Genomic DNA, 72,089 nt, shown 5'->3' with positions numbered 1-72,089 from the left:
AGATACCAGTTTCCATTTAAGGCAATATTTTGACTTTTTGGGAAGTATGTCATTCGAGTTCTTACCAGGAGTTGTATCTCGTTTGATTAATCTGTAGTGTAAAACTGAAAAGTTGTTGTGCTGGACCACCAGATAATTGTAATTTACACTTCAGGAGTAAATTATAAGGGTGTCACAAAGCATATTTTGTTTCCTTTTGACAGAACCAGACCTGTGCTTTCCCCTTTTTCCTTCTTGACTACAGATAATATCACACAGACATGGAAATGCTACTGATGTTCTCATCTAACTTTTATTAAATAAGAATATTATCTAAAACGTCAGCCGTGGCTCAGGTGGTAGGGCCTTCGCAGGGTTGACGGTTCAATTCCTGGCCCCTCCACATGCTGAAGTCTCTTTTGCAAGACACTGAACCTCTGCTGCAAGGTGGAGCGGTGGTTAGTACCGTTGCCTCACAGCTAGAAGGTCGCCGGTTCGCGTCCCAGTGAAGACACCCGGGATCTTTCCGGGTTCTCCAGCTTCCTCCCACAGTCCAAAAACATGTTGAGGTTTATTGGTGATTCTAAATTGTCCGTAGGTGTGAATGTGAGTGTGCTTGGTTGTCTGTCTCTAAGTGTAGCCCTGTGATAGAGTGGTGACCTGTCCAGGGTGTCCCCTGCCTTCACCCTGAGTCGGCTGGGATAGGCACTGCAACCCTAGTGAGGATTAAGCGGTGTATAGATAATGGATGGATGAACCTCAAAATTACCCCCAATGACAGGTAAGCACCTTGCATGTCAGCTCTGAAACAGACCATTTACCAATCATTCTTTAAATTGCGGGGTGTGACAGCTACTTAAAAATCAAGCCGTGTTATCAGATTTTGTCCAAACTCACCAAACTTTAATCGAGCCTATTTTTAAATTTCAGCGCAGACACCTAATTTACTATACATATCAAACACATCATGCTGGACTTTGTGAAAATCGATAACAAATTATGCACACGCAATAGCGCATCCCTGACAAAAATTGAATCTCACGTTTAAATATTTTAGTCAGAGTAAGCATCACGTGCAGCTTTCACAGCATCGATAATTACTTAACTGCAAAAAAGCTGATGCAGAACATAGGCCCGTACACAGCGTTGTAAGAAATACTTTTTTTTTTTTCCAACCTCAAAGTCACTTGAGGTGAATTCTAAGAGGAACGCTGCATGTTAAAGACCGCTAAATGATTTACACATATTAGATAGGTTACATGAATCCTTCCCTCAAGCTCCTCAACGATGCAAAATTGAGCAAGTGAAGCCAATTACACTCCTTAATTTAAAGAATCCATCATCCTTGAAATAGTCTTTAATGTAGCCATATAGTCTGATCCATTGTGGCGAAACCCTACAAAGAACAAGTTTTAATTGAATCCCGTTTACTGTTCTGTTGATTCCATTAAAGCTGCCAGCGAAGCACTTTTCCCTCTCCGTGACCAGCTGCCTGTCCGTCATTATCACCCACCACATCCCAGCACCGGCTAATACATAAAAATGACCGTAAATCTACTACGAGTCTGGAGCACGGGCTTCATAAAGTAAATCGGCCGCTTTATGCTTACTGTGCTTATAGGGGTGGGTCCTGGGCTAAAGGGAGTTTGGGGGCACTAAATCTGAAAAGGTGCTGCGGCAAAGTGAAGGAGCGAGCATCAATCACATCAGTGTACACAAATGTAAATGCGCACACGTACACACACAGCCATGAGGGAGGGGAAGCTTAAAAACGGGAACTGTAAGAGTAATGCTTATTAATAATGGCAGCTGCCCATTAGGACAGTAGAGCAAATAGTGTACACGCGTACAAACAGAAGCAGCACCCTGTCATCTGTCAAATCACATTTGATTATTATTCCCCATTTCCCCCCCTTCACACGTTCATAGCGTTGACGTCTGCAGCTCGGTGTGTGTGCGGCGGACGGAGGGGCCTCGGAGGCATCGGCGAGTTTGCTGTGAAGTCTCCCACCACGACTCTTTCTGATAGTTATGTTAATGGGTCACATATGGGTGTGACAAGTGAACTCTGAAGTGACACAAAGAACTGATAAGAGTTACCCACAGATGATAGCGTGGGTGTCATGGTGAGTGATGGCGTGCCTGTCATCGTCAGCCTTACAGTTTGTCTGATATCAATTAACTGTAAATGAACTGGTTTTGAGGGACTGGATGGTGGATGACGAGCGCAACGGAGCATTAAAGTGAAACCTATGGGTGTAAGGTTGAAGGTTTTGTGCAGTGCAGAAAAATCCCACCTTTTTCCATCTTGTTACTACTTGCTGTAGAGAAGAGCAGGATGTTCCGTGCATATACCTTCGATTCCCCGCGTGAGCTCATAAATGTCACTGATACAATATACAATAGATCCTGCTAACAACACGGTAGATGTAATGTCCACCCTGAGAGGTATCAGTGTTTTACTACACTGAGGTGTGCACAAACAGAGCAGAGACGGAGATGTTATGCTTCAATCTGCTGTAGGAGGCACATCTGAATAATGTCCCTCATATAGCGAACCATAAAAATCAGTGGCTATATCCTAACAGTGCATTTACATGATTTATGCATTATTAGTCTTTTAATGCATGCTGCCGGCCCCTGCTCTGTACATCGCCACACATTCTGGATTGCTATATTACCCCACTGCTGTGAAAGGGAAACTGCACAGGATGCATTGCAGTACGTAGCAATTGTATGTAAAAATCCAACAAGCGCGTAGCATATTTTGGTCTAATGTGTGACCCAGTAAAGCAATACAGGCTTGTCCTTAATATACCTGCGGTGCTGCTTTTGCACACAAAACCCAGTATACTCATTAATTACTAATGAACTGTGCACAATTTCGCTAACTCCTTGCTTCGGCACATTTGCATACAGCAAGCCATGCATCGCAGCATATTGTTTCCTTCTCCAGCGTAGCCGCCTTTAAGCTCATTAACCGGAACAATAGCCACGCTGGCAAATACAACAAATGACTGTAAGATTTTTGCTGCGGAACAATTACATATTTTAAAGCGACGTGGCCTTTGTAAAGGAAATCAAAGATGCTCTCCTGGATCTCACTCGAGAGCGCAAACAATATCACAAGGCTTCAATAAGATCTGATGATGCACGCAGAGAAAATCGACGACAGCTGGACTGGCTGAGCGATGATCTTTGAAGTGCACTTGGAGCAACATGTCTGAGCAGGTTTGGTTTTCTTATAAGATGATTAAAGTTGCCATACTGTATGTCTCCACTGCTCGGGGCAGGAAATAGATTTTTTTACACAGTCATCAGAAAAAAAAAAGAAAAAAAAAAAGTGTTTCTATTCAACCAAACTTGAATCTACAAAGCTCCATCAAAGCCGGTTCTTGGAGCAAGGCCTAAGGCTTTTCTTTAGGTTTCACAATGCCTAGCACTTTTTTTCCATTCAACAAAGCAGGTCCAAGATATAAGTCTGTTAATATTGTGTTGTATCACATCTCACTGGGTTTGAATTATGCATGATTTTTTTTTTTTTTTTTTTTTTTGATGGCCGAAAGGTTCTATTATGTCTTTGAGTCTGATATCATTAAACAATGGCTCGGAGATAAAATAATGGAAGTTGAATGAGAAATAAAGAGGCAGGCGGCGGAAAGAAAGGCTCCCACGCCGTTTGTCCTCAGTGTGACTGCATTTGTTCTTTTGTCGTGCTCCGGGTATGAGGGGAGTGATGTTCCCTGTAGACAGCTGATACTGACCTTGTACATGGAAATCAGACCTGGAGAGAAAAAGAGTACAGAGAGTGCAGGTGAGAGCAAGAGAGACAGTGACAGAGGAAGGGAATAAATGTGTGTGTGTGTGTGTGTGTGTGTGTGTGTGTGTGTCTGCAGATGTGTACAGTACATGTCTCTGACTGTTTGCCTGTCTTGTCCGTGACAAGTGTCTGGTGTGACTGCACCTCTGTGTATATGTGTTCGTGTGCGGCTGGGCGCTCGCCGCATTTGTGCGTACGCTCCTCGGTGCATGCGCGAGTGTATGTGTGTGTGTGTGTGTGTGTGTGCGTGTGCGTGTGTGTGTGAACGCGTGCGAGCGAGGCAGAAATGAAAGGCAGGAGTCCCATCTGTTGTGGTGTAATGACTGTGCTATTTGGAGGCAGGAAAGGTTTGGTGTGGGAGCAGCTGGTACCTCGCCCGGTGACCTTTTAGCATTCCTCCTCTCACCATCTGACAGATGTGTCAACTCGATTATTTCAAAAGGCCCTGAATAAATAAGCGATTGTGAGAGAGCACCGCCCGCTAACTCAAAGAGTCGACCGAACGTAGGTCTCCACACACGTGCACGTAGGTGAGGCCGGCGAGAAATATGCCTGCAAACGCGCTCTTAATACTTACAAAAAGGCCCGACGCCGGCACGGCGAACGGCACAATCAAATTTGCCTCCGCCCGAACAAAGTAATTGATCATAGAGGTGAGCGCACGCGTCACCCCTGTTGTTGCATCGCTCATTTCCTACTTCACTCGCTCCCCTCCACACTCCCTTTCTCTTCCTATCATCTGCTAAATAGCTGTTGAGTCGCTGGTATGAGGCTTGGTAAAAGGGGTACAATGGGGTGAATTGAATGCCATTGTGGCTCGGGTGCCCTTGGAGCACCGCTATTAGCTGAGTATGGATGGAGGAAAGAGGGGGAGGGAAGGGAGGGGGAGAGCAGGGGCTGGGTGGTGGCGGGGGGGCCTCAGGTGTTGCTGGGAGGCCGCCGATGGACTCTCATTCCCTGGTGGAGCCCACAGCAGACAGAGGGGGAATGGGAGTCTGTTGTGCATACTGTATGTGTGTGTGTGTGTGTGAGTGTGTGTGGAGGGGCGGGGGGCTAATTGACTCACTGAGTGATTGGGGGACTGTGAAGAGGCGACCGCAATCAGACCTGCCCTGATAGAGTTTGATGCCTCCCTAAATAGTTTTCAAATGGAGGAGCAGGTGCTGTTTTTCCGAAGCAATCCCCACTGCCCGGGTGTATAAGAGAGGAAAGTGTGTGGGGTCTTGATTGTGTGCGAGCGTGTCAGTACATGCGCGCCGGTAAGACTGTATCCAGGTAGTTGTGTGGGTTTTGTGTCATTATGTGACCGGTTTTTATTGGACTAATCAGAGAGAGCGTAATCACAATTGGTACAGTATGTCTTTTTTTTTCTTTTAACTCCATTTGTCTATTTTATTTGCTCTTACTTTTAAATTTAGCATCTCACATTTAACACCTCAAAACAGAGAATTTTGTTGGAGTCGTAGCTCCAAACACACACATATAAAAAAAGGGGGGTAAAAGATGACAAAAGAAACCACATTTGTGTTGAGAGACTGGAGGGGTAAATCCCACAAGGTACCTCAGAATTCAATTTTGTTGGGTAAAATTGGAGAAAAGCTCTTCATTTTGTCTACTTCACTGTGTTAAGAATGACTTGTGTTGAAAATCCTCCAATGCTCTTGTGCAAAATCCCAAGGGATTTGAACCGGCCCTGGACTGTCCATCTCTCAGAAAGTGTGAAATGGGCTTCATCAAATCATGTCCAGTCCTCTTGATTTTGCCCAGTGGATCCAAACTGGTCGGGGCTGGTTATTGGGGATGTCATGCTTTGAGATGTGTAGAGGCAGACGTGGCACAGTCCATTCTCTGCCTGTTTTATTGCCTTGTTTTACATCAACTCCATATGACATGCTTTGAATAACCCACCAAGTGCTTAGGAAAATGGATTATTCAGAGAGAATTTATAACACTTCTGGCACAGGAGTAAAGACATGTGGGAGTGCTCTAAACATATGCAACACTCAGAAAACTGACTAAAATGGATTTGCATTTTCAAAAGCCAGTTTATGGCGTTCTTTTTTTATTCAATTTTTTATTTTTTTTTGACAGTCCAAACTCAGCCTCAGCACCGGTGCAAAATTAACATCAGGGCTTTTGCCCGCTGGGTCAAGACCACGCACCATAACTGTGGTCGTTCCTGGACTCCTGTCTCAGTGCTTCTGTCAGCACAGCAAGTGCTCCCCATCTATCATCTCCATTGATCTACACTAATGACAGATGGTCGTTATGGGTGGGGGAGACAGATTGCCTTCAGCACAGCGTGGCTTCACAGGCAGGTTCAGGCAGCACAGACTGTGCGTGTGTTCTCTGGGTGTACTGGAATATCTGATATCTTATTTCGTCTGATAAACAAAGACTCGAGTCTATCTCGCTTTACTTAATAATACAGAAACTAAGAGAGAGCAAAGCTACTTTAGAATCTCAGGCATTCATGCATGGACAGAGAATAAATGTTTCATTGATAGGGCATGCAAGTTGAAGAAAACATCATCAAACCTAAGCTTAAGAAACATATTGATGCATATGTAGAGTTATTTCTTTGTGTCATTCATATCAGTGTGTTGCTGGTTTAATGTTTGCGGAATTATCAAAGAGGAACATCTGTCAGAGTGGAGAAAAAAAAAAAGCGATTCTATTTTTTAGACACCTAAAATCCCATTAGAGAATCTGGGTCACTAACCCATTCACTCATGTAATGTGCCCAGACACTATCCAGATGCGTAGCATGTGGAAGGAGGCGAGGATGCTCACTTTGCTCTATAACATTTAGCTGAATTGTTGCATATGATGCATTTTGTATGGGGCGCTTCGCAGACGGAAAGCGTCCTGATGCACAAGCCATGTGTGCATCTCAACTGCTGTTTCGTGTGCAACGGGAGTGTTGCGCGGGACTTAGCGGTCTTTGTACTTAACCTCTCCCCGAAGCTTTGCCATCAGTGAAACTTTCTTGAATTCTCATCATTGCTACGACCATCTGCGAAGCCACTGTGCCGTTCTTTAGTATTTACAGCGATTGCTTTACAGTACATGCTGTCATTATTTTTAAACTGTCAAATGTCAGAATGCATGTTCGGCTTCAAGCATGAATAATAACATCTTCATTTATGATTTAGTCAAGGACAAGTTTGCTTGCAAAATCAAAATAGTGTTGCAACTCTTATTTATTAACCTGACAATCATCATCTTTATTTATCAGTCTATTCTTACTGCTGCAGAAAATGTTAATCATAAATACGCAGAGTTCAAGATCATTCTTTGAGATGCTTTTCTCTGTCTGACTGACAGTTGCAAACTAAAAATATTCAGTTTTCTATTAGAAAAAAAACTGAAAGTAGTCACATTTGACAGGGTTTGGGGCACATTTTCTTAAAAATGACTTGAAAAGTAATTGATTATTTCAGCTCAAATGTCACGAGGAGTGGATTTGCTCATAAAAATCAGATGTGAAACGCTGATGTAGTTATTTTTTCTTTCACACCGTAAACAAAACACGGTGCACCAAGTCCACAACTGAATATAAACAATGCAATAAAAAAAAAGATATCACTGCTCACGTTGAGATGCTCCTGAAGTCAGAGGTAGCCATTAGAAGCTTATCTGTTTAGAGGAATCTTTATCCACATCTTGTCACAGCTTTCAGAGGCAATTAAAACAAGTATTGTGTTTCAGGTCACACAACGGCGGAGCTCCTTCTTTTGTTTATTAACTGCAAACCTTGAAAGACTAGCTCTAACTAGCTCAGTATGATTTATTCATAAGACTATGGATCTGCATGAAGCCGTGTCGATGCGGCAGCCGAGCTCGGAGGGGTCAATAAGTGGTCGATGAGTATTGTGCTTACAAGCGAATTATTCATCATTTTTTTGACTGTTCGTCCACCATCGTGTCACAGGACATCGATAGGAAACTTCAGGCTCCGCTCTTATTACAGTGGAGCGAGTAGGTGACTTGTCATTATTTTGGTAGTTATTTGATACATTAGCAGGTTTTTCTGGTCCTGAGGTTGGGCTTAATCGATAACTGAGGTCCTACGGGAGCACAGAGGGTCTGTCCAAAAAGGAAAGTCACCTAAGAATACAAATATCAATCGGGATGTAATTTAATACAATGCACTTCAGGGATTAACATGAGTTCTGGCTCATTATTTGAATTAAACAGAAACTGAGCAATTCTGGGGGCTTTTTAGCAACTAAAAAGGCTCACTACACTGAACTAAATCCTTTTTGGGGATGAAATCAGTTTATGTAATTCTGATTATGCATTAAAGGGATGATTTTTTTTTCCAATTAATTGGCTTTAATGAAGGTTTATCTTGCTATAATCACAAATGGAATCGAGGGAGAATATATATTAAGAGTGACAGTGAAGAGGCGATAATTGAAAGAATAATCTTCATAGATTAGTGTTTCCCACAAGGGGTCACAAGAAGAATCTATATGGACACAGAAATTGTTTTTAAAAAGCATTTTGGTTAGCGGGCTGCAAGGTGGTTAGCACTGTCGCCTCGCAGCAAGAAGGTCGCCGGTTTGCATCCCAGTGAGGACACCCGGGATCTTTCTGCGTGGAGTTTGCATGTTCTCCCCGTGCAGCGTGGGTTCTCTCTGGGTTCTCCGGCTTTCCCCCACACAGTCCAAAAACATGCTGAGGTTAATTGGTGATTCTAAATTGTCCGTAGGTGTGAATGTGAGTGTTCTTGGTTGTCTGTCTCTGAGTGTAGCCCTGTGATAGACTGGTGACCTGTCCAGGGTGTCCCTTGCCTTCGCCCTGAGTCAGCTGGGATAGACTCCACGACCCTAGTGAGGATTAAGTGGTGTATAGATAATGGATGGATGGATTCTGGTTAGTTTTTTTTGCTAAACACTGAATAGCTTTAACCATTCAGACATTCAAAAATGGAACAATCTCACTATAAAACAGTAAAACATTTTGTCAATATGTACTTTTTACTTCTTTACTCATGTAAACTTGGAATGCTGATCTTTTGGGTTAGCTTCCTTTGTATGAATGTGCTATGAAAGTACAGGTGACCCGACTTGACTTCAGAGATGTTCTGTAAATTTGGCCGCAGCACAGTTGCAATGTAAAGACCTGGATTAGCCTCAGACAGCACACATGTACACAAAGACATATCAGAGCACGTTTGTTCACGAGGAGAAAAGTGAAAGACTGGAGAGAAATAACCAAAGAGTTATCTGGTGAGGTCTGGGTGCGCACAAATCATCCGCTCACACTGGTAGGAAGTGAATTTGCTACTAATGAACAGTCGGTACAGCAGGATAAATTTCCCCACATGATGAGAAGAGGAAAAAAAAATTTGAGACCTTAGTTCATAGAAAACTGGGAGAATGTGGGTTTAGATAAATGGGCAGTTTGGTAGTTGTCCATCGGTGCTGGATGTCCTATTTGTCTTTCAGCTGTGAGTGCAAAAAGAAGAAATTCCTCCTTTCCTTTAGGAGAAATCAGACAGCTCGACAGAAGCAGTTTTCACAGATGTAAGAAATTATCTCGCTCGCTGCAGCGCACAGCGACGGAAGCAGAAAAAGAAGCCTGCTCGCCACCCACATTTACGTGGGCAGAAAGTTCGTGTTGGATGCAACTTGGCCTTGTTTCCAACAGCTGCATTTAGGCTGCATAAAAAATGGGACCTAGATATGTTAACCTTGTTCCTGAGTGCAGCGGCAAGAATAACATCTATAATTCAAAATAGTTATAGGGGGCATGGTGGGGCTACAATCACAGAGCTGTCCCAATCCAAACTATGCGCCGTCGTGAACTTAGATCTTAAAAGCTTGTACTCCCGTCGGGTCCCAGAGGTCTCCGGCAGCCAATGGGGCCCCTTGGACCCGGCACCAGCTCCATGATTTAGATGAGACCATAAAATTCTAAATGGAGATGGGAGGCTAGTTGCTTAATTGACCTTTATTGGGCTTTCTGCTTCATTTGAAGACTGGATATTAAATTAACATGATAATTCAGGCCCAGCGTGTTAATGCCACTGTTGCCCCCTCCCTCCCCTCCCCTCCCCTCCCTCGGCCTCCACATTTTAATATCACCCTGTAACTTTTATGGCTTCCATTGATTTAACACTTAACTGGCTTTAATTTTCCATATTGGCACACACTTACACAAAGAAGGTTTTATTCCAATTGAGCAGCGCACTGTTACAGGATTGAGGGTTTATGAGGCCATTTCTATTAAAAACCTCCCCTATTCTCACTGTGACATATATAGGCTGTAACATGGAGATGAGATCTAATGTGCATGGGGGAAGCCCTGGGATCGGGTTATTGGGGTAGTGGCTGCGTGGCCGTCGGTGCAAGCGGTTTAATTATACTGTATATCATGACAAAGTGTTGTACATAAACACTGACAGGAATATTTTTGCATAATAAAATAATTAGAATCATAAGTTATTAGTTTCACGATTTGGTTTTTAAAAAAAAAACACCAAGTAATCAAAGCATACATATAATGCACTATGTGACCTTTTTAGTTTAACAAATAGGAAGCAGGTTCTCAGATTCACAATTTATTTTCATTTTTTTACATTTGTTGGGTAGATTCGGTTGTAAATATGACAACTAGGAGGTACAGAGTCCAAGTAAATTCCACAATCACTGAGTAAATATGCGATTTATGCCACTTCTTCACTTTTCTTTTCCAGTGTTCTTTGGTTTCCGTGTTAGATTATCAGAATATTTTATGTTGGCGGTCCTCTATGCTTCTGATTATCCCTCTAAATCAGGGGTGCCCAATCCTGGTCCTTGAGAGCCCCTATCCAGCATGTTTTAGATGTTTCCCTCTTCCAACACACCTGATTCACATGATCAGGATCATTATCAGGCTTCTGCAGAGCTTGATGATGAGCTGATCATCTGAATCAGGTGTGTTGGAAGAGAGAAACATCTAAAACATGCAGGATAGGGGCTCTCAAGGACCAGGATTGGGCACCCCTGCTCTAAATATATCAGGAAGCTCAACCAAACCTGTAATGCATGTTTTTAGCTGACTATGTATATAATAGGGACTTAGAGGCTACCAATGCTGAAGTTATGCAGCCATCCAAGGTGAGAGAGAAGAATTTCCGCTTTAAAAGGAGGAGGCGGAGAGAGCGCTACTGTCCTCTTGTGGTGGCAGTGGGAACTTTATAGGGCCAATGACAAATTGTTGGCTCCTGGAGGAAGATAAGATGTGATGTGAAAAGAACAGAACTCAAAGTGAAGAGATATCGAAGTGTGCTGAGTGATACTTGGGAAACGCTGTTGGTCAGGAATGGTGATAGTAAAAAAAAAAACTGCCTAATTAAGCACATTCACGGTTTATAGATTTGAGCCTCAGCAACATTCAGATAACATCTATGAATTGGTAGCATTTAGGAATGCTAACTATAAATTCAGCCGGTATATTTTGGAGGATGCAATTTCCAACACCTGTATACTGACAGGTGTTCCTATTATTTCGTCCACTTCATTTATATCATCGAGAGCAACTTCTCAAAGCAGCATCCTGTACCTGAGAGCGCGTGTATGCGAGGGACTGCTGTTGATAGACGGAGAGAAAGCACTTAATCTGTAGATGGGACAACTCCACACAAATACACACTAGACAAATAGGGACACACACTGCCAGTCACACAAAAAGCCAATAACCCAGTAGCACATTAGAGGTGATTTGCTTCCCGTATGCAGCCCCTTTTCCCCTCTCCTAAGTGGATGCATTATCATTTTGTCTGTCACAAAAAAAAAAAAAAAAGAGGAGCCAAAGAATATGAATATGCGTTTACATCTGTCTTCCATTAATATGCATGCCTGAATCCACATCTCAACACAAAGCCAATTTTCTGGCCATCTGTGGGATGGCTGGTAGAGGTAATGAATATTCTTTATGAATATGTTTTATTTTGCGAGGTGGCGATACATCATGAGCGCGCCGCTATCTCTCCCTCTCCTCTCTCTGGGTCGCTCTCAGTCATTCGCATGCCTCTCTGAAACGCAGGGAACCTTCACTGCACAACTTGATGAGTTTAATTAGACTGTAAAGAGGAGGGATGGATGGATGGATGGATTGCAGGACAGATGGAAGGAAGGCTGGATGGAGAGAATGGAAAAAAAAAAAAATCTTTTACTGCACAGACTCTCTCTCTCTCTCTCTCTCTCTCTCTCTCCCTCTAATAGGAGCCTTAATAAGCTGCACACCTGCTCTGAATGGTGATGCTGGAGAGAGAAATACGGTTCGAGCTAATAGCTATCATGACTTCTGCAGTAACTAGTCTGCAGTCCTGATGTTCATTTAATTACCAAAATAAGTTATGACAGAGGTGCACCTCGCAGAACGCTCATCATGGTTTCTGCTGGCAAATTCCTCTCGCAAGGTTGTCGACTAAACCCGAAACATCTGCCACTTTCACCCTTAAGTCTCTCAGATTAGAAAAAGATCACAAAATATTGCAAATGTTCAATAATTCTCTGACATATGCCACGTTGAGGAGGGGGGCATGTTACCTAATTATAGGGCGCATACATTTTTAGGACACTGACTTAACAAATAAAGATAGGGAGGTGGAGTGTAGGATATGTCAGCCTGTAGGCACCTTTATATGTCACATCGATGATTTAGATGTCAGTGACAGTATTACTGTTGCGCGCACGTCTCTGGGGCCTTGGCACAGTCCATTGGCTAGTAGTGTCCTTTAATGATTTATGATTGAAGTTAGCCCATGAAGTCCCCAGAGGATCCCCGAGAGCGAGAGGCGCAGGGAGTGACCAGTTTTATGGCAGGACTGGGAATCAATTATGCTAATGGTGGCTAATGAATGCACTTGAGGGAACTGCTCCCCGCACTCAAGGGCTATTTTTTCCATTTGCATATTGATGGCAGAAGGACAGTGGCCACTTTCATCCGGCTGTGATGAAGCACTGTTGAAACGGACTTTCTGTGTGTTCCTTTCACTCTCGCCGTGGATGGTTTTGTTCTTTTTTTTCCCCTCTGTGCTTCCTAAACGGTTTAGCCTGCAACATCCCTTTCATTCAGTTTACATAAATCTTTTCCCCTGTACCTTTAAACTAGAAAATGTGCATAATGTTGTGCTCTCATCCAAGCCTCTCCCTCTTCTTCAGTAGTCTGAAGTCATTCTCAATGAGGGCCTTTTTGCGGTCGGTAGGTAATGAGTCCTGGAAGTGCTCCAGCTTCCCCCCCCACCCCCGACGGACTCTGATCGACACTGTATAGTTTAAGAGGAATAATGGTGATACCTTTTACTGCCACCAAGGTTAACATGCATTAAAGTCATTTGTTTGCAGAGATAGACGTCTGGAGACACTCTCCCTCACTCCACTAAAATGCATTAAGGTGGATAACGCCAGACCAAGAGAGAAATCACTATGTCTGATGCGTTTCAGTCAAGTAAAGAAGGCTATGAATATGAAATGTGCTATGAATTAGTTATGTGGTAGTGGTGACACAGCAAAAAAAAAAAAAAAAAAAAAGGACGGGTTGCGAGAATCCAAAGGTGCTGCCGTCCTGATTCACCGAGATAATGAAAGTGATGCATAAGTTAATTGATAAAGGAATAGGTATGAAAATACTCCCATTTGTGCATTAAACAGCCAAAACCATCACCCTAAAAGTTCATTATTGCTTCTTTAATCCATTGAAAGTCTCAGAATAACAAGTTGTGCATTTAGGCGGGGTGGTTGTGTGACGTTATCTCTCCCTGAAATCACAACCTGTAATTTGAACTCTTTACTTTTTATTCAAATATAAGAAACTGTGTTGATTTCTGTTAATTTATTCAAAGTGATGCTGGCTTCAGCTTTGTATTTACACGCACATTACGGTGATATCAATCTTTTCATCTAACTTTTGGCAGGAATAAGCGCAAAATGTTCTCAAAATGTTACGCGATTAAACCGTTAAGGAACCCACAAACTACTACCTATGATGTCCACGAGCACAGCAGCCGAGAAACCTGAACTGTGACGATTCAACTGTGACACACAATGAAAAAAAAAAGATGCAAAAATGCACTTTAGAATCACTATACTAAAAAAATACACATTATTACAAGCGTCAGAGTATCATACCTGAGGAGGATAAAGTTTGGACACAAATAAACTTCTTGAAACTTACATGAGTGACGCCATCCCTCTGTGGAATAGACAGAGGCGGACAGGCGGTGTTTGGAGGCTCCCACTAATTTGATCTGGTGACATTTTCTTCGCCAGCTCCTCGGGGGGGTAAAAGAGCAGCAGAGAAGGGTTGGGGGAGTTAGAAGAGGAGGTGTCTGGGAGAGAGAGGCAGAGGGATAGAGATGGGGAGGGAGAGAGAGAGAGCGAGATGGCCAAGGAGACACTAATGAACGCAGACAACAAAGACCCTAACCTGAGCTCCAAGCCCCCGGAGACACAGAGAGGTTTTTCATTGGGTCAATAAAAGCACTGGACCGTGTCTGCGTCGGCTTGCCCTTCAAGCACCCGCTTAACTACAGGGGGAGGACTTTTGTTCAAGGTTGCTGGAGTTAAAGGGGAATATTGCGGAATTTCATATCCGATACGTGCGATTCGGAGAGCGTTTATCGCGGCCTCGCGCGCACAGAAGGAGAGATCTGTGACATCTTGTTTGTGTGTCAAACTAAAGCATCTACATGAACAGGAGAGAGGGAGAACAGGTCTGTACAGAAGCAATGGGTTTTATTCAAAGCTGACACTTCTGCTGTAATAAAGTTGAGCTGGATGTAAAGGCTCAACTGAACCAGACAGGCTTATTCATTGTCTGTATGATAGATTTGGGAATTCTGCTTTTTTTTTTATTAATTGTTATTATTATTATTATTTAGATACACTCCAAGGGAGCATTTAATTGCATCTGAGAGCGAATCAATTCCTAATTTAGGGACCATATCTAAAAGTTATAACAATGAAAACTGAAGTATAGAGAGAGAGGACGGGTATATTTCCCACTGGATATTTCAGAGTTAATTTCTGCAAGAGAGCAGCGCCGTGTCCCTCTGCCAAATCAGAGGAATGTAGCAGTTAGAGGAAGGAGAGAGAGGTTAGCCAAAATCAGCATGATGAGATATTGACTCTTGGCTTGTAATTTCATTTTATGCACCAAGTGGCAAACAAGATATCACACTGTTCATAATCCTCAGCATCCCTGAACACACACACGCCTCCCACAGACTCCTGCTTGTTATTAACGGGGAATCTAAAAGCCGTGTGCGTGCCTCCGTGTGGGAGGAGAGCCTCAAGTCTGGGGTCTTCACACCAGGACTCCCACCTGAAGGGGGGTGGAGGGGGGGTGGAGGGGAGAGTCAACACACACACACACATACACACAAAGCACGCTGGGGGACACACACACTCGGTTGCCCTACTAAGTCCCCCCACGTCTGACATATGTCACTCCCAATCTGTTCAGCAGGGCCACACATCTCTCCAGCGTCGCCGTGCCACTGCAGTGTAGAGGGCTGCAGAGGGGGAAGAGGGGCGGAGAGAGGAGGCAGAAAGAGCAGGAGAATGAACAAGAGGGCACAGGGGGACAAAGACAGCAAGAGAGTGAGGAGAGAGAGCATGAAAAGAGGCAGAGAGAGCCGCTGCTAGTGGCTGCAACCCTTTTCCTTGCTAATTGGTAGTTTGGAAACAACACCATCTGTTCTTTAAGAAAGTCAGATGCACTGTATGAAAAGATGACACCACTCCTGAATACATTTACCAGCAGCCAAGGCAAATAACTCAACAGCCCCGGGCTTCTTTCAACACAAGGATCCTGTAGGACACCAGCTAGACGGGCATCTGCTGTATTTGTTATAATGTTTAGGGATTTTGAATCAAGTCTTGGGCTGCTGCCAGGGAGTGTTGAATAATGTAAATACGTAGTGATGGAGATGGAGTGAGGAGAGTCAGTGAAGTCTTGCCTTATGCGTGAGCGAATGATTCAGAATCCACCTGTAACCATGCAAATTCCTGCTTAGCCGCAGACAAAATCACAGATGGAAGCAGACTGCCATCCTGTGGTTGAGTCATGCAGTCACACTGAGGAAAACGAAAAATCCTGCTTTGTTTGCAGGATATTTTCATAGGAATTTGACAGTTATCAGCAACAGTTATTTACTGAATTTTAGAAAACTTCAGAGGAAAGATTTAACGTTTTTAGTAGAATGAACATGTACACCTGAAAGTACTGTGAAAATCAGTAAAGAACCACATTCTAATATCCATCCATCCATCCATCATCAATACACCGCTTAATCCTCACTAGGGTCATGGGGGGCTGGAGTCTATTCCAGCTGACTCAGGGTGAAGACAGGGGACACCCTGGACAGGCTACACAGAGACAGACAACCAAGCACACTCACATTCACACCTACGGACAATTTAGAATCACCAATTAACCTCAGCATGTTTTTGGACTGTGTGGGAGGAAGCTGGAGAACCCGGAGAGAACCCACGCTGCACGGGGAGAACATGCAAACTCCACGCAGAAAGATCCCGGGTGTCCTCACCAGGATGCGAACCGGCGACCTTCTTGCTGTGAGGCAACAGTGCTACCAACTGCGCCACCCTGCAGCCCCTATTATCATTATTATTATTTTTTTTTTCTTGAACTTATTGCTGTATATAATCTGCTGCTGACATCCCTGACCTCTGCCGCAACACTCATACCGTTACTGGCAGCAGGCCTGCTACTGCACATAATCTGCTGCTACCCACCTTCTTGTGTGTTTTTTGTGTGTTGTTTTTCTTCCTCTTGCTCATTTTCCAATGTGTCGCTATTTGCCCACCTAATTGCCCCTCGGGGATAAATAAAGTTTTTTCTGATTCTGATTCTACAAAAGTTTTTTCACCAAATTGATTCCTCAGCTCTATTAAGCCTCATACACACACACACACACACACACACACACACACACACACACACACACACAATGACACCCAGTCACAATACACAAGATACACTTACACACATCTGGTCTTGCAAAATTGGATAGAAAATTTGCACATAGATTTGAACGTATAGGACTTCGTGTGTTTTTCTTCTCGTTTGTCTTTGTTTTCATCATGTATATTGAACTAAGTAACAAAATAGTTCTGCTGGAAGTGTGACAATAAATTGTGTACCTTGCAAACCAATCAAAAGAACATCATCACAGCGCTCTGTAATCAGCATACGGAAGGTTTCTTTAATGTACACAAAAAGACATGGTAGCTGTTACACCACCAGATTTTTTGAATTAAATGAGTCGGTATTTTCATCAAATTAATAAAAAAAAAATCCATGTGTAATGACCCATCAGTCCTCACAGACGAAGGATCTATCAGAAGCGTTTAACAAGAAACGAATCTATAGCAGCATCAGCTGTATCAGAGAGTATAAACCAGACCCTCTTGGGATTCCAGGCACACAGCTCAATGCAATGACCGTGTTTTACATCTCCAATCTGTTACAGTGGGATCTCCCCTGCTTCAATCCCATGGATGATTAAGCGTGATAATTAAGGTTTTTGGACATTTTCCACAGAGGAGCAGACGTGGCAGCTGGTGACATTCATGCATTCCCAAACACAGAGGAGGGAATTACAATGAGGCCTCCATTCATTTCAGTGATCACAAAGTCTGCTCCTGGCACCAGTTCAAAAACAGTCAAGCTGTTGTTGAAAAGGACTATTTGTGGCCCTCTTTGTTGCAATGTACCTTAATCTATTTGGGGAATTAGAGAAACCATAGCAAGTAGCCAAATATTTCTTTTTTTTCCAGTAGGAGTATTCACTTGCTAATGGCCGGGGTAGAAACCATGGAGATGTTAAATTACTTTTTAAACATTTTGGTTAACATCTGTAATAGACATGGCACAATATTACGACTTTTCTAACTAGTTTTACAGCTTGACTTTTGCTGGCATGGTATGCTGGCATAAACAGCTTCAGTGACTAAATAACCATAGATCAATCAAATAATGAATCTTTTAAATCAAAGAACCATAATCAGAGCTGGTATAGAAAACAGCTGCAATCTTTATAAGACACTCACCTTGAAAAGTTTGTCTTGAATGAAGCCCTTTCATTTTCCTTCTGGGTACCTGCCCATGGCACTGTAGGGAAAAATGAAGAAATCAGGACTGGCCACACAAACACACGTAAAGGTCACTAATAATAATCTGTAAATACTTCAACATGACATGCTGTTGTTGATGAATGAGGAATCCATATGAATGAAAGCATCATTACTGATTTGTTAAGACGTCAGAAGTCTGGACACAAATAACTTTTGTATTTTACAGTGAACTTTTTAAGCAGAGACAGAAAATCAACAGTTTTGGCTGTTTTTAAATGATCTATGTATGTTTGTTCGAAAATGTGCCATATAAATGAAGTTTATTCTAATTATTATTGTTAGTAGTAGCAGTAGTAGTAGTAGTAGTAGTAGTAGTAGTCGTAGTAGTAGTAGTAGTAGTAGTAGTGGTAGTAGAGTGGGATGTCTAGTAATGGAACAAAAATAATAATGTGGAGTATAAAGTGCTACATGCTCTGAAATCTAGTGGAATCTACGTTTAAAGTGACATTTCATGGATTTTTTTATTTATTTTATTTTATTTTTTTACATACCACAAGAATAGTACAACAGAGCAATAAATATACTTAAATTTACTTAAAATAAATAAAGACTCTTGTGAAATAAAAAAAAAAAGCAACATATACTTGAGAACTATAAATCCCATGAAATACATAAAAGTAGTCCTTTAAAAATTTTTTGTTTTGAAATAAAAACTATTTATTTAATTACCACATTTACATATGTATTACTTATTTTAGTTATTTCAGGATTTATTTCATGGGAATGTTAGTTAGCTAGTTAGTTAGTTAGTTAGTTATTTAGTTGGTTAGTTAGTCAGGAGCCTATTGACACAAACGACTACAACTCCCAGAATGCATTTCTCCGGCGGAAACGTAGGGGGGACTCCATGGAAACGGCTAACTGGCGTGCTAGCCTGGTAGAAAATTAGCACAGCTAGCAGGCTAACGTTAAAGCAGGGTGCCGATAAAAGTGTCTGTTCACTGAATACATCTGACTTACTGGCAGTCTGCAGAGATGAGTCGCACGCCGGATGCAAGAGCGAGGTAAGAACGGTTCCCCGCCCAAACAAGTCCTCCGTTGTTGTTTTCAGGTGCACAACTCCACAAGTTAACGCTAGCGTTCACAAAATAAATCTGGCAGGAGCAGCGAGGACGTCGTGAAGAAGTTTAGCTAGCTGTTAAGGACACACCTAGTGTTTTCACGCTTGACACTTTTTAGCTACACTCACAGCGAGCTACTGGTAAATGGGTTTACCCGCTCGTTCAACACAAGACGCCTCTCTGTTCATTAGCCACTAAACGGACGTCTTTAGAAATATCAAAATAAAGTTCACATCTTGTGGAAAACAGTAACAAGCCAGCTGTTACTCAATAAGGACGTTTTAGTACACCTAGCTAGCTAGATGTGTAATAGACTACCTTTGTAAAAGAGTCCAAAAAACAAAATACAACACATCACATCCACAGGATGTTATGACTGTGGATGGGTGGCAACAGTCAAATGAATAAGGCATCTGAACAAGCCTTTATATAAATACAGACCTGTGAAAAGTGAACAGTCAGTGTGGGTCAAAATACCATAACAAGCTGGTTTTTTGAAATCAGGCTCACTGACATCAGTTCTAAGAAAGATAAAAAGTGGATGCTGGATGGGAGTGGCACACCCATTAGCAGGCCATTGATGCACTGGGAGCATGACATCAGGGAATAACCACAACTACAAGCACTACAAACCCATTTTCCAACAAAAAAAAAACAAAAACACCAAAACTACCACAAGTGGCACAGATGATGTCACCACAAATCCCCAGGTGATCTCCCACTGCATCAGCCACTCCTACATCCAGAGGCCGGTTTAGCTGTATAATCTACCAAGCACAGAAAGCGAAACAAGGTAAAACAACAATGTAAAGTAAACAGCAGCCTTGCAGACAATACGTGTTATATTACAGGTTCAGCTTAAATAGCCCTGCTAATACCCTGCCACAGCCATTATTTCTGCACTTTTATGACCCTTTACAGAAAGAAACTAAAATATTGTTTCATGTTTATATAAAAATGTAATTTATCAGCTGACACTCTTGTGCTGCATCTCCTTTTAATAGGTTGCTACTTTATTAAACTAGATAACTAAATGCGTATAGCTCTTATTGTGAAAAATACACACTTTATCATATATGAAACAAAAGTGCTATTGGGTTCCATCATCCTCTGCAGGGACAGCCAGACAAGGAGGATCCAGGAAAACATCACCAATGTGGAGAAACATTTTGGAGATATGTGCCAACTGTTTGCCGCCTACGTCCGCAAAACAGCCAGACTACGAGACAAGGCAGACCTTCTGGTCCGGGAAATTGGCATGTACGCAGATACGGAAACACCAAACCTGAAGAGGGGCATGAAGCAGTATGCTGACCACCTGGCCAAGATTCAAGATTACCGCCAAGCTGAGGTGGAACAACAGAGTTTTATTTCCTTTGACTTTTAATTTCCTGTTTACAAGCACAGTGTAATTTTGTTTAGCAGGACAGAACTTAATGTGAAGTTTGCCTTACAGGTAGAAAGACTTGAAGCCAAAGTCATAGAGCCATTAAAGAGCTATGGAGCTGTCGTGAAACGTAAGAGGGTAAGTGTTCCTGGTAAGTGAACCAAACCACAGTGATGAATCCATTATTTAGTTACTCTCTCTGAAATGATTGCACCACAAAAAAATAAATAAATCTCACAGAATTACTGAACTGTCCATGACCCGAACGCAAAAATGTTTAAATACGTTCACTTCTGTGCAATTTATCAGAGCAACGTTTCTTTTAGGTCTTACCTGTGCTTGTCAGGATATCGCATTTTAAACGCTGTTGTGCAAAAATTCAACGGATGCAGCTGCTGATGGAGGCAATTTACTGCTGAGTGTCATTATCACTGTGTGACCACAGGGGGGCAGTGTTTGTTCAACGATCATACCAGACTGCTGCTTCAGACATTCTTTGAGTCATTGCCAGCACCTGCCCTGTTCAGCATTATGTTTTGACCGAGATCAAAAGAAATTCCTTTGATTCTTTGTGGCATTTGGAGTCTTTCGCATACGCCGCAGCACTTTTCAAAGTATCTGCAATAGACGTTTGCTTTGTTTGGTTCTGACTGTTTTCACTTGTATCGTGGATTGGTGGTGACGCCATAAAAGATTGACTTAATTATGGGTTGTTTTTTTATATATGCTCCAGTTGCTCACACTTCCAAAACGCATTTCTTTTTGTTATTATTTCAGTTTTTGAACTGCAGGTGTGCTTGGTTTTTACAGTGAAAAAAAAAGAAGTTACAACATGCTGCTTAGTTTTTCGTTTGTTTGTTGTTTTGCTCCGTGCCGTATGAAATCAATCTGATTTTGAAGGCTTGTGATTGCTCGTTGTTGCCAAAATGTAATTAAATCAAGCTAAATTAGGTTCTTTAGTCATGTGAAAAGTGAGCTTTGGCACTTTTTCCTTTTCTTTCAAGAACGCATGGTTTCATACATATCCTAGTTTTACTTGTGTTATGTATTATTTATACTTTAAATAATTTCTTTTTTTAGATATTAAACATAAAGCAACTACATCTGTGGTTTTGCTGTACAATTTTATATTGCAAAATGGTAATTAAAGTGAACATTGAATACAAGTAGTTGGCCTATTACAGTTTATTCTCTTCACTGTGGCATGTTACATTGCATTGTCAACGCTAAACTGCAAACTGTTTCAGGGTAAAGACGCAAAACGTGCATGATCAAGTGTAGTTGAGGTCTTTATCGGGACACGCCGAGGTGCACCAAATGCTTCGACGTTAGATTATTATCTGAAGCATTTGAACCGACACAGATTGCCTCATTGACTGTCATTGTTAATTCTCATAATAACCACTGTGCCCTTGCGTGTCCCTGCAGGAGGATCTGAAGACGACTCAAAGTGCCAGAGACAGAGAAGCCAAACAGATGGCTCAGCTGGAGAGGACCAGACAGAGAAACCCCTCAGACAGGCAGATCATTGTATCCTTGCCTTTTTTTCTCTCCTCTTCTTAAACTCTTTCATTTCATCAACTAAACTCCAGCTGACTTCTCTGTGACTAATACATTTGAAATCAATTCACGTCAGTTCAAGTCCTTGGTGATAATAAATACTGTTGCAACAGCAAAGTTGAAGCTATTTAGAATATTTATATGTCAGCTTTGATAAGTTTTATTGAGCAGTATCTTACTGTTTACTCAGCATGTGTCCAACTACACTTTGTTGTTCAGGATCCACCGGGACAACAGTCTAATATTATTTTATGTTTCCTTCACCAACCCTTCAGTCTCAGGTGTGTCCCGTGTAATCTGTGCATCTTATCACTGGTGATGTATAACCACAAATATGACACATGTTTTGTAATACTTGCAAAATAGAGGTACCAGCAGAGGGTAAGCTTTGTTCCACTTCTAAAGAGGAGCATCCAGTATGTCACGCATTGTGTTTTGCCACTGATTAGCAAATGTTGACAAATGCAGCAAAAACTGCTCACTTTTTCCATATGACTCTGCCATCAGGCTGAAAGTGAGCTCCAGAGAGCCACTATGGACGCCACAAGGACCACGAAGCAGCTGGAGGAGACAATTGACGAGTTTGAGAAGCAGAAGATCCAGGACATCAAGGTTTGTTACAGTGCAGCTGATCTTTCTACCAGTGTCAGACAGTTTCAGTAGTGGGAATGTTCGTTGAAGAAGTGGGTGACGGTGGACTGAAACCAGACAGTGATGATTTTGAAGGTTTTCTAAAAGTCTGCCCACACCTTTCAATCCTCCTTCAAGTGTTTGATACTATTCTCGCTTTGTAATTTCAGAACTCCTTTTTTCTTGTCTTGTGGTTACCAGGCAGTTGCGGTTTATTTAAAATGTAAAATTGTGTCTGATCAGTATTGAAATATCATCTTTGTCTTTCCCCACCCCCAACAGAAAGTCTTCAGCGAGTTTGTTACAGTGGAAATGTCGTTCCACGCTAAGGCTTTGGAGGTGTACACTCTGGCCTACCAAAGCATTCAAAGTGTGGATGAGGAGGCGGACCTGGAGGTAGGCCCAGTCATTGTTAGCCTGCCAGTGTTTTTGTGTTTGTTTGAAAATGTAGTAGAGTCGTAGTAATCGACCGGGCTCGTTCATTTTAGTGCTAACAAACACTGAGAGGAAGGATGTAAATTAAAGTGCCATGGTGAACTTTGAGCTAAAAGCTGATCAAGTTTTATGTACAACCTCCGCTCTCAACTTGATTAACCTGAAGGTTAATGGTCTCATGCACCCATTTCTCACTGACTCATTGCTCATACATATTGTATAGTCCACACCCTTTAACTGATGTGGTAACTAACCTGCTCTGAGCACAGCGCCACCTATTCAGTCATGCTCGCTGCTGCCTTCTGTTTACAATTTGGCGAGAGGTTTGCCGCACTATTTTAAGATCGAAGGCATGTAGTGAAAAAACAAAGGATCAATGATATTCAGCGAGCGAGGTTCCTCCTGCGGATGCCCTTGTGCTATTTTTCCTCCACCCCATGCCATCTCATCCGTGTGTTTTTGCACTGAATCATCTCCCTTCCATTCACATTGAAGCAAAACTCCTCGCCGAGACAAGGCTGTTTTTCAATGACTCACAATACAAAGCATGAGAGATTGAATCATCTGAAACAGGCACAATGACAGGCATGAAGATAATCCTGATTGAGAGCCATGGCTGAATTTATCCTGTACACAGAGAAAACCTTTGGTGTGGTTTAAATGGCAGTTTGTTGTGTTTGCTATCAGAAGTCATTCTGCTTTGATTATGTTTGACCAAAGCTAACTGCTAGCTTTGTTGCTGATTTACTGGGTATTCCAAGTTACAGAGAATTCTGATATCTATTTGATATCTCTTAACTGTAAGTCTTGATCTGTGCACTTTGGGCTGTATATTTTTTTTTAATTCATGGGTTTCCACATCATGCATTGTACTCAGTGCTGCATAGGTGTGTTTAGGCACTGCTTGCATTTTCTTTTGTCTCTGTGGAAAAGTATAGAACCTCCTACTGTCTTTGGCAGGTGTTCAGGAGCTCGCTGCACCCCCCTGACTACCACTCACGCTTAGACATAGTGCGAGCTAATTCCAAAACTTCCCTTGATCGGACCGGGTCTTTCCTGAGTACATCAGGGACCTTACAGGTAAGAAGATACAGACAGGTGTCAAATACTTGAAACAAAATACTTGAATTTCCCTAGAAGAACCCTCTCTGACGAAGTTTCTGTTACGACATTGCTGATATCTTTGGCTTTGACTGTTGCATAAATTTTAATCATGGCGATAAAATCAAAAATTTCCTTCGTCCTTTTTTTCAACCCAGTAGTCTCCCTCATGCCAGTAGAGGCTCGTGCTCAATAACATTTATCAGTTGTCCCGATGATGATGCACGTCATCTCCCCAGGCATCATTCAGTTTCGATTTCCACACATGTCATTGCATGCAAGTAACATCATGCATTTCCTCCCACGTTCACAGTTTACCCCAGCATCTGGGGAATTTCTAGGATTGTCTATGTGGACAGCTAGTCCTCAGTTTCTTACTAAATGAGGAGTGGTATTTGATATCTATCTGAGATGTCCAGATTGTCGCTTGCAGAGACAGATTTCTACACACCTGTTGAACCACTGCACCTTAAATGTGTCTCGCGTCACATCTTGAGATCATTCTTTGCTACCATGATTAGGTTTGAGTTTATCTGAGAGAATGTGCTATCAATGCAAAAAAGACAGTTGCAGTCACATATACAGCTGTAAAAGTGGATTATGGATGCTGCTTGCACACAGGATCAAACGAGCACGCAAAACTGAAAGTAAAACATGACAATGCACATTGAGAAAGTGTCATCATGAGCATAGCGTTTAACTATTTTTATAGTACTACACTACAAAAACCGACAAAGTTAACCTGAGGAATGTGGTTTTATTGTATCTCGGGGTGTGTTCACACCTTTACCTGCTGACATTGGTATCTCTGGAGACAGAGAAATGTTCCAGAGTAAACAGATTCCACGGAAGCAAAACTTGCAATTAATGACCAAGTGTGTTTTAGTTGCGTAGTGACTGTTTATTTGTTGTCGCAGCAGCAAAGAGCTAGCAGCCGCCAGACGAGAAGAGAGGAGGAGGACGAGGACGACGAGGAGGATGAAGATGAATCTGAAGAGGAAGAGGGTGATGAGGATGAAGAGGAGGACACAGATGATGAAAACTGAACCTCCTTAAATGATCGTGCTTTGTGTCTGTAAGGGATAACAAAAGGTGCATTAACTGTTTTCTAAAGGAAAGGCTGTGTCATTGCCAAAACCACGTCAGCCAGTTGGCCTGAGCAGTATTGTAGTGGCTGTGTCTTGTAGTCTAATGCTTTGTGAGAAATCTGTGTACTTACTACAATTTGTATCCAGCCAACTGTTGTTTTAACTCTATTTTTTTATATCACACACAATCTCAAATTGTGCATCACATGGTCGTTTGTCTTTATGAATAAAAAAAAACGTACATTTTCATGCTTTGTGCCGTCGCAGTGAATTCCACAACAAGCACACGGTGTACCCTCAGTCGCTTTGCATAAAAATGCCAGCAGAGAGGTTTATTGTTATTTTAGAAATTGTTCGGAGTGTGAATCAGTCTAAGTGACATTAGTTACGTGATGACTGCAGTTAAAAGTGACTCATCTCTTCCACAGACATGCAAAAATGGTACAAATGAAGTCGGAGACATTTTGCACCGCACTGTCTGTGCTCGTGTAGAAATATACTGCATGTGTGTGTGTGTGTGTGTGTGTGTGTGTGTGAGGCGTGCTTCCATGTACCAATTATGTGCATGTGTGTTACATTATGTGTTGTCTGTCACAATGGAGGCTGCTGCCCCTGTGTCAGCTGATGGCTCCCATGTCTGTCCTGCATGAGTCACTCAACACATTTATCATTCCTCAGCTGGCCATGTCACGATGAATTCTTTTCTGCCTCTGGTCTCAAACACTCACACACACACACACACACACATTGCACATCTGTATCTTTATCTGTGCAACAAAGATACACACACATGCAAAAAGCAGGATTTCATTTATTTTTTAATATTAACAACCGCGATTGCTTCTAAAAAATCTCCCTTACAGCAACACTTATTATCTCAGCGACTCCGAGATAAAAGCTGCGTAGGTGGTGTGTCATGAGCCCTCTGCGCAACAGCACCTAAATGCATATAAAGGTTAATGTGTATGCAAACACAGTCACACTCACGTACCAGTTTGACTGTGGTGTACTGTGGATCTGAATGGCCTGTGTTGCAATGAGTCATCACCTATAAAATGTGTGTGTTTGTGTCAGGGAGTGAGTCACAAAGCTTTTCCAATTGCAGATAAACCTAAAGGCTCCACTCCCTGATCTCTATGGGAGAATGGACCGTGACTTGCGAGAGAAAAGGATCTGAAAGAAACAAACGACAAAAAAAAAAAAGAAAGAAAGAATCATGTGACCTAAGCGGGTTAAAGACGGACCAGTCTTGTGTTAGTCGAGAGTCGAAAGGTACAAAAGGAACCGAGAGTTAGTTATGAGTCATTGTCTTAAAAACAAAGGCTGAATTACAAACAGGGATACCCGTGCAAACAACAAGATGCAAAGAGAAAGGAGGAGGGGAGAAAAGAGGTACAGTTGAGAGAGGTCAGTCGTAGCTTCAGGTCCTTATCATTGACTCTGACTCACTGCCCCACAGCGTCACGCCACTCCTATCAAATCCAACACCCACGGCACACGTCAGCCGCTGCACAGCTCCATGCAGGCTACTTTCATATGCAGTATCTTTCCCCTGAGCTTAAAGCTGCTGATCTTACTTTGCCTCGTGTGCCACAGGTTTGTCTTCTTTGAACATCAAGCTGGATTGCTCTTCAGATTCCATTCTTTTTTTTATCTTACTCATATAGCACTGTTTCCCAACACAAGTCATCTAAGGGCACTTTGCATAGTAAGGTCAGGACCTTACCGTGTTGTATTACAGAGAGAAACCCAACGAATCCCATAGATGTCCTCCACACGCACCAATGAATTCAACATTTACTACAATAAGTGATCAGTTAAATAAATTATGCTTTTTTTCTTTTCTTTTTTTTTAGGTTTGAGCTTTCTTTGAAATGGCATGACACTGTCACTGAGGTAGCTCACCTCCCCAAAGCACCACCAGAGGGTGATGTTTAAAAGTTTTCTCACCTGTACTGTTCACTTTGGGAGCCTGCGATATGAAGACATTGTGTTCTTTTCAGCCTGTGGGTAGCTACAGTCTTTTGTATGTGTTTCGCCTCAAGCAGACTGATTGGATTTTGAAAGCTGCAAAAGCTGTCCTTGAACCGTACCACAAAACCATCACGGAATGAAATGTATGTTTTAAACATTTCAAACTTTCCCCTTCACCTTCATGAGAGTGCAAAAACCAGCAAAGGTAAACGGATCCTGGATGGATCCTATCAGTCCTTTTGATCAGCACCTGGCTTCCACAGTATCAGCCGGAGCCAATGTTTTGTATCTGCTTTGCCATTTCAGCGCAGGGAAACAGGTGGGGATTCGATATTCCGCCTCAGACGTTGACACGGATTGACGTTTTAGGCACAACCCTTTCCATATTTTCCTCCTCCACCTCCTGAACATTTGCACATCCTCCTGTCAGAGTGCATAGGAGAATGATTCATAGGTCAAATCTAATAGAGTCAGTATCTACGGTGCAGAAGACTATTATTGCCTCTCCTATAGATCTGGCCCACAAAGAGCGAAGGATTCCCTCCTCTCCCCTTCTGACTCATCCGCAGTCATCCCCAACGACAAGTGTACATCTCTCTGTCTGGGTGTGTGTATTTCAATGAAGACGAAAAAGGCATGAAAGTGAGCGTGTTATTTGTCTGCATGTCAGTAAAACTCTGCAGTCTTAATTATGCAGAAATATTTGGCCAAAGGAACGAATGTGTGAGTGCATGCGTGTCTGTGGAGGTGCAGTTTGCATATGTGAATACATGTGAGTGTGCGCCACGGAGTCCAACAGTACAGTTGTTTGGAATATTAAATACAGTGCCGTGCTGGCGGCTGTTATAAAATCGAGAGGCAGCATAGCCGGAGTGTGACTCACACACTGACTCACTGACAGCACTGCCATGGCGTGTGTATGTTTCTGAGCATGTGTGTGTGTGTGTGTGTGCGTAAGTGTGTCTCGCACTCCATGGTTTCTCTGGCAAACCCGCTGCGTGTTGCTGGTGTTCTAAGAACTCTGAACCCTGCCACATTCCCTGGATTTCACACCAGCAAACAAGGTGGTGTGTGTGTGTTGGAGAGAAAGTGTGTTTCTTCTTCCCATTACGGTGTCTGCACAAAATCCCCTCACCGTACTGACGCCGCAAATTCAGTTTCAAAAAAATCATCAAAGAGCAGAACTGATATATATTTAAAGACACAAACACACTGATGTTTTTGATCCGCGTGATTTACAGTCGGCCTAGTACCAGACAGGACCAATCAGAGCAGAGCTGGACAACAAAGTCTGATTACAACATACAGTGGACAGAACATACGTGACACATGCATCGCACAAACAACTTAGAAACTACTAGATGGACAAAAAAAAGGCGACACAAACGGTAATGAAAATACATCACTTACCCGAAAGGCTTTAAAGGTCAAGTGCATGTACAAACTAGTAGAATGTGTAATGATATCCGTAACAGGACACACGAACAAAAAAAATACATCAACTGATTTTAACTCCTTGGAGAGAAGATTACAATATTCACATGTTTATATCTGTAAAAGAGGAGTATGATTCACTAATCCTGCACAGAAATAGTTCATAAACACTTAGAAAAACGGGTTTTAGATCAAAATATGAGGATAAACATGCAGCGCAGAACTTTTGTCTCCCCCTTCTGGCAGTGATAGTAACAGTGGATTGCTTCTTTTTTTTGTTAATGTAGTTTTTCCTCTAAGTCTTTTTTTTAGCTACAGCAAAAACAGAAACTTTTTTGGCTAGTTGCTGTTGCCTACTTTGTAGTTCTAGTAAACCAATCATTGCTGGTTGATTTAAAGGATCTCTATTAGCGCTCTAGTCCAGGAATGTCAGCACACGCAGCAGATGTAAAACTCTGCGAAATACAAAGAGACTTACCCGCCGCTGCTGGGTTTAATCAGCGTTGTATGAAGTTCTCTGATAAGGGTGTTGATTTAAGTATAAAAAAAGACTTTAAACCTTGAGATAAAAGGGTGCTAAATATAAAAATGTCAAATTGTGCAACACTTTAACCTGTGTACCAATTATAAACCACATATAAATGTGTAATAAATGTAGTTGTAAGCGGATTAGTGAAATAAGTATTTTTACTGACAGTTGGTGTAATGATATAAAATACTGACATGGAACTGCTGACAAGTAGGGAACACCGGCCCTTTGAAATGTCCTTAAATCTGCCCACAATTACGTTATAAACCATCTATTAATAGTTGAGGTTCTGCTCATAAATGCTACAATAGGGGGAAGTTAGAGTAATATATTACCTGGAATTCTTGTCCTCTCCTCCTTCCCCTTCTGGGATTTGTTGCATGTGCGATGGTCATGTGTGTGTGTTTAAGCAAGATTCGCATGTTTCCAGTCACGTGTTTGTTATTACGATGAGACCAGACCTCAAGCTGCTCCTGAATGTCTTGATAACATGCACACAGCAGGGAGCTCATCCCTCCTGTTTCCCTGATTTATGCAGCAAAATGAAAGGCATCGTACCTGTTGTCAAGGGCAGTAAGTCATAACAGTTATCGTACGGTACCCGTCCCACATTCCAGGATCACAGGTACAAACGTAAATCATGGGATGTGTGCTTTAAACAGGCGTACAGTATTGTAAATCTGTATTGGTATGTGTCAGCGTTGTGCACCGAGCACCGCTCCACTATATCATCTGACGGTGATAAAGCAGAAAGTGACTTCTTATTTACTTTCAGATGCCTGATAGCGGCGTCAGTTGGTTATCCCCGCTCAGCATAAATCACTGTTTGCAAAGAGTAAGAGGGAAGTGAGAAACCTGATGTATATGTGTGCGTGGGTGTGTTTTCTCTACAGGCTGATTTTGATGTGTGCTTTATGGCCTCGCAAAAATGAAAGGCACGGGAAAGGTCAGCCGTGCATGAAAACAGGATTATTTATCCAGTGTGATTAGGAGGTTTAAGGTCACTTTCATAGTTAGAATTAGACACAGAGTTCTCCGTCTGACGCCGCACGCTCTTCCACTCGCAGCAGAACAGTAGAAAGATCTCGTGGAGATAAAGCGTCTCGATCGCGTTACACATTTGTAAGTCATGTTTACTGTATGTGCTCGAGATTTGTGAGTGTATCTGTTGGACCTGATATCCAGGTTTGGCCTCATACTCTGCCTGCCAATCTATTCCGCCCCATAGCTGTTGTTAATGATGTCGAAATCACTCACTTTCAAAGGAATGGGAAGGAGAGAGACAGAGTGTGTGCATGAGCGTGTACTGTAAAAACTGCAGCCTGTTCTTTGGGATAAATAATTAAATGTTGAAAGGACTCTGAATTACTTTATCAGAATTTGACGCCAAAAATGAACAAATCACGGTGGGCTGTTAGTTCAGTCAAAGTGAGTGAGTCTGGCGAGCTTTGAGTCTTCATGTGTAATGAATAATTGATTAGATCAAGAAGGTTGCAGCTGACTTCAGTGGAGACGTGCAGGAAAAACGATTTTCACAGCTAAATCTCATAAATAAACTTCTGACTCTTCACTGATTAATTATCATTTTCAGGTTAAATAATGTTGGTTAACTTGTGACAATAGCACATGTCAAGGTCGAGGACATACTAAATATAAGTGGACAGTCGGTTCCTGAGAGTTAGAAGGTTAAATGCAGGAAAAGTGTAACACACAAAGGTGACATTGACAAGGAAAACCTCTTCATGGCCAGTGGTGCGTGGAGGGACAAACCCTGAACCGGTGACACGGTGTTAGGAGATGTGCAAATCTGATCCACGTTTTGACTCCGAGGCACAACGAACCGGACTTAGAGGAACTGCTGCTAACATCTTTGTGCCAGATACCACAGGGCACCTTCAGAGGTCCTGTAGAGTCCACGCCTCGGAGGGTCGGGGCTGTTTTGGCGGCACACGAAGGACCAGCAGCGTATTTTACAGCGTATGTTGCTGTTTTGGTTGATTAATGTTTACTTTTCAATGAGCATGAAGCTTCAAATTCTCCAGAAATAGTTTTCTGATGTGAAAAATGTTACATGAAGTGGTTCATTCTGTGTCTTTTTATACACGTGTCTCAGTGGATGGTTTTCTTTCTCATCGAAATCAAAAACAAACCAAAAAAAAACAAGAACTTGTCCCCTTGTTACATAAAAGCCACGAGGTCCATGAGGTTCATGCTTAATCTTTATGTTCTCAGGCTTGTTGTGACTAGCACTCCAGCAAAAACTGTCAGTCTGACTTTGGAAAAATGAAAAATACATGTCATTTAAGCTCTTTCGTAAATGAAGAATTTGTGAAGTGGACGCTGCACACAGATTATAGCGACTTTAACTGTGTGCAAATTAACAGAAGTTTCTGTTAATGATCATGTAAAATAAGCCTGTGACCTGGAATGTGTTGAAAGAGGTAAAAGGAAAAAGCTGGACTCAGCTGAATCAAAGTACTACTAAAGTTTGTTGCCTTTCAAATTTTCGCAACTTTTTCTGTTTTACAGTGCAGGAATTGCGCAAGGTGCTTATCAGACGGAGCGGTGTTGTGATCAGTGAGGGAGGCCTTGGCATGAGCCTGTACGGGAGCTTACTGTCGCTTCAGCCTTGGTGTGTGGTTCCGTGTGTGTGTGTGTGTGTGTGTGTGTGTGTGTTTGATAGTCTCTGATCTCTCCTGCCTTGTTTTTCTGTCTCGTGCTTCTCATGAGCCAGCAGCCCGGTATCATTGGGTCAGCCTGAGCCTTTTTTTTTTTTTATGTGTGTGTTGGCCAACCTCAGACTCCTGCCAGGTGGGCAGCGAGTGTGTTTACAGCTGGACCGACCGCTTCCTAGTATAACAGTGCACTTAAATCGCAAACCATCCTCCTTATCTCCACTACAGTCCATTATAATATCAAACTATCTTTATGAACTTTAACTCTATCAACAGTTTCTGAACCTTGGCCACGGAGTAATTCAACCACCGACTTGGATGTTATGTGAGCTATTTAGCTAATGACACAGAAATTGAGACGAAAGCCGCAGCGCAAAAAAAAAAAAAAGAGGATTTACTCCGTTACCTGCTCTGACCTGCCTCTGAAAAGTGTATTTCTATAAAGTAGATTTGACTGCAGCCACCTGGAGCTGGCTGCCCACTCAGACTCAGTAACAGATCCTCATGTGAGTCAGGAGACATGAGGCAGAAATACAAACAGACAGGCAGGAGTTGTGGTGACTCCTCTGTGTTATTGTTCATCTTACATTTATATCAGACACAAGACCGAGATAAGACGTGAGCTACGATCAATACTCAGCACTAGAAATAGATATAATATTGAAAACTCAAAGGAGTCTAATTCTAAAAGAAACTTCAGCCACATATTTCAATATAAGTCATGTTCTATTTTCTCTCTCTCTCTCTGTTTTCAAGAGGCTGCTGCGCTCTCCGGCTCTCAGGTAAGTTATAATTCACAAGAATGTGCGAAGTGGCCGACGCAGGGTCATGAGGAGTGGAGAAAAAAATTTGTCTGCCCTCTTGCACAACAAAGGCAGCATTCTCCTTCCACATTTTGAAAAATCTGAACAGAACATTTCCCCTTAATGCAATACCCCCCCTCCTCCTCCTTCTTCTTCTTCTTCATTCTCCCCAGGCTGAAAACTAAAGTGAAACCAAAGACAGAATGTGACATGAGAAGCTGTCAGGCTCCGGCTGGGGTCAACAGCGGGGGGTCAAAGCTCTGTCTGGAACCACAGAGTCACTGAGTGATGTGTTAAGTGTCTCTCAGGGACACTTTATTACATGGCAGCGCGGTGAAGAGAGCTCACGGTGCTTCGGTGCTTCTCATCCACTCGTAGGCTCCTCTGACCTCCCCGTGCTCCCCCACTGATCGTCACACAACATGTCACAACACACAGGCGACTCCGGCAGCAGAACCTGTCTCCTGAAACTGCACACAAACACGGGATACGACGGGATCATCGCAAAATGGGGAGAAAAAAAGAGCAGAAGTCGGGCTCCCACGAGAGGATATTTACAGAAAAAGAAAATGTGTGAACACGTAAACAAGTGCTTTCACCTACACACACACACACACACACACACACACACACACATAGAGTGAGGAGCAGTGGCTAGGAGACAGCCTGGGAACAGCTAGTCCACTAATGAGGTCTATCCCATGAGGATTTAGTACTGCACAGAGGAATGTAAGGCCCTCCGCTCTCATGACTGACCTGCCCTGTCACACACAGACACACAAACACAAACAGATGGAGCTCCTTTACTGTCCGAGAGCTGCCCTCTTACACATGAATGAGAAATGACAGAAGGCATCCAAGAATAGGGGCACTTGTAATTTGGTAGGTGCTGCATTAGAAACAAACATAACAAGCACGCTGGGGAATTTGACACTAATTTGAGACGAGAGCGAGTAGAGGCAGGAAGACGGAGGGGGGAACGGGCTGAGAAAACAGAATGAGAAGGAGGGAATAAATAAACAAGGGCACAGAGGGGTCAGAGACAGACGGAGAGAGAGGGAGACTGAGTTATGAGGATATGAATCTCGGAGTTGTATTTGCACTTAACATTTGTTCTGGCTTGTGATCTGGACGCGAGAGCCAACTTGAACGCGTTCACTCGAGCAGATCTGGTGTCTGAAGTAGACAGACCCCGGCACTGGTGGCCTGTTGGCGACGCCGGCTGCTAGTTGATAGACAGACAGCATGTGTCCATCTCTGTCAGGAGAACACACACGTGACTTCTTCACTTTCGGGCGAAACTTTGAGATGAATAACTTAATGGACTTTTTTGAACCAGTGTTAATATGTGACTCAAAAGTACAGGGACTATTTGTATAATAACACTAAAATTTCATGATGAGATTTTAAGACTGGGCCTGCAGGGTGGGACGGTGGTTAGCATCGTTGCCTCGCAGTAAGAAGGTCGCCGGTTAAAGTCCCAGTGAGGACACCTAGAATCTTTCTGCGTGGAGTTTGCATGTTCTCCCCATGCAGCGTGGGTTCTCTCTGGGTTCTCCGGCTTCCTCACACAGAGTTCAAAAACATGTTGAGGTTAATTGGTGATTCTAAATTGTCCATAGGTGTGAATGTGAGTGTGCTTGGTTGTCTGTCTCTAAGTGTAGCCCTGTGATAGACTGGTGACCTGTCCAGGGTGTCCCCTGCCTTCACCCTGAGTCAGCTGGGATAGACTCCAGCCCCCCCGCGACCCTAGGGAGGATTAAGCGGTGTATAGATAATGGATGGATGGATGGATTTTAAGGCGTCATCTGAGAAACTACAGAAGACTTCTACGGTTTTAGAAGTGAAAAGGCAAATGTTTCTCCCTTTGGCTTGCGAGATGTTTGGACCAGGGATGCACCTTGATGTCGCTATCATCATCTGCACTGACACAAAATGAACATCGGCGGGCAGATGATGCCTGTCAGGCTAAAAATGTCTGTTTTGTTTGAAATATTTGGTTGGCAATGTTCTCTTATTGGGCTGCCAGGTGGCTCCGTGGTTACTGACGTCACCTCACAGCCAGAAGGTCGTCGGTTCGCGTTCTGGTCAGGACGCCCCGGGATCTTTCTGCGTGGAGTTTGCATGTTCTCCCCGTGCAGCGTGGGTTCTCTCTGGGTTCTCCGGCTTCCTCATACCGTCCAAAAACATGTTGAGGTTAATTGGTGATTCTAAATTGTCCGTAGGTGTGAATGTGTGAAGAATAGACTGGTGACCTGTCCAGAGTGTCCCCTGCCTTCACCCTGAGTCACCTGGGATAGACCCCCCATGACCCTAGTGAGGATTAAGCAGTGTATAGATATTGGATAGATGGACAGACCTTCCAGTGGGCTGTCATGATAGGAGAATCCAATGTTGTGCATCTCTACTTTGGACTTTCTCTTTTTTTTCCTTCTTCTTGTTTTTCTTCTTTACTGTAGGTTCACTTTTCACTGCAATATAAAGCCTTGACCCTTTATGGAAACCACACATGGTGGCTGTACATACTGTGGATATTTTTGTTATTTACATTTTTGCAACCTTCACAAATTAGGCGATTTTCGACTTTTTACACGAGCACATCAACTGTAGAAAGAATATTCCAACAATATGCTGACACGGCCATTTTTGAAACATGCTGCATTTCTTTTATTGCTCAATCGTGTTTAGTTTTGCTCTAAATCTCTCCAACTTGTTTCCATTCTTGTTTCCTCTGTACTCTATACACACAAAGTCTGCAGTTCAGCCGGATCGTCACAGAATTTTTGACAGTTGGTCGCAGAGAGTCACTCACGACTTCTCAGTTGCTCTGGAAAGCACAGAAGGATTTATTTTTGGTGATTTTTTTTAAATGAGACATAAAGAGTAAGGTGGTTTCGATGAAATATCAGGATTTTGGGCTTTGATTTGGTTGATTTTCCAAATGGAACCACAGATGAGTTGTTTGTGGACTGTTAAAAAATGTAATTATTTGTTTTTCTGTGTTTCCCAGTCTGATGAATGTTGTCATTTTGATGATTTTTTTTCTAACAAACCTTTTAAACCTGCTCGCAATTTTTGGGGTTCACGGGGTTAATACAATTCAGGGGATGTAAGCATATGCAAACCACTGGTACAGCAAATCTAAGAGCCTACAGTGGGGCTTGGTCACCTAATACTAACATCAGCATGCTAATATTTTAACATTTGCTAATTAGCCCAAAATATTGAGTACCGCTGTTGCTGATAGGAATGACCTTAGATCCTAAAGCATTTTGACCTGATCATGATCATGAGTTAACACAGTTTGTTGTCGTAGATGAAAAGCCAAGAGAAGACGTATAAGTAGATCTATCCTCTAGACCAGAGCTTCTAAAGGTCAGAAGTCCAAATTGAGTGAACAAACAATAACATAAATAACGTAATATCAAAATCACATTTAGTCTACTCATATCTTTTAAACAACAGACATTGAAGCTCAAGACAATCAAGATAGTCAAAATACATTCTCGCCAAGTGAGACAAACGGATGATCTGCCAGCGATCGGTTGCATCAGTGTGACCCCTGAACTCATGATTACACCACAGATGTCACATCTAACATGAATGGGCCAGAACAAAACAAGAGACTCCAGACTGAACATCTTTATTTCTGACTCGTTTTCTTATATTGACACTAGTGACAGAAACTGAAGATAATGTGACACATCGTGTATTTGCAATTTAGGACCTGATATCAAATTCTGTGATGTAATGTTAAAAAACAAACAACACTTTCTCCGGCAGGTAGCGATGATGTCGGCAGTAGGGAAACACATTCATATGGGTACAGAGTTGTTGTGAGTACTCTCCATGTTCACTAAAAATGTATTGATCAATGGAAAATTTGTTTTAAAATATAAAATGTTACACTTCATATCATGTTATATTCACAGTGGGGGATGTGGGCCTGGTCCAGATTGACTCGTAAGGTCCAGACTTTGGGAGGCTCTGGTTCTTTCACCATCCAACAACTGCTGAGATGTTGTTCTAAAAAGAAATGTAAGCCTTATGGTGATGAAGTTCACCAAAGTGATGAATGGATTCATCCTCTGGGAGTCATGATTGTCAGTAAAAAAAAAAAAAAAATGTCGTTACAATCCAACTGTTGAGATATATTAGTTCAGACCAACAGACCAACGACTCCATAAAGCCCCACTTCTAGTGCTGTTATTAAAAAAAGGGTAATCAAGTCTCATTTGTTTGGTAATGTGGTCTGGTTATCGTTAATTAACATTAATAGTGTGTGTGTATATATATATATATATATACATGGTCTGCATGCTGACAACCTCCTTAAAAATGACAGCATGTCACCCCTGCGCTCCCATCCCTAGAAATAAACACTGGGCCACTGCTAATCGTCCCTGTGTCAGCCGTGCGTAACACCATGTCACAGCCGCCGTGCATGCTGAATGCCTTCCAGGTCTTTGTTTTGGAAAATGTGGCAGGGGTTGCCATGGAGCCTGTGTTTGATCTTTTGTAATTAACCGAGCCCATTGATTGCACAATGCTTCGCCCTGGCTCATCTCCGTCAGCGGGCAGCCCTGGACATCTCATCAAACACCACATTAACCACCGTTTATGCAGTCGCCTCGCCACAATGATTTGTCCTTACATGGCCTAACAGGGATGAAAGGAGCGCAGGAAGTGGAGGGGAGGCAGGCCAATAAGGATCATTTGAGGATTTAACAAAGCTGAGGTTTACTGTTTGAAATGGATCTTGATTCTGAGCTCAAGAGAACTGACAAGTGTTAACTGATTGCTGCTGATTAATCTGCTGATTACACTTTGTGATGGTTCAACGTGAGACAAAATTAGGTGCCATATTTTGTGATTTTGCTTTGCAGACAAAAACAAATGCTTTACGCTTTGTAAGTTTTTCTGATTAACTTGCTGCAACTTAATTAAAGAGCTTTATAACTGCCTTAGCACAGCTTTAAGAGTCTCTGTTTTTCTATAACTGTTTGCAAGGGGAAAAAAAACACATATTTCTCAAAAATTTCAAACTACTCCTCCAGTTGCATGGTGAATTAGTGCAGGGGAATTACTAGTGATCACATGTTATATTTTTATCTTCTTGTGGACCTGACTGTGATTCCTCTGAAAGCACGTCACTTTACATCTGCTTTCATACCGAGGAACTTCTGCTAGGTGACCACATCCCTCTGTAAATGTGTCCTTTGTTCCTCAGCAGCCCAGTCACCGTGTCCTGATGTGCTGAAATCCAGGGCTCACATGGTCCGTCAGGGCCGACCTTCACATGAGGGACTGAGCCACCACTCGCATATGGCCAAGCCCTGGGGTGGGAAACTGTCTGCTCTGGCCAAGGACAGGAGCAGCGTGAAGGGTGGAGGGATGAGGGTGAGCTTGTAATCTCTAGAGAACACACAGATATGGCAGCTTGTCTTTTCTTTTCTGGGTTGCACAGAAAGCATTTTCCAGGAACTCCCGTTTTTTCTTCTTTTTTTTTTATTTGAGCTATAACAATGAGTGAAATAAAAGGTGGGATTGAAATAAAAACCTTTGTTCGCAGTGAGTTGTGCTACTACAGAACGTGGTTTTGACTTTATTTATCTGACTGAAGTGAAAATGTGAGAGCCTTTTTTTTTTCTTTTCCTGAACACAAAGTACTCTGAACTTAATTGGATAATTATCTCCAGGGGATTTCCAGTGAAATGAATTTCTACTATTTCTGGGCTTGTTCTTTGAACCTGCTCACAGGATGGTGCAACAACGCGACAGCTGGATTTATATCATAACCGTGATTAATGCCATTACATGGAATGCAGACAACGTAGACATTCTAGGCCCCATGACTTGAGTCTGGACTTTCCCCAAAGCTGCTGTGAAAGTAACTTCACTTTTTTTTTTTTTTTCATTTCTTGCTTAGTAATCCAAGGTGAATCACCAGGGGTTATATCCCCCAAAGCAACAAGTGAGAGCGGCTCAATGAATCTGAAGACTGGCCATGAAATATGGAACAGCAGACCACCCATCATTAAGCTACGGTTCTGGATATAAAGAGAACCAGATTTTCACGAATGCATATTTCAGGGTGGACTGCAGCATATGAGCTGGAAGAGATTATTGTGATGCAAAACCCAAACAAAGTTAAGAGCATAAGCCATCATACAATTTCCCAAGCTTTGGGGGTCAGTAAGCAGGGGCTTGTTATAAAACTACGGTCTGCTTGTGTTACAGTTCAATAAAAGCATTGGAGTAGGTGTGTGAGAAAACCCGCTGCAGCAGAACAAGGTGTTTCTAATTTGAAGGGCCGTTAAATTGAACCGAATGGAAAAAAACAATCCAGTAATGCAGCAGATTGCCTCGGCTAGCTTTTGCAAACAGTGTTTACTGCAGTTTGTGTGTGTGTATGTGTGTGTGTGTGTGTGTCCCCAAGTGTGAGTGTGTGAAGTTTTGAAGTGCTGGTTGCTGCACAGTTGTGCAACTGTGGCCCATTTGCCCAAAGCAAATAGCAACATTCTAAGAAAGAGGAAAGGGGTTGGGGGGGGCTGTGCTTTGCGAAGGTTTTTCACTTGTTTTTCCTTTCCATTTTACCACCGGTGTCATTTTCGTTTAATCTGCAGGGTTTGCACAATTTTCTGTTTCATTTGTTGTTGAGCAACACATCGATAAAGATCACAAACAGTTGTGGTAGTCCTTTCAAAAGCACTTCCCTGTAATACGCTGGGACGTGGATATGAATCATGTGCAGTGCCTTTTTAATAGTGTTTTAATCATAGTCTACAATGACAGGCTACCAGTTGTTGGGATATTTGAAAAGGTCAGCTGGTTTACGCAAATGCTTTGCTAAATAGGTGTTGGCTCAGCTTGTAAGAGCTTTTAAGTCTGCCTGCATTCCTCCACAACCGTAACCTCTGGAAGCCGCAGGTTGCTGGTGAAAACCACACGCTGTCGACTAGCAAAATGCAAATTAGGGAACATGGCTTCCTGTGGCAAACGTTTCATCTGGGTACAAAATGATCACCTGATAAAGCAGATATAAAAACATTACGATACCAAAATTAAAAAGTTTAACTGAGTTCAAACATTTCAGAGTCTGTTGCAGGTCTGAGTCCTGTGTTACCAGAAAAGGATCATATTTACAATAAAAATAAAATAGTAATAAACATAGACAACACATCTGTGAAATAGATTCACTTTAACCTGCAGTAAAAACCCGACTCAACCACAGCAAACAGGAAAGCGCAACACCTGTGTCGAAAGACAAATATGAAGAGGATGATGAAACAGATGTTTCAGTAACAAGGTAACCCTGTCAACAATGAACTATGCAATAGTGTTTGTGTATATATGTGGTGTTTGTGTGAAGGGGTAATATCCTCTCTGCCTTCCTGGTAAATCTGTGTTTACTGACAGGGCCACAGCCAGAGGGATTTCACCAGAAGGCTCACAGAACGTCTGCGTGTGTGTGGGGGGGTGTTGGGGAATATCAACCAGGTTCTGATTTCAGATCACTATTTTCAGTTTCCACTGTTGTTGTGAAAAACTCAGCAAGAGTCAAGCTGACTTCAGAGCTTAGTTGAAGCGGGGACTTCTTTTTTTTTTTTTTTGCCCTGAGCTACTGTAACCGATTCCCTTCGCCGATGGGAATCCTGTGTTTACTGACCACACAAACACCAGCCAGTGCCTGGTACCAAGATTGCTTACAGTCACTAAGCATACAAATGTCAGCTTATTAGTCAGTGCACTTCCCCATGCGGTGACATGCGGATGTCTGCTCCTCCCATAATCAGGATGTAAGTCGGTCATCTGTTCTCCTCTGCCCAGTCTAACGCTGCTGGAAAGTCATCCTGTTTAATCGTCACGTGTGCACAATTACCGTCCTGTGGCGACAAATACGTGCGGCTTCAAGAGAGAACGAACGCAGAAATGAGCAATGGTGGTTTCTCCAAGTAATTATAGAATCCGGCTTTGTGCTGAAGTTCCTCTCTTGTTTGTTCTGGCTGCTTTGCACGACATAAACCTAATGTTTGTTATGGAGAAAAACATAATATTCAGCCGCTTTAGGGCTTTTATTCTAAACAGTTGTAACCAGAGGAATGAATTCCTTCTGATTTGTACAAATCATTTGACCTCCAGGTCATTTAAAGCAGACAAACAGGGAACCTGCTCACCAGCATCATTAGTCAGTCATATGTTTAGTTATAATAATAAGGTGGGCGTTTGCAAATGTTCACACGTATATGTGTGTGTTTATGATTGTTTACATTTTCCCCCTTGCTTGACTTCAATAAACTGCCTTCATTTTCATTATATGCTAATTACAGGAAGCTCATCTCGGCTCGGAGTTGCATGCCACATTTTCAATTATTCAACCTATGATGCAAAACGTCTCGCATGTAACCCCTTCCAACGCTGAAACCCAAGGTCACATTTTAATTGGCTGTAATGCAGCTCTGATACTCTCATATTCCCAATAATGATGGGTTTCCAAGCTGAGCAAATTCCTAACCACCCGTTTGTCACTTGAGTCATCGCGCCCTGTGCAATCCTTTGTCTGCCAGCTCTATACACGACATAACCCACAGACAGTGGAGCTTTTGAAATGCAGCAAATTTGAAATGTAAAAATGTTCCTTTTTTTTTGTTTGATTAATGCCCCAGACCACACACTGTGTGGGGGAGCGGTGGAATTTTTCGCCTTAATAAGCATGTTTCAGGTCGAAACAGGCTGTTTTCCTTTCATACATATTCATGTTGCAGTGTCTGTGAAAACAGGCATGTCTGAATCATCATAGCACATCACAGGGCAACTGTGTATGGATGGTTACTTCAAAGTGGATGTCGTCTTACTTCCCAACATCAAAATCACTGAAAATTATATTCATTATCTGCCTTTTAGAAGTGTTTGGTGTTTCAAGGCTTCATTATGTTGCAGCGTGAAATCTTTCCTTTTTTACACATTTCAAACAAATGTGTAGCTCAAAACTTTTCAGAGTAACATTACAAACAAAGACGCCTCATTGTCCACAGGGATAAATCGACACATCCCCATGAATAAAACAAGGTTTAGTCATAAACGCATGCCTTTCAGTGACAAAAGCTTCTGCTATGCAACATACAAAACGTTTTTTTCCTTTCCCTGTCAGTCTTTCAAACGCAAATTTCTGCCGTAGCGCTTGGACAATAAATGGACAATCTGTAGGAAGAAATATTAACTCTGGAAAGCGTGCACGGCGTCCGACTTACAGATTCCACCTTCACTTTGAGATATCCTATCTTGACAAACGTGTCATTACAAACACTTTTCTGACAACTCGAGCCTATATTAGGCATGGAATGCTGTCCTGTATACAACAGAGGAGATGGACAGACGCGTTGATCTTTAAGAGCTGGTATGCCACATTAAACAATAGATTATTTCAGCTCAACAACAGCACAGTTTCTACTGCAAGAGCCTCGAGACTCTTACAGGGTCCACACTGGTATGAGAAAGCCTTCACTTACAGTATTACTTGTCCCCTCCTTACCATAATCCCTGCTGTATTTGTATAAACTGTGTTTGTCACATTATTAATAACAGGCTCGCTCTTGTCAAAACCTTTTCCTCTGTGATATTTGTAGGGGACTGGAGGAGCACATGCAGCTCTAAATATAAAAGCCTTCCGTCTGTGTTGATATTATATCATTGAAAAACTGCACTCTGAATGGCTACTTAGGAAACAGGGCACGTAAGTAAACCTGCAGCAAGACCCGACTCAACTAAACACCTAAACACACTGCCAGAGCAGAAACTGACTACCTATTAGAATTTTTTAAATGCAGACCAAATATATTTAGAAATAATGTAGGAACTGATGTATTTGAATGACTTGTGCAAAACACATAACAGTTTTAAATCAGTTAATTATTTATGTGTTTCGCCTCCGACCAGAAGACTTCTACAGAAGGAGTTCAGTCCTGCTTATATTCAAACATCAACATACAAACACAATGAACTGATCAAAGCACCAATCGTGTAATCAGTGGGTGACCTGCTCTACACTGTTACATGTCTGTCTAGACTCCCGATCATCCAGGTCACGATGATCCTTAGAGCTTCTGTAGAAGGCAACTGGACTTCTTTTTCTGGTTCCTGATGGCAAGTATGAAGTCTCTTGAATGAAAAGCGAAACATCTTTCCATCAAAAGATTTCTTAGGCATCATCAAGAAGAAGTCTGAGACTTGAGAGGTGAAACATCTTCAAGAGCCAGGAAGAGAAGTTCAGTTGCCCTCTACTGAAGCTCTGAGGATCTATACTTCCATGGCAGGCATTGTTGGCTGATAGGTACATGTAAGTACTGCATTAACTTTGAGTGAAAGTCTAAAAAATTTCCCAGTGTCCATTCATCCATTTTCTTCCAATTATCTGAAGTCAGGTCTCGGAGACAACAGGCTAAGCAGTTCATTCTATACGTCCCACTCTCCAGCAACGTTTTCCAGTTCGTCCTCGGGATCCCAGAGCGTTCTCAGGCCAGATAAGATATGTAATCCCTCCAGCAAGTTCTGGGTTGACCCCAGGGTCTCCTCTCAGCTGGATGTGCCCAAACACCCTCCAAAGGAAGGCGCCAAGAAGACATTCTAATCAGATGCCTGAACCACCCCAAATGGCTGCTTTTGACATGAAGGAGCAGCGACTCTGTCTGGATGTACGACCTCTTCACACTAAAGCTGAGCCCAACCAACCTACAGAGGAAACTCATTTTGGTTGCTTGTATCTGTGATCTCATTCTCATTCTTTCACTACCATAGGTCAGGGATGGAACATAGATCGACCAGTAATCTATATACCTAGTGTACCAATCTACCTATTTTTCTGCTTTTGAAGTATTTACAGCAGAATGGCATATCTATCATTACAGTGGCTAGATGGATAAAGTGTCTTGCAGATTTCTCTTTACTCATTTGTCGCATCCTACCTCATATCCGTTGCCACAGTTGTTCCCTTTTCTGCTCTGGCAAACCAGCTATTACTGGTTCATGTTAAGTGTATCACTGCCAGTGTACCAGTGTGAGAATGTCACGACAGATAGCAGATAGAAAACTGCAAAACACAGAGAACTACCTGGTGACTTATTCAGCATTGTATGAGGCCTGAATGTAAAGATAAAAGTCCTGCACTGCAGCATTAAACTTCATTTTGAATCAGTCGCTTCAAACTGACTATCAAGAAAATGGAAAGTGAAGGCAATGAATCATCTAGGTTTCCAAAAGAAACGGACAGAAAATTATGATTAATTACTTAATCAATGTAATTAAATCTACAGTGAAATATTAATCACTGCAATAACAGGTTTCAGTCTCCCAGCTGTTCCTGGTCCCATTATTGGACCCTAATAGAGCTCCTGCACCTGAATCATCATTCACGGGTCAGTTTCGTCACACATTTTAAATTTACATTTAGAGATATATTTCATATTCAGCTCTCCTGTAGCTGTAAAGCATTTAACATGAGGTTATCTTCAGTTTTTTCCTGGAGCTGTAAAGCAGGTGTTCTCGAACCACGGTATCGAACAATTTAGGTTACAGATTTCTGTTTACTTTACTGGCGACCGCTTGGCACAATTAGCACAGTACTTTACCTCGAGTGAGCACTGCCATTACTTCATTCTTGCCCATATTGTCTCCTTAATAATGTAACACTATACTACGACTCTGAAGGCAGATGTGTGTGCGTCTGATCTATGGCTGCTTGGAACATGTTCTCTCTACCCAAGGTTAGATTGTTTCATTACATCCCATCAATCATTCAGCGTGATGTAAACATCCCCTGAGCATAACGCTTTTCCAAATGCCCTTCACAGCGCGAGCTAACGGAAGGAGGAGAGACAAGAGAGAATAAATGCAGGAGGACGAGAGAAGACAGATGATAACCAGAGAAGGGTAGAGAGACAGATGGAGTGAGGAAGGGAGAGACACTGAGTCAGAATGAAATATCCTGACTGAGGAGTATACAGGGATTTGCACAGTATCCTGCTCTCCCTGTGAGAGGATTTGTTTGGGCTGGACAGGATACAGGAGGGTACATCTGGACAGATTCAACCCAAACACAGATCTCTCTTCCCGTGTTGTGTGGGACGGGCAGTCCTCGCCTCCAGGGACGCTCGTTTCTACAACTTCACCGGGAGTTACTGTATGGATTTATAAATGCTGCAATTTTGTGTATATTTGTGTAATTTGACTTGTATTTTTTTGCACAATATTTGCCATCGTTCCTGTCATTGATATTATTTTACTCACATAGAAGTTGCTGTGATCTGTCCGTGTTGAGTTTTTAAGGGATTCCTACCAACATTTCAGCATACCTGTGGCCGATGAAAATTATTTGGAAAGGCACATGATCTCATACATCAGACCATTTCAGAATATTAAATTTTTATTTATTTTTATTTTTTTTAAACAACCTTAAAGCAATCACAGTGTTTTTTAAATCTATTTTTTAATTCATTCATCATTTACGTGGGCAGCAAACTGGTCTCAACCACATGAACTAGTTTATCAGTGAATATGAGTGTTGATCAAAACGTTCAGTTTGTGTGCAGACAACATCATGGTCACATCTGCAACATGTGCAACCAGCAAGTGTCATGAGTCATTATGTCGTGCAGCACTGTGCTATCAACAGAGAGACCAGCGTTACACATGTTTTTGTGGCCACTAGCAGGTGCACAGTTGTAAGATTTCCATGGACCTCAAACTTGAGCAGAGAAGAAAACATCAAATCAGAGTTCAGCAGCATGTTTGGTCCAACCTGCATGTTGAAGATCATCAGTGGTGATGAGAGGAGACAGAAACGGCAGTTTTCACTGTGAAAAAGTTGTATTTTCCAAAACCAGACGAAGCATGCCAGGTCAGAATCGTAACAGGAGCTTGCAAGTTTACTTCAAACATACACATGGTTGAACTCTGTGAATTAATCCCCCAGGGTTGGACTGTCAAGGCAGAGCTCTGCCGTAACATCCTGAGGTGTCTGGAGGAAAATATTTAGTGCAAAGCACCTAAACTGTGACGCTTTACTCCCGGTCACAGTGTGGAAATTATGCATGGGTATTTGGCCACAACAACACAACCGTTGCTCTCCACCTACTCTCCCAATCCACAGATTTGGCTCCCTGTTGCTTCCTCCTCTTCCCGAAGATGGTGCTTGACATGTTTACATAACCAGTATTTAAAGGGGAGTTAAAAGCACTGCAGGAGCACTGGGAGCAGGGTATTACTGCACACGGACTCTACTACATTCATGGCGGCCGGATTTAACTCGGGTAGATTTTGGATTGTTATAGGCAAATACTCATTTCTATCTGAAGCCACATCTACAATGTGCCACAAACATACAACAGATTGACAGCTGCTAATCACCTGTCTTATTGTAACGTTAAGCAGAACCTGATGTATGCTGATCAACATTAATCATAAAGCTTGGTAATCGGATAAAACTTTAAATTAAACCTCTAGTTTATGAGGGTACTTCAAAAACTCCTCTGCCTCACTCAGTAACAAGCGGTGTATCTCCCATTTGGTGGCATGACTGTATCAAGCCTTAGATCATGGTTGAAAAAAAAACTCAAATGTTTAAAGCAATCAAAGAAAAAAGGAGAAGAAAGCTAAGAGTTGGTTGCTGGACAATGTGTCCATCCACACAGTTCAGGTGGCAGAAGCAGCCAAACGTGGCTTTGAACTGTTGCCCCATGAACCGGACTCACCCGACCTGACTTCTATCTGTTGTGATAATGAAGTCATGCTGTTGGAATTCCAGAGGACTCAAGATGTGACCTCCTTCTGCAAAGGGATAGCGAGGCTTGAAGTTAAAGGAGACAATGTATAAAAAGAAAAAAAAAAAGATAATGCGAGAACAATCTTTCTCTTGTGACATTCTCTGGTGAGGCCTAGAGGTTTCTGAAGTATCCTTGTAAAGTCTCACATTCTAGCTTTAACACAGTGAGATCGCACTGCTGTACTTTTATCTCTGCACAAAAATACATTTGACTTCTTTTTCAGCATGACATTTGATTCAACAGCCATCACTCTGTTTCACAACCACTCTACAGCCAGTTGGTATTTAGTAAATTCACATGGTTTGAAAAATGAAGTGAACATGACGTTAGCTTGGCCTCGCTGATCAAGGCTTTGTCCACATGTAGCAGGGTTTTTGTAAAACCCAATATCCTGCCCTCTCCGTCTAGAAAAAATGTGCGTACACACCACCTCGTTTTTAGACGAAAATTCATCCACACCTACCTACTAGTGCGCTGTTAAGCACATTCATATTCTACGTGAGGATGTAATAACTCCGACGTCAGGAGCGATGACCAGGACATACGGAAATTGCCGCGCCATTCCTCCAGGAGCACGATTTCCATCTCAGAGTTCTCCCACCAGCTGGCAGCGCGTCCCGGTCTGACCCAAAACCGGCATCGGTGTCTTTGACGGAGAACATGTCTCGGATGTGGAATGGCAAGATGGCGGATGGTCCTTAACATCGTTCTTTACTTGTGTTCTCGTACGTGGAGCGGTATCTGGGCCTGGACAGGTTTTGACACAGTTCTGAGGGCATCCACGTTGTTTCCAAATGCAAACACAGGTCGCATATGTGATGTAAAGAACATATTTTGTCGCAGGTAGTGAAGTTTCGAAACCTAAAACCCGGTTATTGATTTCCACATGCAGACGCATAAACAGAGGATTCGCAGATTTTCATTTTGGTCGGAGGTTTCTGAAAGAATCATTTTTATGCCGTAAATCTGCATTTTCGTGTGGATGACAGGCCGAATCGTAGAAAAATGTCTTTGTTTCATGAGGACAAGGTCTAATTCTCTCCTCCGTGTTGAATCAAATGCTATGATGTTGTGGAAAAAACCAAGCATCTGGAGGCCTGTTGGCTCCACAGACGGTACATAAACGTCGCCCATAGGTTTTCTAAGAGCTGCTTCGTGTGGCGGCTCCTGCTGTCATCATCTTGCAGTGCTTGACTTCTTCTAACTACTGGATTATCAGAAAAAGAGCAAAGAGTTTGAGGGGAAGTGGAGCAGGAAAGGATCATGGACTGTCATGTGGTAGCACCCACAAAGCTACAAAGCAGTATTGTCTATAAATATGCACGACTTCAAGCCTTAACATAATTTAAACTGTTGAGATACATAAAGATTTTTCCACCTGTACAGGGAAATTAGTTATAGAGACTGAAACCAGGCTGTAAACACGTTCATTTCTGCTGTAAAATTAGACATGTTTACGTGGTTGTCAAGGGTGATTAATTCACTTTAGGAATCGGCCTCAAGTGGTCATTCGAAGAACTGCAGTTTTTGGCACTTTGGCATTCATCTTCAGCCGCGGAGGTTGCCGCTTTCCCAGAACATAATTAATCAGCGTGTCAAATTTCAGGAGTGCTCACTTTCACTTGACCTCTAAAGGTGGTCTAGATACTCCGACTACGGTGTTGTCTTGTTTACACATAGATGAGTCGGTTGGCAATAAAAAATTCTCCCCCCAAAAAATTTCTCTCTCTAATTATTCTGGCATAAAGCAAATAGAAATAATTTTGGTAATCCTAACTGACCTAAAACAGGAAAAGTTTAGTCTGATGTAATGTCAGATAGTGAGAAAAAAATGGTTATGTGTCTTTTTATAGTGCATGAAAACGTCTGGTTTCAACTGTAGATGTGACACAAATTGTGATCATCTTTTTTATTTCTAATTTTTTATTTTAAATTTCTTTTTTAGTCCTTTATTTGAATGTAAAAAAAAAAAAAGAATTAGCAGTCATAGTGTTGTTGCAAGAACTCGATGCTACATCTTTTTGTGTGTTGCGCAGGACTGGACGTGTCAAAAGGCTTGTAAAACCTGGGAATATAAAGTGAGTGCAACACGGGCGAAGTCTGCGGAGGTAAGGTGAGCGATCAGGGTGGTCTCGTTTTACTGTCATTCTTTTATCATGAGTACGGAGCAGGCGAGGAAGTGTTACACTCCTTTTTTTTTAAATGTACAAAGCACCTGAAAACTACCAGGGGAATGTAGTTTTCTGCATTAGTGTTTTGCTCCTTCTCCTCAGTCCGGCTGTTTCCAGTTACCTTTCAACCGGTGAATAATATTTACTCCTGAAAATGAAGAGGATAACTTTCCATCTCCGACAATGTTCCAGGAGCATCTGGCTTGTGTTAGAGGAGCTTCAGTGTGTGTGTGTGTGTGTGTGTGTGTGTGTGTAGTTGTATTACTCATGTTGTGGGGACATAAATGTGTTTACATAGTCACATTGTGGGGACTTTCCTCCTTTTTGGGTAAATCCTCATAAACATAAGGATGAAAACTTAGTTTTAGTTAAGGATTAGCCAAACAGTAGCCATAGGTAGGATTAAGGCAACACTCTGGGAAATTCATGTAATTCAATGTAAAGTCTGCTGAGGTGATGGAAACACAACAGCATGTGTGTGTGTGTGTGTGTGTGTGTGATAATCCTCAGAGAAGTGCATTGTTTCGCTGTCTGTGTTCTCCCAAAGGGGAAGTCAGCTGCAGTGACACAAGCCGCAAACTATCCCTACAAATAGAGAAGGACGGCGGACCTCCCCATTGTGTGTACTGTATGTGTGTGGGAGGAGTTTTCTGGTAATGCTTCCTCTTCTCTCGTCACCGCACGTACACAATTGCACACACAGGGAAGATCCAAGAGCGGACAACCTCTCATTGATATATATATAACCTTTGAGCTAATGTGCATGTTTCTCCCACTTGCACCGGGGAATCCCTTCGTCGGTTTGGTCGGCTTTGTTTTGTGTTCTGAGCCCAACCTTCGACCCATGAGCTACTCTGCGGTATCAATCACAAGGCTGAGTGGGTCGTATTGTTGACAGCTTTCAGATAAACAGAAAGTTTAGCGCTGTCAATGATTTGATTCTCCGGAGATTCACATCACGTGTTTAGAATTGTCTTCTGTAACGCAGATGTGATCCATTTATATGTGACTGTCAAAAAAAAAAAAAAAGAAAGTTTCATAGCAGAAGTGGAAACCAGGGTTTTATGAGGCTATTTAAAGGTTTTACACACACCATAGTGCCACACAGCCACCTGCCAGTCAAGAAAGGCAGTCGGGAAAACACATTTTTTTCTGTCAAGTGTTTAAATTTGTCTCATGTTTGACATTTTGGCAAAACTTTTTGCTTTCTTGCTAAGATGATTAACACCATTTTCACACCAGCAAAACCAGCTTTGGAGGGGAATGTTTTCACTTTTAAACTAAGCTGGGTTAGGTCAATTTCCTCTTTTTTTTTTTTTTTTTCTCTCCCCCAGATTTTTTTGCACTATAAGCTCAGCAGCTGCTTGGTACAGCTTCCAATTTACTGTGCAAACACAAGAACAGTATCGATCACCTCATCTAACACAAATAACTCCGGGCGAGAAAGTGAATAAGCCTGTTTCCCAAGATGTCAAAATATTACTTCCAGAAAAATGAAACATTTCTCAGCATACAGTAGAAGTGAATGTTCACCAGATTTAAAAAAAAAAGACTGATTTCATTCCAGCATGTTTTTTTTTTTCTGTACATGTGTGTAGCAGTTTCTTCGGTATTGCTGCTAATGGTGTTAACGCAAAAGTAAACTTACACGAGTGTAATGAAACACAGACCACACGTTGTATGTCAGCACTGCAAAAAGAAAATCTCCTATTGTCTGCTGCTGCTCCAGATTGTCAGTCTTAATAACACTGAGGGATTGCTAACACTGTCTGCTCTCTAGTTTCTGCAAAGTGTAATTAGCATTAATAAATATGCATCACAGACGGAAACAGATTTCTCTGTTGTCTGCTTTGGAGAAGTGGTTGCTCATTTTCCTCAAACACTGATTTCTTAGAGTATATGAATTGCTAAATTGAGCCCCTCTTCAGAACTTCTACCGAGGTGAAAAGATCCGTCTCCTCCTCCTCCCCTCCTCGTCCTCTCCACACCATGTAAAACTTCACCCCCTTATTTCCAGGCAAACCTCCACGCAGGTTTTAGCTGTTCTCTCAGATGCACAGCCAGGCGCGGTAAAGAATAATAACATGTCAAAGGAGCTCACAACACCACGGACCACAGAAAATGGAACACGCCTGAGGGTGGAAAAACACTTCAAGATTTCTCGCAGTTCTCTTGAATTTATTAAGTGCCAAAACCCCTTTGCCTACTGCTCAGGATCAGAGGACAACAAGAGTGGGAAAAAAAACACAACACACACAGGCAGGATGTTCATGTTGACCTTGCTGTGCTACGAGCTACTATCCCAGTGCTGCTGCGTTGCTATTTATCTGAGACGTTTGTGTAAAATATCTTTCTTTGTCTCGCAAAATGTAAGCGAAAACCTGAATTGCATTAAAATTTTGATGATCTAGATTTGACTGTCACACAAATCCAAACTAATAACTTATTACTGATTTATTATGTTCCTTGCTGTCTGGTTAACAATGCTAGTCTTGCAATGATGTCGATCCGTAAATGCGTCATCGCAACGAGCGCAGCTTTTCTTAACTGCCAGATGTAGATTTAGCTTTTATGACATTGTATTTTTATTCTACCCGTGGATTTCGGTTTACTTTGTGATCCGTGAAAACAACTTTCTCCCTAAGCCTTCACAAGTCTCCAGTTCCATTTGTTATACCGCTGCTCAACCTGGATTTAAAAAGGACCGGATCAAGCTAACCCCTTCAGAATTTACCCTGAGGGAAAATGACATAACACTAAACACTGAGGGAAAATCAACACTAAAAACATTGAGTCACAGCCTGGTAACTTGCCTAACACCTAAGCCCTGTCTCAACACTGTAGCACAAACAAGCATGGCTCCTCTTCAGCTCGCTGCGCCACGAATAGAAAATTTCCGTCCTAATTTGCATGATGGCCTTGTCACGACTTCGCTCCCCGGGTGTCCCGTACAGCATGTTTTTGTTGGGTTTTGAATGGCAAAAGAGAAAAAAAAAAAATGACCTCATGAAGCACAGCCAGTACCAGAAATGGGACACTTAGTGTTCAAAGAGCTCATCTTGAAATAGGTCATACATGTACTTCTTCTTTTCATTCAGTCGGTTTTCAGACCCTACAACACAAAGCCATCGCAGACACACGCAGAAAAAGCAACACATTGGCTGCACATGGTGTGTTCCTGCAGTTATTTTTGTCAGGAGAAACCAACTTGCATTAAAAAACACACTAGAAACACACACACACACACACACACACACCCCAGGGCTGTTAAGGCGTCCGGGCATGACAGATCACGCTGCCTCTCCATTATTACGTCGTGTTACGATTAATAATGCATGTTTCCTGACACCTTAATTACCTCCGCCCACACCCTACACACACAAAAACACACACATACAAAGCTTCAGTCAGCACCGGCTCTATCAACACACACACACACACACACTCTCTCCCCAGTGGAGGGAACACATCAACGGCACCCATAACGCTGAACGAGGTACTTGAAGTAACTGCAGCTGCCTGTCCCTGAACACACACTGCAGGACGTGCTGTTCACCCGGCTGTCACGCATCCATAGTGATCCTGTCACACTGACTCAGCGCTCACTGAAATGTGCAGCACTGAAGACAAAAACCTGTTTCCTGCAGGTCTCACTGACTGGGTTAAATTTGGTGCAGTGATTCACCATTCAACAGAATATTGCATGACTCCAATCTCAGCGGGGACTTCTTGACCGGGAGGGTGCGATCTGGAGACTGATGATGTCTATACTGGTGGCATTTTTCCAAGACTTGACACGTTAAAAAATATCTTGGACCCGTCGGAATTCGCCGGTTTTCTGCATTATTTGGTCATAAAATGGGGTTTCTGATCTTCATCTGAGTCACACGTGCAGAAAATACACCGTGCTTAAGGTTAACAACACACAAACAATATAATCTTTCATGGCTTTACTGAACACAACCATTAAACCTTCACAGCGCTGGTGGGAAAAGTAAATGAACCACTGGATTTAATAGCTGGTCAGACCTCATTTGGCAGCAGTAACCTTGAGCAAAGCATTTCTGGTAGTTTCTGGTAACTCAGTGCTGCACAATGTTTAGAAGGAATTTTCTTCTTTACCAAACCGAGGAGGCCTGGTCTGCAGAGCGGCGCTGTCCAGGACGACATGCTCTCATCCGACCAAGTTCTTAATAGTCGTGTTACTTCAAAAAGGCGAAAACATCTACAGCGGCAGAAGGAACCGACTGCTGAACCCACCACAGCTACTGCAGATCGGGTCTAACTTATTTAACGTTTACTGAGCGTTAACTCAGAGTTGGCTTCAAACTAGCTGACAACGTGTCAGAGAAGTCATCAATGTGGATGGAATCTGTTCAGACAGATACCCAACAAGTTGAGTGTAAACTTTGCAAGCAGCTGTTTGTGTGTCACAGTTCAGCATCCGACATGACGTACCATCTGAAAACCTTCTACTCCTCCTCAGCACTTCTTGTGCTGAGATCATCAGTTGATCTTGTTCTGTTTCTGGACATCATATGGGCAGCTGCACGCTCACCGGTGTGTTCGGTGTTTAGTGTTAGGGCGGCTGTGGCTCAGGTGGTAGAGCCGGTTGTCCTCTGATCGCAAGGTTGGTGGTTTGATCCTCACCCCTCCACAGCCGAAGTGTCCTTGGGCAAGACACTGAACCAGAAGTTGCTCCCCATTGCAGGCAGTACCTTGCATGGCAGCTCTGTCGCCATTGGTGTATGAATGTGTGAGTGAATGGGTGAATGAGAAACAGATTGTAAAGTGCTTTGGGTAAAAGCGCTATATAAGGGCAGACCATTTATCATTTCAGTGTAAAAAAAAAAAAAAAAAGCAAGGTTAAGGTCATTTTTTTATGCTGCAAAAACATTACAAAAAATGTCCTAAGTTCTGTTAAAGTACTGTAACATTTGAAAAATAGTGCACATAACAACAAATATCAGTAAAATAACAATCAATACAGTAAAATTCTAACAGTCACACATTGTAAAAGAACAAATCACTTTTTGAAAAATACAGACTTTGGACAATATGTAGAGTTTTGGGGAGTTTCTGTGTTTTTCTTACAGTCAGTATCTCTCATTTAACAAAACAGGGAAAATCTGTAAAATAACAGTTTTATAAGTTTTTTTTTAAAATCTGATTTATATGATTTTTTTTTTAAAACTCAATAGCCAGAAATATGTTTTTTTTAAAATGCAGATTTAAATACACTAAAGAAAATAGCATTCCATGTAAATTTATGTTTTTTTTCTGCGATTTAACTACTTGTTATGTGTAATTTAACAAAACAGGTAAAATCTGCAAAATAGCAGTAAAGTGTTTTTAAAAATTACTGTTAAAACTGCTTAAAAGTATAGTTTTGTTTTTTTATAGTGTAGCTTTTCATTTTTATTTTTTAAATTCATTTAGGATAATGAGGTTTGTAGACAGGTAGGTTCAGTACACTATGACCTGATGCAGGGTTTTTTTTCCCCTCTACGCTGAGCAGTACGTACAATATCAGTGGTCTGACAGTGTCACTAGTTGACTACAGTCTTCCTGCTCTGAGTGGCTCCTCTATCAGGTTGAGGTTTTTGTTTTTTAGAGGTCATTCTACAGTAGATTTACTTTGATATTTAGGGTCATTATCCTTCTGTAGCAACCAAACCTTTGCAGCGCTTTAGATGGACGGCCACACTGACATTATCTTGAGTTTCACTAAAAACGTTCCTGGCAGCGCTACGGCAGGTCAAGGCGCTTTCTGTCAGACTTCAGGCTCACAGCAATGTTTGTTTTTGGAGAGCAGCAGCTTCCTCCAGGAAGGGAGTTTCAGGGAGCGTCGTGTCCTGCCATGGACACCACGATCCATGATATAGGAGCTGCAGATTCGTTAACAGATAGATGTAGATAGAAAGCTTTTAGAGTTGAGCTTCTTTACCTCGTTCTGTGTTGGTTTTGGACTCATCTTAGCCACTTAGTTGCCGCAGTACTAAACCGTCTCCATTTGTAGACAGTTTGTCCAACTGTAGACTGATGAATATGGAATTTTACGAGTTTTCTTTAGCTGTATGTAGATCAACACTTCTTTTTTTTTAAAGGCATGATTCACATCTGCAGATGCTTCTTGTGAATAAACTTAAAATGTTTGCATGCTTTTTATGACTCAAAACTCACCCACACCTCCGATCTTGTTTCATTGACTGGACTCCAACCTCTGACTCCAGTTAGGTTTTGTTGATGTGGATAGCCTGAGGATTCACATACTTTGTCCTCCTACTCTGTAAATGCTGGAATGATGTCTTCAGTAAGAACAAGCACAATAAAAAACCGGTGTGCGCTCTCAGTTCAAATGCATTGTGTTTGTTCATAAATGCACTCTTAAGGCAATGAATGCATGTAAATCTAAAGAGCTCACTCACTACCCGGTGTGCCTACAGTTTCAGGAATCACCAGGGAGCCTTAGAGTGCAATCTTCATGCACCTTGTCCACCTTATCTGTTGCTTCACCGACAGTGCTGCCAACAAAAACACACTGATTGGCACCGTTGCTGACTACTGTTCAACAGTCAAGTCCCGTTTTTTTGCCACTAAGGTATCAATCCCCAGTATGAACAGAACTTTGTTAGCGGTTCTGTCTGCATCCAAAAAAACACATTTGAAAAAGTCAGCTACATGCATATAAACTCCCTCCTAAAGGCAACAGAAAGCCAAAATAAAACAAACACAGCAGAGATTCTTTGGAGCAGCTTATTTACAGCATTCTGCCAATCAACACAAATGTTGTGATCTGTACGTGAACATGAGAGAGTCTTATAAAAACTTGCAATTTTCTGCAATTTGCAAGTGGCAATCATTTATGAAAGGTTCTGTTGCCCCCATTTGTGATCTGCATGTAAGCACTGCTCACAAATTGCTTTTTGTGGAAAAAAAAAAAAAGAGCCAGACTTTACTGTCAACAGCCTGAATTCAAAATGTTTTTTTTCTCCTTCTAATGTTTTTTTCTTCTTCTCTGAGCTCCACAAATTATGTTCCATTTATATCAGCGGTATTGGGGTTGCAGGTCTCAGCAACATTATGAAGATGGAGATCTCAAACAAAACAATCTGCGTGGATAGATAACATTAGGGGTAAGTGGAAAAGTAGCATTTTTTTCTTTCTCTGCTTTGACTGACGTGATCCTCGAGGTCAGTTCTAGAAAGCAGCGCGCCAGAAAACTTTCCAGCTGAAGAATATGTAAAAACGTCTTCAAATATTTGAACAAGTTCTGGATCAACAGTTTGGAGCTTTTCAAGCGTCCAGGATGTTTTTTTTTTTGAGATTCCATTTGCCACACACTGGTCTACAATCTCCCTCCCTCTCCACCCTCCTTAATTAGGAAGTTGTTGAATTCACCGGGGACAAATGCCTATGGATTCATTCCTTTGAAAGATCGTGCTGCCTGTTCCAATAACATCATGTGTACTCCTTTATGATGACATTCTGCCGTCGAAACTCAAACACAAACTTCATGAATGTTAACCCACATTTTCAACATCCTTCAAAACTGATGAAACGCCAAGAAACGCGGGGCCTAATTTTCAAGCAGCCACACAGTCTGCAGTTAATGGAGTAATGCTCGGCTTTCATCTTTCTCCCGTGAGTTGTAGTGCAATCATATCATTAAAGGCTCTGCGTTAGGTAATTTGTGGAGTGACAGGTTGTTGTTGCTGGCTCAATGGTAAGTGCGTATGTGTACACACAAACACTTTTCTTTTTTCTTTTTTTTTTTTTTGGGGTCTTTTTCCTCACCGCTCCTCGCTTCCTCTTTCTCCCGTCGGCCTAGCCCTGGCTCAGGCAGTGTGTTCCAATGCATGGGAAATAATTGGCCATCCCTTTCATCACAGGATTATGAGAATAAATCTCCTTTTGGAGCAGAGCAGCGCTAACAGTCATTGAAATCCTGTTACATGGGGTATTATCCTGCAATTAATTGCTTTTTCCAAACGCTAAGCTCCTCTCTCCCTCTTGTGTCCGCATACTTTGATAAATTCACTACTGGTTGACTCACTCTGGAAAGAGGTTGGGGGTTATGGGGCTTGTACTGGGGATTGGTAACAAATAAGACGTTTTCTCTCTCGCTCGCTCTCTCTCTAAATCTGTCTAAGTCTCTCACTAGAAGTGTCATTAATGATGATCCAACCTCTTATGTTTTGGCTGGAGGATGTGCTTTGCGTCCTCGGTTATTGAAATGAAACTCAGCATCTGCACACTTGTGAACGTAATTTAGTGCAGGTATGTTAAAAGCAAAGGCAGCCCTTTTGAACAGCAGCTGGAGCTTATCTTTCATCGGGCTGCACGGAGGAGATTAATGCCGGATGACACTTTCATGTGCCATCCTCTAAGGCGCTGTTTGTAAAAGAATATTTTTAACACCGCCGATAAAATAAATCAAAGCAAGTGACACCGGGGGAAAGTGTGTTACAGAGAACATTAAGAGGAGAACGGACAAGTGAGAACGCGAGAGAGAGAAAAGATGTTGGCGTATTTTTAGCCACGTCGGTAGCCGGCGGTGGAAGAAGTGTTCGTGTGATTTACTTTAAGAGAAAGTATCAATAAACAATGTGAAAGTACTCCACTACAAGTAAAGGTCCTGCATGAAACATCTTAGTTAAGTGGATGTACAATAATACATATTACATGATGAAACTATTGCTAGTGTGTCAGCAGCGTGTTGTATCTGCTGCAGGTGGAGCTGCTTTAAACTGGTTTTATAAACAGGGACACAAGATCAATCTGATTATATTCTATTTTATCAGATGACTGATGAGAGAAAAAAGAAGAAAAGTTCAGATACTTTCAGTTTTTCTTTCCAGTCTTTGGATTTTTGGTGAGTTATTGGACGATTTGCACATTTATTGGAAAGAAACCAAATGAGAAATCCATCTCTCCGGTTCAGACTGAAATATCTCGACAACATTTTGATGCGTTGCCATAAAACTTTGTACAGACATTTGCAGCTTGCAGAATCTTCATGACTTTGCTGATCCTGTGAAGTGTCTTCAAGCGCTACCGACAGGCTGAAACTTTAGAATTTAGATAAAGTTCGGTTCACACATTCATGGGTTTATTAATTGCATTCACTTTGGCGATCTCTTAACACTCCATATGAAGTTTCTATTAAAAAGCACGATCTGCATTCTGTCTCCATTCCTCCTTGATTCTCTTTGTCACCTCTATTTTCTCATGTGGTCACAATCATTTCAAAATCAATTTAAATAAGAGTCACTACACTTGTCCGATGACATATCTGCCACTATTTTTTAAATTCACTCCTCCTTTCAGGCATCCTTCATCCTTTTTCCATCTCCGCCTCGTCCAGCGAGTCCCAGCCATCTGCTAACTTTGTTCAACCACTTCCAGTGTCTTGACTCTAGGGGGGTCCTGTCCACACCTTTATCTGGGACTCTGCTCTATGATGTCGCTTCTAACCGCCAAAATACTTTCATCTATAGTATGTGAAGCTCTGCTCCCTGCTTTCATACACGGTGTGTCAGAAAAGTTCCAGGACTGGTGTCACAAAAGATGTGTTTCAAACTTCGAGTTTTCCCCTTCAGACGATCAACCAGCACGTCTACAAAGAGATCCTGTGATGTTTGCGTCGTTCAGTGCACGAGAAGAGGCGAGAATTGTGGCAGGACAAGTCGTGGCTGCTTCACCATGACAACATCATGAGCATCCAACAGTTCCTGGCTGAGAAGAACATCACCATGCTGGAGCAACCTCCCTACTCACCCCACCTGGCTACGTGGGATTATTTTCTCTTCCCCAAGCTCAAGGGGGTCATCAAGGGGACCTGTTTTGAAGATGTGGACGACATCAAGATGGTTGTGACGACGCAGCTGTGGAGGATCCTGGAAGAATCCTTCCAGGAGTGCATGGCGGCGTGAAGGCAGAGAAGGCTGGGGAAGGTGTCTTAGACTCCAGGGGATTACTTTGAAGGGATAGTTTGTAGTTTGGATATGAAATATATCTTTTATGACACCAGTCCTGGAACTTTTCTGACACACCTCGTATGTGTGTTCAGTCATCTGGTTAATGATTGAATATGTGAAACTAAAGACATTCTCATTTGACTGTGGTGAATGTCTACCTGCTACACATCAGCATGTAATCATCAGCACCGTGAATGTGATAATGCTGACGTTCACCTCAAAGCGCTGAGGTTCCTCTATGGGCAGGATAGTACTATAAAACCACCTGACCTGGCTGGAAATGAGAAGTATTTACATGAAGGGAAGTGAAAAGCCGGCTGTAATGGAAACAAATGAGATGTGATAACGTTTCAATACGGGAATAATCGAGCGCATTCTCAGACGGTCTCTCAGGAGAACACTCAGAGCGTTGGAACTTGCTTTAAACGCGAGAAGTGACAGAAATAGTTGCGAAGGAAGTTCAAACCAGGGCTGCTTTCTCACCTCCTGCACAGCTGCTAAATCACAATGTAAAGTAAGAGTGGATGTTGGATTCTTGGTTGAGAAAGTTATAGAAATGCCCCCCTCCCCTTTCACAAGAAAGTCCTCAACTTCCCTGCTTCTAAAAAAAAAAAAAGCAGGTAAATAGGCACCAAAAATAATCAGATTTCCACATCTTTTCGTCAGCAGAGCAGATCAATGACAGTCACTTCTTGTTTCCTTTTCACAATCTGTGTTTTCTCATTCCTCTGACGGTGACATCATGGGCTCGGCCTGTCTGAGTGAAGACAGCTTGTGTAACCTCTGTGATGGGCTGGTGACAGTATGGTGGTGACGTGTGCGTGCGCTGCTCTGTGTGTGTGTGTGTGTGTGTGTTGTTGCCCCAGCATGCACACACACACACGGACGCATGCACAATTGCAATCCACTTCCCATTAGCAACAGGAAAGCCCTTGAGTCATCCTGGTTTGGAGCTCTGAATGTAAGCCAAACAATTTCAGTGAAATCATGTGTTTGAAGAAGAGTGACTGACAAAGACGGAGTTGTGAAATGATGTTCTTAGGATGTGAAGGGAAGTGAGCTGCTCTTTTCAAATGAAACCCACGAAGGTCAGAGGAGGTTGCCTGTTATATGTGACCTGTTCCAGTGAAGTGGTGTTACTGTACCAGGAAAGGACACTGTTTCCCTTGGAGGTGGAATTTACTGGGTAAATAAATTCCCAGCAGTAAAAGCTGATTGCATATAGAGCATTTTAAATCACTTGGAAGATGTAAGCTTATTTGCTTCACTTTTGTTGGATTTGTACATGTCTTTATCTGGTGTTATAATTTGTGCTGTTGATATGTTTGAGTTACTTAAAACTGGTCTTGCATTTATGCTTAGATTTGACAAAAAACAACAACTCTGATTTGTTTGTATTTCTTCAAACCAATCATGGTGATCTTGGCTGGTGCTAAGCCCGGGATGCAGCAGTGGTGCCCCAGTGAAATAGTGTCAGGAGGGGTTTGTACTGTGTTTGCACATAGGAAACGTTCCACCAAACATTTATCAGAGTCATAAACTACAAAACCAGGAAGCATCATTGGATTTTTAACAGTGTTTGAGCATATCGCGTGTCTAAGGAAAGCTAATCAAGTCTAAGCATAAAATCATTACATTTTGGTAAAATCACTTTAGTCTACAAGTCTCTTTTAAAAATGTCCCCAAAAATAAATGATTTGCTCCAACCAGTTGCTGTCAAAACAAAAGATCCTGTGTTCTGCAATGCGACCGTGAGGCCATTAGTGACTCAGCTGCGACCAACAGCCACATGATAAAAATGTAGGGACTTTTCAGCTGAACCGCAGGGTTGCATTTACACAGTGCAGACAGCAAAGGAAACATATTAAAAATGTAAGTAAAATATGCAGAGCTAACATTTCTTTTTCCAGTCTTAGCAGCTGTAGGCACTTGGAAAATGTTGCACATGTTGATTCCTGTTTTTTTTTTTTTTTTTCATATCGTTGTAAAATAATAACTCTAGAAATCTAACTTTTTTGTCTCCTTTTTTATGATTTATGGCATCACAAGTGTGTCATACTGCACACAAGAAATGTTTGAGTTATTTCTACTTCTAGCCATGCTGTTTCCACAGAGGTGCAGGACTTTATATTGCAGGGAAAAAAATGAAGACACAGTGGGTGAAAATGTGACAAGAGCAAAAAGACACCCAGAAACTGTTTGGGGGTTTCACCAGAAGAACGGAGCAAGGATGCCTCAGTACGCCATGCAGGTCACCGTCAACATTTTCAGCGTGTAGGTTGCTTGTTCGGAGGCTGTCATTGTTGTTTCCAGTAGTGAAAGAGATTCTAAAAAAAAAGAAGGTAAAAACACAGACAGGAGCATGCCGTGTGAAATGCGCAGCGGAAACGACAGGCTCATACCTACAGTCTACACCCGGTGAGTCACACTCCTTAAAACAGCCATTTGGACTGAAGCATGTGTTTATGGTATTAGTAGAAGTTAGATTATACAGCTTGCCATGTGATTACTTTTTCAGGACATCAAGTGTGTTTCTCTTTAGGTACAAATGTGGACTTGAGTTATCATTGGAGGGAACAGTAACATTAGAGGGAACACCTGCGTAAATCAGTGGGAAAGAATAAATACAGATTCTTTCATACAGGACGAGTACAATTTGATGAAAAGGAGTGAATCATATGCCGTGGTTGTCATGCTCACTCGATCTCAACCAGCGTAAACACCTATCAGAGATTATATCAGGGTACAATGTGTTACTTGCACTAAATGAAGGAGTTTCTTTAGTAGGAGTGCTGTTCATCCCTCCAGAAGAGTTCCCCAGACCTGCAGCGACTGTGCCAAAGTGGACTGAGGCTGTTCTGCAGGCTGACTTTTACACTTTGGGTGGAAAATACCATCATGAAGTAATGCCGAGGCAAGAATGACTATCACTACTCAAAGAGAGACTTAGAAGCTCCAGGTCACGGTCAAACTGTACACCTCTGCTCTTGACAAAACCCTGCTCTATCAGTCTTTTTCTATTCTGGCCCAGCACCGGTGGAATAAACATCCCACTGAAGTGAAGTCAACAGAATCGCTGCCCATCTTCTTCCACGGACTAAAAAAACCCAGCTTTTTACACTGCACCTAAACACTCAACACTAAAAATACCCTGAGCACCCACTGCAGCTCTGCTCTGAGAACTGTGCTTGTTGTTGTTTGAGAGGGTTGCATTTCCATTTTTGATGACATCTAGCTCTTGTTCCTATTGAGCTTAAATACCCTCTCTGTAATTTCCTTTGAACATTCGCCAAAAGAGTGTAATGTCATGTTCTGTTTTTCCATTAGTCACTCATCTGTACATCCATTATGATCTTCAAGTGGGAATAGTTTGGCAAAGCTGATCAGAGAGACATTTTAAAACAAAACAGCCTCCTAATATATATCATTTAAACACACATAAAAAGAATTTCGACAGAGCATCTCCTTTTGCGTTCATTAAGTTTGGCAGCAGCGTCGCCGTCGTTAGGACCCGACAAACGTTTCTCAAAAGAAGAATATCGATTCTCTGAAACGGTGTCGTGCTCCGAAGAAAGCCGCTTCACATGAACGACAGTGAAATGAAGAATTTTATTTTTCAGCTAAAGCTTTGCAGCTTCTCAGAAGACCTTTGGGGAAGTCTTTGTGCTGAGTATGTGCAAACATGACAACTCCCCTGTGAGAGAACAAATGTTTTCAATCAATGGGGAACAACGTGTAGGTGTATGCGCTGATGTAAAAACAATTAGCGGCCGTGTGCTGTAAAACCTGAGCACGGCGTGGTGAAGAAATTGAAAGAATGTATGAAACCTAAAACTGGGTTGTGAAATGCACAAAAATGTGTGTTGCCAAGAAGCCACTGATTCTAATCTAACCAGCCCTGTCTCAGCCGAACAGATCAAAGAAACAGTGATGGACAGATTGGGATAACTAGCAAAGGAAGGCAGGAGTTTTTTGGCCAGACTACAGTCTGGAGCTCCTCCACATGAAACAATCTCCATCTCAGCTCCTGGCTTGATTGATTGTCCTTGAGGTCAGTTTAGGTTGTAAAAATATAGAGCATACTCAGTAGAGATGGTTAATGTGGGCTGATGACTAATTCTGGATGAAACCTCAACACTTGAGTTCATACAGTTCACTGAGTCTCGGGGCTCGTGTCAAGACATACAGTAGAACAGAGGAGAGCTGTGGCTGAGAAGACCTACTTTTTTTTTTGTTACATCCTGACAGAATAGTAATTCAATCATTTTTTACTGCGAGTGTATAGCTGAATATCCACTGGCCCACTTCTATCTCCCACACTCTAATTCAACATTCACAGAAAACTGTCAGCCGGCCAGACACACAATGGTAATGGCAGACAACCAGACATTTGAAGAAAACAAGTTCCACTTTACAAAATTCATAAAAGAAAAACACGGCAGCAGGCTGAATAATACCAGCAGGGAAAGATGATGGATTTGTAAAAAGACTCCTGTTGCACACAGTATTCCCACTTCCATCTATCCTCAACTGAACTATGTTAGATGCTCCAGAATGAGGTATAAGCTCAGCTCTAATTATAATGCTTTACATATTTGACATAGTTTTGCACACTTTGTCAAAGAAATGCTGATTTGGTGTCTTTTGTTGCTGCAGAGATGACAGTGTTGGAGGTACAATGTGCACAGTTTTGTCTCCTAATCAAATGTACATCAGATGTAATCAATGTAAATACATAATAGGTAAAAATAAATAAATAAATAAAACAAAACACTTGGAACCATCCTGGTTTGTGTGTCTATGAGCACTGCAGCATGTAGACAATTCAAATGTTACGATATATGCACAAGCGTAAATAAATATACAGCCGTGACTCGATAATCTGACACTAAATGTAAAGCTTTCTTTTATGTTGGATAGCAAGGCTGTCGGATTGTCAAGGCGGAGGTCGAGATACAAGGAGGGCTTGATGCTGGAAGGCTCATTTGTTGTTAATATTTATTGTTCATAGTTGTTATAATAACTAGTAGGGTTGGTCCCAATAGCACTTTCTGGTCACTGGATATTCAGGCCCAGTTAATGATGAATATCTGAATATTTGGCGCTGTCAGGGGACACTTCCATCCTGAGGGAGCGCTCTGACGGGGTGGAAGTAGCACTTCTGTTTCCACCAGCGCCATTCCCCCGCCACCACCATCAGCGTTTACTTCCACAAACACTGACGTCGTTTTGTCCTCTTCTGCGCATGCTGGACACTTTTGGGTTGTATGAAGTTCACACAGCAGATCACATACAAGTTGTATTTAACTGGAAATGTGAACGAACTCGCAAAAAAATCAGATTTCACCAAAAAATCCGAATTGAGCATTAAGTCCTGCAGTCTGAATGTAGCCAATCTGTTGGATTGTTCAGTCAGATAATATGCCGTTATCCTTATTTGTGACATTAAATGTCGTGTCGGGGTCGGAATCCAAGGCTGTCGGTATGTTAAGGCTGTTTTTAATGGGTTCCGTTTGTTTTCCTAAAAACCTGTCGGATAGCAAGATTTTCGGATTGTTAAGGGTTGGATTATCGAGTCACGACTGTATTTTTTTAAATCCTAGTAATGACTTGAGTTTTGGGGTTCTGGTACTTTGCGTGCTGTTTCATCGTCACACTGTCACGGCTGAGGATGTTGTTTGGAATGCACACTGTAAAAAAAAACAACTATTTTTTCTTGTAAATGTAGCGTTGTTTTACAAATTTTCCCTGTTTAGTTAAATTACAGATAATAACCTGTAAAATCACAGAAAAGAAAGTATTCATTTACATGCTAACCCCCCCAAAAAAGGTAAACAATCTTCACAACAAAAATCTATATTTTTACAAAAAGTGATTTATTCTTTTACAGTGTTTCACTATAAAATGACTCAATGTTACCATATTTAAATCAGTAAAAAACATTATTCTACAGAAGGATTGTAAAACAGTAAATCATACCAAATAATAACGTAATAATAAGTAATTTGACTGACATAAAAACAAGGCCAAAGCTGTGCACAACATGCACATAAGCAAACTGCATTTTTACAAATAGTAATTGTTTTTTTCACAATAGAATTACACTGTTTAACTGCTGTTCCATTTTTTTGTTTGTTTGTTTGTTGTTGTTTTTTTTACAGATTTCTTTCTACAGTGTAATTGCATGCAGTCGAGACAAAGACAATCTTTCATGTTGGCCTCCTGGTTGTAATTCTGAATCACAGATAGCAGCAATTTCTGGCAGCTAATAATACAATATCTCCAAATTGGTGAAACAAACTACAGAAGTGCCAGCAGGCCTAAATGAAATCTGATTAACAGTAACGCATCCCTGCTTTAAAATGGAGCTGCTTCTCGGTGTCTGGTTGATATTAACAAGCCCTACAAATATGAAACAACAAAAGTGGGTCAACCAGGCAATTTATCTGGTGTGACTACCGGGCTGGTAGTGTGGGGGGTTACTGTCTTTGAATAATGCATCGCAAGTCGAAATATTTGGAAGTTTTCTTGTCTCTCCCATTCTGCCTGCACTGCAGCTTACTGGGACACATCAGTGAAACGTGACCGTCTTTAATGCTTCTAGTTACACCTGCGCTTGTTCTATTAAGACAAGATCTGCTGGTAACACAAAGGGAATCGGACAGCCACAGTAGCCCACCATCGATGATCAAACTCTCATCACTGTTGGTAATGTAGGTTAATGCCAGAAGTAAAATACGATTCCTTCTATTAAAAGGCATCTTTAATTATATTTAACATGTTACAAAACAGCCAACAGCTTTGTCAGTTGCAAAAATCGCGAACAAACAGGAAAAAGACACATCCACTGCCTACTGCTGGCGCCCACTGACGGAGCCTGTGCAAGACTTTATATTTATTTATGACTTGCTTGGTTCATCTCATTATTAGGCGTTTCCACTGGCAACGCGAAAAGTTATCAATGAGCAAACACGACGCTAATCTAAGGCTGCTTTAAGGATCATTTAAAATATATTTCACTGAGTTTACTTTAAGGCAGGTATTCAGGTCTCTAGTCCTGAGTTTGGTGAGTTCTAATCTCAACTCTGCAGCTCTGTCATTTCTTACATCTGCATGTGTGTGTGTGTCCACAGTGACAGATGAGCCTAAATGAAGAATAATTCACAGTGATGGCTGGCTGTCAGCCAGATCCGATCTGAACTATTCTCAGAGCAGATCAATTCCCAGCCTCTCTTTACCGCTGCCAGTGGTGAGTGACTCAGCTAATTATAACAAGGGAGAGCATGCCCTGAATACTGTTTTCTCTTCTCACTCACTGGCATGAGGATCCAGACACACTCCTACACAGACACTGTATACACAAACATTACATATACCCACACACACACTGGCTGACCAGCTATATAACGCTACAACCTGCTGCTCAGCAACATAATCTAAATTGTGTAAGCGTTAATACACAGCCTATACATCTCCGCGTGGCTCTCGGTGACATAGACACACACATGCAAACGCTTTGTTTATTCAACACCAACCACTCAGCTTTTCCAGAGCACACCTAAACGCTGCGTCACACACAAACAAGCCGCGAACACGCATCATTACTTTGATGTCAGACAACAATAAACCTTTTCGGCCTTCAGCACCTCTGCCACCCGTTCCCACAGTGACTGCTCATCCTGTTTTTTGAACTTCTCAAACAGAGAAAGAAGGGACCGCAGCGAGAGAGGAAACCTGTTCCTGTGCCTGCTCGGCAGCATGACAAACACACTTGCTCACAGAGAGACACACACATCAATCAGTCGGTGAGTCACCTTTTTCGTAGGACGACCACTGCACAAAGAAAGAATGCGAGGCCTAAAAATAACACTCATCATTCCTATGGAATCTGCAGCTCGTCCATGTTTGGACAGCCTGCAGAAACAGGTTCGCATGACCTTTTTTGAGTCAAGCTGAGCCCAACTGCTGTGACCTGGTTAAGTGTGTGACCTCTGGTGGAAGGAACTGTGCTTGAAATGTGAAAAGAAGTTGTTTGGAACGGCATGCTTCTGTTTGGCAGGAGGGGTTTGTACAAAAGAGGGGTGATGGTGCACACACACACACACACACACACACACACACACAGGCCAGCTGGTGCTCTGTGTTTTAGTGAACGCTCAGTGAGCCTCCACTGCGCTTGTTCGACATAAAGCAGTGGAAAAAGAGAACTCTTGCGCAACGCACACATGGTCACGCGTGTCTAACACACCCAGACAAACACACACAAACATGCACATTTATAATTACCTGCCGTCAGCTCATCTCATCATTACAGGAATCTCTGCCTGTACTTCACCCTTCAATTTCTAGTTCCGGCATTCTGAAGTCCAGAGTTCGCTGTTTATATTTTTCAGGATTATTGCATAATTCTCACACAGATTGCACAGTGTTGGCTCGCTTGTTAGTGGTATTTGGGTGTTCGAGGAGTTTTGACTTCAGTGTCTGTGGGAGCCCAGCTGCTATGATGTTGTTTACCGAGCCACACTAGCATATTTTATGTGAATGCTTATAGCCCGGCTTTATGGGGGTGAGTCATATCCACATTACAGGACCAGCATGGGAAAATATCGCGGTGATGTTAAAGCCAGAGTTTAGGGCTCCTACACAGGAGCTCTGTATGGGGACTATAGTTCACACCGGGGGCCTAACATTTGGAGAGCAAACAGTTCAGGTGCCACACAGGAGGTCAGTGGAGGAACAGTTACACCTGGTAATAAATGGCAGCAAGGAACAACTGAGTCAGAGTTTTAAACATTGTTAATTATTGTCTAAAACATGTGCAGCACGCTGCTTGATGAGGCAGCCCTGATAAGTTACAGATGATTCCCCCCATTCCTCTCAGGTTCTTTGGTATCAGCAAAATCTCAAGAGCAGGAATGCGGAGATTCATGACACCCTGACAAACATCTAGAGAGAATACTAATGTTTGAACCATATGCTGTTCTGCGAAAGGTAATAGAGTGTCATCAGAGCTGGAGTCGGTGCCGTTACAGGATTGCTCAATGGTTGTGTCACCAGGAGGCTGGACTGGTCGGGCGGAGTGTTTGAGCTCAACATCACTGGAGCAGCTCACTCACTCTCAGCCTCTCTGTGAGTGTGAGGCGGTCTCTCTTTCTCTCCCTCTCTCTCTCTCTCTCTCTTTCTCTCTCTCCCACTGTCTCCCTTTCTCTCTCTATCCGGCTCTCTCACTCCGGGGCTCTAAAGGGATCGGAATTTTTCTCACCAAAAGTACAACAGACCTCGGAGCCACACGAGCGGTCTCCTCTCGTTGGATTATTACCAAAAGAAGAGAAGAAAAAAAAAAACAAAAACGCGCCGAAGTTCCAACTTACCAATGCGTCCCACACGGAGGAATGGAGCGCACAGTTGGTAGTTTATTGTAACCACCAGCAAGAGACACCTTTTAAAGATTTTTTTATTATTATTTTTTTTTGCTTTTGTGGTGAATCGGCCTATCAGGATGAACTTGCAGCGGTGGAGCAGCCCGGCAGCCTGCATCCGCACCACCGGGAGAGTCGCGCACAAGCGGCTGGACTCGGACGATCAGCCGCCGGCCAAATGCGCCAGGCTGAGCGCCGAGGCGGGGGACGCGCACGGAGGACTCACTTCTCCCGGTTCCCCGGTCAGCCCCGCGCCGACCCCTATCCCACCGAGCCACCAGGGACCGTCCAGGATAGGACCGTTCCTGCTTCTACCTCTGGCGGACCGGGAGAGCGTGCACAGCGCGATGAACACCGATACTGGCGATGAGCTACTGTGTAAGGTATGCGCAATCCCGTCATTGTGCAATTTTCTTTGAATGAATGATGTTTCAAGACGTCGCGTTGCTCAACACCACCGTCTGACATGTCATCCGTATTTAGCTGACTTTTTTTTTTTTTTAACACCAAATGTCATTCTCACGCGAAATGTGTTGCACTTTGCGTAATAACCAGCAGCGTTGCCTCATGGATTTGTTTTTTAAATACGGAACTATAAAAGGCTCTATTATGTGAATTCTGTTTACAAGAACATGACTGGGCGATCTATTGTGGATATCCAGGCTGTTTCCAGTCCACCTATCCCTGGCACTGAGCTCCACACTGTGTCTGTCAACTCGCCTCATTTGCATACACGTCACTGCAATACGCCACGCTGTGACACAGAAAAATGCAAACATGAGAGGCACAAAAAAAAAATCATGATAGGGATCTGTCCAGATAGGGGGACAGGGCCCTCCACATCCATGTGTTTACTTTGCATGACAGAGCTGCAGGCGTTTGGCTTTGTTGATTAATAAAGTTAATCGCTTCTCGCCTTGGTGATTCATTTGTCATGCTTTTGCAAAAGCAGTGTATAGAGCTGCAATCAAAGCATATCCTACGCCTTTTTTATCTCCCTGCCAAATTTTTGCATGCTTGTTTCCTCAGATGATCATTAAGAACACACTGACCCACTGCCTCCTCCTCCTCACACTCACTCCTTCTCTCTCTTTTTATTTTTTTCTCCCTTCCTATCCTCCTAATTTCCATCCCCTTGTCCCTCCTCTTCCTCGGCTCTCATCTTTCCCCTCCTCCTCCTCCTCCTCCAGGTCTTTGATATGGGGGTATACCAGGAGAAGATCAGAGCCTACGGGATTCTACCAGCGCACAAGAACGTGGCCGGCATCAGGGACATCATCCTGGGCGAACGCAAGGCCTACGTGTTCCTGGACAAGGATTTTGGGGACATGCACACCCTGGTGAAGAGCTGTCGCCGGCTGGACGAGGAGCACGCCTGCAGGCTCTTCCGTCAGGTGGCCGTGGCCGTGGCTCACTGCCACCAGGCCGGCATCGTGCTGGGTGACCTCAAGCTGCGCAAGTTCGTCTTCACCGACGAGAAAAGGTGAGGTTTGCGCTTCAAGGAGAGAGAAACCTCCTGCTCCTCGGTGTCTGCTAGTTAACTTTCTTTGGATGCTCTCAAACTTGAAGTAGTTGCGGTGTAGTGGCACATGCCAGCGAGGAGCATGGCAGAAGCTGATACACACAGGCCATGTGTGCAGATATCGATGTGGGCACAGAGAGAGTAGGAGGTTCTGTACTTGTGGAGGCAGACTGCTTTGCTTCCCAGATTTTCGCCCTCTCTGTCTGTCTCCCTTTTCTCACTCTCTCCTCCCCGACGTGTCTCTTTGTACACGCGTTGTGTGTTCACCCGGCGTGTGCGCGTGCGTGCGGCGTGGCTGTGTGTGTGAATGTGGTGGGTGGTAGTTTGGCAGAGCCGCGAGACGAGGCTGCTGAATGAGACAATCGTGGCCTTCTGCGGTCTATATATTAGAATATATTTATTACTCATTATTTATTAATAAATTACATCATGGCTGTGCTGCGGAATAATTGATGCTTCCAACAAGGTTTCATTCAAGATACACTTTCATCCATGAGGGAGTAGTTCAAAGTACTATCCTTTGAACCGGCTCCCACACACAGACACACACATATGCCCTAATGTCTGCATCTCTGAGTGCTGCATTCTGTTCAGGAAGACACACAAAATCCCTGCTTACAAAACTATTTGTCGCCTCTTTGCCCTTGCGTCACTCTCTTTCCTGTAAGCGCCCGCTGATCCCACACAACCCCCCCTCCTCTCCAAAGGCCCTTTTTTTTTTTTTATCATGGAGACTTTTCAACAGTAACATTCTCCAGCCATGACCTCTGGGTTTGCAGGGGTCACAGTGGATGAATGAGAGCGGACAGCCAGTGAGAGAAGTTGAAGTCGGTTGTGTCCCTCTGATAGCTATACGGCTGCAGAGCGATGAGTCACAGTGTATATGTGCAGAGGGGAAGAGGAGGAGCGGTGGAGAGGGGGGGGGGAGCTGCACGGCTCATTTTCATTCTTTGTATGCGTGTGTCCATACATGCATGTTTATATGTGCGCTGATTGCACATTCAGAGCTGCAAGTTTAGAATGGCCTGTGTGTTGTTAGCGGGGTGACGGCGCTGCAACGCTAATGTTGGTAGACTCACCCACAAGACCCACTTGACCCATGAAGTTGTGGTGTGACAGCTTCTTGTTTTTTTTTTTTCCCTGTCTGGGCGACACACTGTAGCAGCACTATAAAAGATCCCAGTGTGACGTGACTTTGAAAACAAACCTGCAGGTTTTTTTTTTGTGCTGATAACATTAAATGGCTGTGTGACATAATGGAACTTGGCTGTATCCACAAAAAAAGGGGAAAAATCCTTTTTTTTTTTTGTGCACCCTGCGATCGCTCGCTTTCATCCAACCACAGACAGATGTCAACATAAGTCTCCTTGAACAGTTACAATTCTGTATGACCTCATTTATTCTGTCATACATTCTTCCAAAATTCACAATCAGACAGCTTTCAAACCCCGACACACAAGCTGTGATGCAACGTCCCGGCCAACAATGCAGAGCCCGAGACAGAGAAAGTCACAACAATTTGACAAATGCTATCTTCGTTCGCACACACACACACACTCTCACACACACACACACAGTGCAGTTGGAAAAGCCAGTTTAGGGAAGGTGACTAGCACTGTGAAGCATGCAGAGCTTCACTGTCAGGCCAGCCTTCCCGTGCGTCACTGATGTGGCAACAGCCATTTGAGGGTAATTATGGGATGGCTGGCGCCGCAAGTGTGGGACCCAGGTGCAGATAGCCTCGACTGGAGAGAGAGAGAGAGAGAGAGAGAGAGAGAGAAAGAGAGAGAGGAGGAGGAGAGAAGATATGTACTCTCAACAGAAGGATGAGTCACTCTCTCCACCCCTCTAACTCTCTCTGTTCTGTTTCCTTTTCTGTCTGCATCTCTCTTTCTCCTCTCCTGACTTATCTCCTCCACTATCTCGCCCGTTTAAATATCATTTGCTTTCCGTCTCGGCCCTCCTGGCTGTCACTCTTTTTATCCTCTCTCCAGCCACTCTGTCTCACAAGATTCACCCCCTCCCTCCACACACACCTTGAGATAAAAACAGAGTGTGTGTGTTTGTGCGGTTCACTTGATAAAACCTCAATCAATGTGGACAAATTAATTTTTAAGCAGAGCTGTTGCTGTGGGGACTTTTTTTGGGGAGGGGGGAATGGCAAAAGCTTCCCATCGTTCGCTGCATCTTTGCGTAATCGTTCCTGCACTGGTAAATGTCTCATTCTACAAATACTCGCAGTCTTAGTTGCTCTGGTGCAGGACTAAATGTACGTCCTGTCATTAACATGGCTAAATATAGCATAGTGTGTGTGAGTAAGGGAGGAGGAGGAGGGGACTGCTGGAGTAGTATATTTATATGTGTGTTTACGTGACCATGTGAGTGCCAGGGAGTCATTGGAAATTTGCTTAGGCAGCTCAGTTTCTTAAACGGGACTCGCTGTGGTGCACTTAGGTCATAGCAAGTTCACTGGTGTGTGTGTGTGTGTGTGTGTGTGTGTTGTATTTATCTATGTGTCTGTCCATCTGTCTGTGCGCGCTGCAGATTAAGG

The 72,089-nt window shown here is 42.6% G+C and overlaps 2 protein-coding genes across 5 annotated transcripts in view; both read left to right on the top strand.

Annotated features, from left to right (window-relative positions):
- The first annotated feature begins 18,832 nt into the window (after positions 1-18,832).
- On the top strand, positions 18,833-25,463 carry cibar1 (CBY1 interacting BAR domain containing 1). Of its 4 annotated transcripts, none has more exons than XM_008306772.1 (9): positions 18,833-18,956; positions 20,130-20,364; positions 20,470-20,538; positions 21,829-21,930; positions 22,236-22,241; positions 22,468-22,572; positions 22,873-22,986; positions 23,986-24,105; positions 25,047-25,463. In XM_008306772.1, the coding sequence occupies exons 1-9, from the start codon at positions 18,928-18,930 to the stop codon at positions 25,170-25,172; spliced, it is 906 nt and encodes a 301-aa protein (XP_008304994.1). In that variant the 5' UTR covers positions 18,833-18,927; the 3' UTR covers positions 25,173-25,463. The 4 variants fall into 4 exon arrangements, with proteins under 4 accessions (XP_008304994.1, XP_008304987.1, XP_008304996.1 ...); XM_008306765.1 differs by having other exon boundaries at positions 25,044-25,463; XM_008306774.1 differs by lacking the exon at positions 23,986-24,105.
- Positions 25,464-67,781: 42,318 nt separating this feature from the next.
- Positions 67,782-72,089, top strand: part of trib1 (tribbles pseudokinase 1) — a 7,095-nt gene continuing 2,787 nt past the window's right edge. Inside the window, exons 1-2 of the mRNA XM_008306763.1 lie at positions 67,782-68,399; positions 69,207-69,499. Coding sequence (XP_008304985.1) covers positions 68,097-68,399; positions 69,207-69,499 — 596 coding nt within the window. The 5' untranslated portion in view covers positions 67,782-68,096. The remainder of the gene's footprint in view (positions 68,400-69,206; positions 69,500-72,089) is intronic.

This window comes from Stegastes partitus, unplaced genomic scaffold (genome assembly GCF_000690725.1).
Source record: "Stegastes partitus isolate 25-593 unplaced genomic scaffold, Stegastes_partitus-1.0.2 Scaffold46, whole genome shotgun sequence".
Classification (NCBI taxonomy): Eukaryota; Metazoa; Chordata; class Actinopteri; family Pomacentridae; genus Stegastes; species Stegastes partitus.
The sequence above is the reverse complement of the archived record's forward strand: the minus strand, read 5'-3'. Positions and strand labels throughout refer to the sequence as shown.

What these genes read in the sequence shown, in the direction of transcription:
- cibar1 (XM_008306765.1), top strand. Translation starts at nt 18,928, where the DNA reads ATGAGTCGCACGCCGGATGCAAGAGCGAG. An exon ending in AAGATTACCGCCAAGCTGAG is followed by an intron (nt 20,365 to 20,469) that starts GTGGAACAACAG and finishes TTTGCCTTACAG; the next exon opens with GTAGAAAGACTTGAAGCCAA. An exon ending in AGAAGATCCAGGACATCAAG is followed by an intron (nt 22,573 to 22,872) that starts GTTTGTTACAGT and finishes CACCCCCAACAG; the next exon opens with AAAGTCTTCAGCGAGTTTGT.